At 41.2% G+C, this 71,892-nt stretch overlaps 2 protein-coding genes across 5 annotated transcripts in view; both read left to right on the top strand.

Moving 5' to 3' along the window:
* tcf12 (transcription factor 12) overlaps window positions 1-29,077 on the top strand; it is an 81,312-nt gene extending 52,235 nt beyond the window's left edge. The window contains exons 9-21 of the mRNA XM_080458145.1: window positions 6,654-6,753; window positions 7,258-7,397; window positions 7,940-8,081; window positions 8,271-8,341; window positions 10,937-11,081; window positions 15,669-15,742; window positions 18,282-18,353; window positions 18,872-19,063; window positions 22,166-22,271; window positions 22,379-22,541; window positions 23,514-23,746; window positions 24,662-24,820; window positions 25,786-29,077. Coding sequence (XP_080314271.1) covers window positions 6,654-6,753; window positions 7,258-7,397; window positions 7,940-8,081; window positions 8,271-8,341; window positions 10,937-11,081; window positions 15,669-15,742; window positions 18,282-18,353; window positions 18,872-19,063; window positions 22,166-22,271; window positions 22,379-22,541; window positions 23,514-23,746; window positions 24,662-24,804 — 1,581 coding nt within the window. The 3' untranslated portion in view covers window positions 24,805-24,820; window positions 25,786-29,077. The remainder of the gene's footprint in view (window positions 1-6,653; window positions 6,754-7,257; window positions 7,398-7,939; window positions 8,082-8,270; window positions 8,342-10,936; window positions 11,082-15,668; window positions 15,743-18,281; window positions 18,354-18,871; window positions 19,064-22,165; window positions 22,272-22,378; window positions 22,542-23,513; window positions 23,747-24,661; window positions 24,821-25,785) is intronic.
* Window positions 29,078-35,134: 6,057 nt separating this feature from the next.
* On the top strand, window positions 35,135-69,087 carry cgnl1 (cingulin-like 1). Of its 4 annotated transcripts, XM_080458240.1 has the most exons (20): window positions 35,135-35,279; window positions 37,868-39,542; window positions 39,968-40,062; window positions 41,663-41,765; window positions 42,279-42,380; window positions 43,169-43,305; window positions 44,582-44,720; window positions 45,016-45,228; window positions 56,386-56,592; window positions 57,538-57,642; window positions 57,716-57,868; window positions 58,341-58,511; window positions 62,496-62,657; window positions 62,865-62,954; window positions 65,749-65,832; window positions 66,044-66,168; window positions 67,125-67,233; window positions 67,317-67,480; window positions 67,561-67,726; window positions 68,046-69,087. In XM_080458240.1, the coding sequence occupies exons 2-19, from the start codon at window positions 37,920-37,922 to the stop codon at window positions 67,709-67,711; spliced, it is 3,933 nt and encodes a 1,310-aa protein (XP_080314366.1). In that variant the 5' UTR covers window positions 35,135-35,279; window positions 37,868-37,919; the 3' UTR covers window positions 67,712-67,726; window positions 68,046-69,087. The 4 variants fall into 4 exon arrangements, with proteins under 4 accessions (XP_080314366.1, XP_080314367.1, XP_080314368.1 ...); XM_080458241.1 differs by having other exon boundaries at window positions 41,666-41,765; window positions 67,561-69,087; XM_080458242.1 differs by having other exon boundaries at window positions 45,034-45,228; window positions 67,561-69,087.
* Window positions 69,088-71,892: the final 2,805 nt, after the last annotated feature.

Here is a 71,892-nt window from a genome sequence, read left to right as displayed (position 1 = left end):
TAGCGTGTAATTTGAAAAATACCCAACAACTTTAAAAGCGTTTTCACTGCATCTCCTGCCGAGCGACTAAAATAAAACATGTTGTCTGTGTCCTGAATCAGCCTCCTGTGGTGTGTGTGTGTGTGTGTGTGTGTGTGTGTGTGTGTGTGTGTGTGTGTGTGTGTGTGTGTGTGTGTGTGTGTGTGTGTGTGTGTGTGTGTGTGTGTGTGTGTGTGTGTGTGTGTGTGTGTGTGTGTGTGTGTGTGTGTGTGTGTGTGTGCGCGTGCATGATTTACTAAATTAATGTCTATTTGTCCCTGCTTTCATGTGTTTTCCTCACAACACAGTGTTGTGTGTCTGGACTTGTTTTAGACCCCTTCAAACACTTCTATCATGGCCATTTTCCTTAAAGCATCAACTTGAAACAGAGCCAGATATAAAGCAGTAACAACATGCAGAGCCGGTGTTTTGGATGAGTTTGAAAGACTTTAAGAGAAGAAAGGCGGATAAATAATAACAGTACTAAAAGGAAAAGCATAATAAAGGCCTAGTTTTCTTAGGGAAGTGGGAGCTTTCATCTTTCTATAGCAGTAATGTTCTCAATGAGTCTACAGGTCTGTGTTTAGGCCAGCAGGCTTCGAGTGGTGCACATGAAAGGCTCCAGTCAGACTGTGCAGACTGGGCTCTCACTGGAATATGGTATCTATCCTCTCCTCCTCTCCTTTTTACCCCTCGCTTTTGCTCCCCCCTCCTCCCACATGATAAAGGTAATGGGGTGCTGTGTGGCTCACTGTGACAGTAAACCATGGTAAAATGGCTGTCAATGCTTTGCTCCCCATCCTCCACCCCCCCACCCCCATCTGAGGCCCCCAGGGTTTAGGAAATGGAGCATTATTTTCCTGTTTCGACGTCACAAGCCAACCCCCTTTGCAGCTGTTGCATGCTTTACAACTCTGTGTTTACAGGCACTTCAGCTAAAGGTCTCACTCTGCCATCGCCAAAACTCTCATATTTCACATTTCATAAATATGCTGTTTTCAATCTTTTCCCCATTCCCGCTCATTGCTTGGGGTTTGCGTTCACAGATCTTCTACAGTTTTTCTTCTTACATGTTGAGCCTTCACTTTCTCTCACTAATGACTCCTAATTGGTGTGTGAGCCACGTGTGGGAGCAGGTAAAATGTGTTGCCAGATGGCTGTGTTCTTACAAAAGCCATATTTCACCTAGCTGCCTGTAGACTCATTTAATCATCACAAAAACAAAAAGATTAGACGCTCTGGATTAAAACGTGTGGAAAAGAACTGGCTGGTTGCACTTGCTTAGGCACTCATTTGATCCCCTTTGAATTACACATATTAATGAAATCCTGCTTAGAATGAAATTGTTTTAGTTCCACTTTATTGGGATTCCCCTAAAAAAAAAAAAAAAAAAGCTGCTTTTTTTTTTTTTTTTTTAATGCCTGGAATTAAACGTTTTTCTTCTCCCACACGAAATCCGCACACACATTTGTTTTCCGTCCCACCCACTTCCCTTTATCTATTCGGCGCCCACCTCCCCATCACCTCCCCATCACCTCCCTTCCCCCTCGTCCTCTTCCTCTTTGCCTCAGCACTTAGAGGCTTAAGAGAGGGATGTACCACACCAGCCACTCCCTTCTCACAGGCACCCCTTCCCACAGTGTGCAATGGTTCAATCCTGCTTTGCATAAGTTTCCTCTGAGTGGTCTGTGTGTGGAGGCCAGTACTGAAAGAAATATTAGTCCCTTTTGAGCGGTTTGGATGTATGTGCAGAGAGAGAGCTAGTGTGCCGCCGTAGTATACCCTTATCTCTTAAACTATAATGTATTGCGCCTACCCTGTCCCTGGAATGGGCAGTAACTCTTTAATGTATTACTACAACGGGAAATCGGTGAGTACTCTCTTTGGGAATGTGCATGTGTGTGTCTGAGAGAGATGAGCTCTAAGAAGTGTACGTGTGTGTGTGTCGCTGTGACTGTCAGTCTGTACCTCCATCTCATTGTAAGTTTTGGACTTTCATCCATTGTGTGTGTGTGTGTGTGTGTGTGTGTGTGTGTGTGTGTGTGTGTGTGTGTGTGTGTGTGTGTGTGTGTGTGTGTGTGTGTGTGTGTGTGTGTGTGTGTGTGTGTGTGTGTGTGATCGCGCATGCCTGAGGCTCCTCTGTCTGATTTTCCATTGCATCAGTTAAAGCTGTGTGACAGTGCAATTAAAATAATACAGTTCAAGTGTTTCAGATGTAGGCTAAACTTACTTTTGCATACTTTGTAACTCTCTGTAAGTATGTAAATATTTTAGGCTACACTTGGGAGGGAGTAATGCCATTTCAAAATCCCTTTTCTCATGCACAGACTGAAATAGTGTGGCAGAATGTTTTTCTTTTTTTTCAGTCTTGAATTTATTTTTACTGGCTGGTTACTTCAGCTCTGAGACTGGGTTGAAATAATAACAAGTGGGAGTCTGGGAATGATTAAGGGAAAGAGGCTGCCTGTTGAGGTTAGACTTTCCTGTTTGCAGATTGAGCTCCAAGCACCACTGTTGCTGTTATTCCATCTGTTTTTAATCACTTTGGCATTCTTGTCACCACAGGGAGCCTAATGTGATTTCTGAACTTCTCTGTAATGGCTTCTTTGATTTTTTTTTTTTTATTTATTTTTTTTTTTTTTTGGTGAGTCTGAAATTGTTTTCTGTCTGACTATTTTCTTTTTTGGTCAATAGATGCATAAATGCGTGTCTGTGTGTGTGAGTTGCTGTTGCACTTGAGTTGAAAATAACTGGTGAGCTGAGTGTTGTTTTGAGTAAACCTGTTGATCAAATTAGGTGTGTGCTTGTGTTGCAGGAGCATTTACATTGTAAAATCATGCAGTGGGCTTATGAATCTGCTCGAGGACACAGTTCCACAATGGCCGAATGAGCTTTGTAATGCAGTTCAGTAATCCTTAAGTAATGATCCTGTCATAAGCAAATTACACCAGCCGATTTCCACCTGCCATTGCCTGATCTATTTTTACTATTATATGAAGGGCACATGCATTTGAAGGAAAAAATAAAGAGGTTCGCTCTTTACGATATTGTAATGAAAAGGTCATCCTATTCAGACTTGTATTTCAACTTTCCTTATGACCCATTACAGCATTTCCCCTTTTTGATCCCGCTGCACTAAAGATGACTTTGATCTTTCTCATATTAAGTATTAACAGGCTTGTGTTACAGTCGGTGATGGAGAGAAAATTGATAGCATGTGGACAGAGTGGGCAAACTTTATGATCAAAAGCACTTGTTAAACAACCAGCACCCACTTTTCTTTTTAGTTGTCCTTGCAACTAAAAAAGGCCATACTCATTCTGTGCATCAACTTGATCCACATTAATTTGTCATAATGCAGAGTTGCATAGCAGGCTCACCATCTGGAGCACTGGGAGAATTCACAGTGGGCCATTGGCTTGTGAATTGGTGGCACAGTACCAATACAGATGGAGCAACTCACTGATCTTTCTCCCGTTGCTTATTAGTGAGAAAGAAAAAAAAAAAAAAAAAAAAAAAAAAGACGCAAATGCCCTGCAGTGATTGTTAAACTCTTATTTTCGTTTTCTTGTTTTGTTTTTGCTTAACAGAGAGAGGAGAGACATAAAACCATTTCCGAGAGCAGTAAAAGCACAAAAGATGCAACATGTTTTTCCTCAGAAGGCGACGTGCCTGTTATTGTTTACGCGATGCAACAGGTTATATACCGTGCTTTAGAGCTAAACCTGATGGCTTCTAAATTGTGCACTGTGGGCGAGCGTGCAAGTCTGACCACATAATTAACACAAAGTTAGAATGGAGGTGTGCTTGCGTGTATGATGCTGATCTATCATACACTGTATTTATTTGGCAGATAGGTTGACATTAATTATCGAATTATATTAATCCTAAGAAAAACATTTTTTTAAGGAAGTGTGACACTGAATACATCACTGTGTTCTCAAAATGGGCACAACGATGCAAAATTGGACGACTCTTGCTGAATTGATTGAAAGACTCATCATTCAGTCCATGGTTCTGGGTTCAACCCCCGCCTCGCCCTACACACGTATTGAAGTGTCCTTAAGCCTGACACTGAACCACAAGTTGCTCTTAGTGGAGGATGAATGCTCTGTGTGGCAGCTGCTATGGGAGTGTGTGTGAATGGATGAATGTCACTAATGTTCTGAAGCGCTGTAAGATGGCTGAAGTAGTGAAAAAATGTGCTTTGGGTGTCTTAGGTGATTGATGGGATTAATACCAGATTAAAGTTGATACCGTTTATTATATTTTATCATGTGGCTCTTTCTCATCAGCTGGTGTTTGCCTCTTGTGAAAAGTGATGATTTGTGTGTGTGTGAGAGATATAATTTTTTTGGTTTGCTTCTTATTAACTGCCAAACAAACTTCATATATCAGAACATCATGCCACTGAGAATTGGTCTTTGTGTGATTTTATTGTCACCGTATTTTGCATTAAAATAACTGTAAGCTGGATTTCTGACAAAACATTGGCAGGTGGCGCAAATATTGAACAACGCCCGTTCAAACAGGCCCAGCACAACAGTAGTCTGCAGACACATCCAATCTTTAATGCACAGTTAAGTGTGCAAGATTTGGACTTGAAACAAAATGCCCTCGGGATGTGGTTTGATTCCAAGTAATGACATACCTTATAAAACAGGACACGGCATTAACAGCACGTTTGAACTCTTCCCTTTGAGCTTTTTGGCCATTAGCCTGAGTTTTCCTTAAATTAATTTTTTTTTTTTTCCCCTTTTCCTTTCTCTTCCTGTTATTATGTTACATCCTTTGTGGTGCTGATGGATTGTTTTAACATATGATATTTTGATCGGTGTGGAGTGAACTTCAAAGGCAGGTACCACAGGCTTGTAATATTGGGAAGCTGTGCAGGATATATTCAGTCAACTGAGGTGGAGCGCTACTGAAAGGCAGAGCCAAGTTTTGCAGCTCAACCAATTGCTAGTTTCCCCCCTGCCATTAAAATTCACCCATAGTGAGTTTTTTTACTCACTTATTGATGAGGTACAGTTTTTACCTTATTGTTTGTTTGGTTTAAACTGTAATTACTGGGGTGGCTGAAAAGAAAAAACATTTTGTTTGCCATTATTGTTTCCTGACACAGTCATAGTTTCTGTTTATTTTCTGCATCTCCTTATTTAAATGAATAGATGCTTCAAACATCGATGTTGGCCGTTACCGTTAATTTTATCAAAGCAATAATGGCTGGAGCTCAGATAACCAGTGTTGGTCTGTGTTGTTGTGCTGAGCTGTGTGAGTGACGGCTTTTAATTAATGGCCTTGTAAAAGGAAACCCAGGCGGGCTTCTCCTCCATACGCCAATGGAATGAGGCACCCGGTGTTTGGGATGGTTTATTAATGCTTTGACTGGTTAGCCCTGGGTAAAAAGGACAATTAGCAAGATCCACTGCCATATGCTGCCCATTGAGCATCTGACAGAGGCAAAAGACAAAGGCTGAGCTCCTGTGTGAGGCTAACCTGAGATCTCCATGGAACCACGTTCAACTGTGGTCACATGTGTAAGCCAGAGGACCCATGAGAGCTCCACCCCTCCCAAAGCACTTTAATTACACACCCAGACAGCAGCACGTCCGGCTCACTCAGCAGAGCCCAACACCATCCAGTCCTGCTGAAGCTGTGTTCTGCATTGATATTGTGTTCACATGCGCCGGCGATTCTTTTAATTGAATTTATGTGGTTGTGATACAGTTTCCATCGGCACTTTGTCATGAAACAACTCAAGTAGGTAAACAAGTCCTGTGGCGTGTCTACACACAGTTTTGAGGAGTGAGCTGTCAACATGCGAGTGTGAAATCAAGCTGCTAAAAAAAAGGGATTTATCTCCCAGAGTGTGGGGACAAAAGCTGGAGGTGTGCAGGTGGAATCTGGTAGGCAGGCCTGGCTCTGGTTACTGTTACACCAGTTACACACAGTCCTGTCTGTGGGAGGGAGAAGTTTTCCGAACCTTTTCTTTTAGCCCCCCCCCCCATGCGCTCTCGCTCTGCCTCACTCTGTCTCTCTCCATCTGGAGTGGATGAAGTCAGAGACCACATCACTGGTGTTTGGCCTCCTGGCTCTTTGATCCTGCCGCCCCTGCTTGGCACACACTCACAGCTGTACAACAGCACGCCCATTGAAACTCTCCTTTCCACCGGCGGCTTGCAGGTAGAAATAAACAGAAAGCAAAGCAAGGTGTTTTTGTACCACTTATTTGATTTCTGCCTCTCTAGGAGCTCTGTAATTTGCAAGGCATTTAGTCAATGCATGTAAGCGGGTATCATTATACTTCCATTAGAGGTTGAGTTGATCTGAAATGCAAATACTCCTGATAATCCACGACTCCCTTCACGAGCTTGATTGCTTGTAAGTCATTAAAGTGTGTGTATATTTGTACTTTCAGGCCTAGTGGCTGCAGTACATGTTTTTCAATTGTCTATGTGCTCTCAAGATCACATGTGGTGATGCTTTGCATTTTCAGCACTTTATGGGAACTGAAAGCCGTTTGTTTTTACCATCACACTTCACCATACTGTGTGAAACACTCCTGCCTTCATATACATTGAATGTCACAGCGTTGCACTGTTTGGTTTCTATAACGTGCATCTTCCTTGCAGGTGTACGCACCGTCTTCAAACTCAGAAGACTTCAACAGAGATTCCCCTTCATATTCCTCTCCTAAACCCTCCAGCAGTATGTTTGCAAGCACTTTCTTTGGTAAGTTCAGAGCAAGTTTTCACTCTCATTAGGCAGGTTTTGCTTGCAACTCAGATATATTTTCTCTTGTTCAATCCGGATATTGCTCAGTATATAAAACTATTTTTTCACTAGTTCCCATTGCAGTTTGGTATTTTGTTTTTTATTTGGTTGTTTTGGAAGTTGCCACTTAGCTTGATAATAATCAATTATAGCTTGTTACTACAGAGACTGATTTCTTTTAGAAATATTTTCTGAAGTGTAAATCTGTGCGCAGGTCTTATTTCAGTCTGACTGACACCCAGACATGCAGACTCCTTGTTGGCGTTAACTTTTGTGTTATCTCAGCTGCATTCAAGACAGGGATCATGTTTCAGTTGCAAGAGAAATAAAAAAAAGTAAAACACTCCTTGGATGACCCACCAAGCGATGGGGTACAGTTGGAGGTTTTCTGCTTCCTGGCATGTGTTTGCACTTTCATTTCCAATCAGTTACATAATGAAATGTTGTATCTATTTGTATCAGATGGTACCCACACTTCCACTGACCCCTGGAATTCGTCCAACGGGATCAGTCAGGCTGGTTATGGGGGGATGCTCGCAGGATCGTCATCTCACATGCCACAGTCAGGAAACTACAGCAGCCTGCACTCGCATGACCGTTTGGTAAGTAGGATCAATCACTTGTACATAATTCAGCATATGAAAAAAAGACAAATAAATCCCTAAGCTCTGATTAGGTTTTTTTTTTTTTTATTCATTTTTTTTCATATCATTTATATTTTTTTCTTATGTTTTTTTCAATCCACTTTACTTAATAGAAAATTATAATATATTCTGTTCTATTCTGTTTGTCGCTTTGTTGTGCTACCACACTTTGAATTGCGTCTCTGCCCCCCACCGCAGTTGGAGTGCGTGTGTGCGTCTTTAGTTGTCGTCTGGTTATTTTCAGTGAAGGCACTGCTGACCGGAGCCTTTGTGTTCGTGCTTGATCTCGTCTCGTCTGCCGGCCTGTTTCAGCTGGCAGAGCATCACAGGGAGCCCGCAGATGCTGCCGGCCCGCTCTTTATCTATTTCCCTCCCCCCGAAGTTAACTTTTGCTCCATCACAGTCTGGGAGATGTCAGAGGAGATGTAGAATTTAGAGCCTGAATAAGCTCTTTATTTCCCGAAAAATTAATTTGTCTCCGTTTGTTTTTCTTGCTTCAGAATTACCCTGCACACTCAGTCTCTCCAGACATCAATGCCAGTCTTCCTCCCATGTCCAGCTTCCACCGAAGCACCAACAGCACTTCGCCATTCGTCACTGCAGCGCACACTCCCTCCGTCAACTCTGCTGATGGCGTCATGGGTACGTTTTTATGTGAGCAGTTCAGCTACATGCTTAAAATGACGAGTTCATTGGCTCCCATTGGAAACATAGCTGTGCATCCATTCTGTAAAGGAAGTAAGTCATGCAGTCGAACAGCTGCTTCGTTTGCCATGGACAATTTTTTTGTCTGAGTGTGCAATAATAAATGGCTCCTCTGTGTTTTCATAGCTGCTGCAAACCGGGGGAACGCTGCTGGAAGCTCACAGACTGGAGATGCACTGGGCAAGGCTTTAGCCTCAGTGAGTTACAACCAAGGTTTAACTTAGAGTGTGCTTCATTGCACTGGGCATTCCTAAAAAAAGAGAGCCACCCAAAAGTTTTAGTGTAGAAACTAAGATCAGCTGTGACTCATGATGGAAGTTTATTGTTTATCAGAATTGCATTTTTTTTAATGGGTGGCATCAATGTGGTTTTGGCATCTCAAGGGAAGTCTTTGCATCTTTACAACAATAACATCTTGTCAGGATGTGAAGCTCATGTCTAACTTAAGTGTGATTCAGTTAAATCTGTGAATCGAAGTAGAATAATGGCCTCTTTTTCTCGCTGAATAAGTGACCTCGGTAATCATGTTGGGAATTAAATACTATACTGTTGATTAAGAGAAGCCCAGAGGACTTGTTTTGTAGTTGTTTTTTATACTAAGCCTAGATAATTGTGGGCTTAAACTAAGAGTATTCAAGAACGGCAACTGTAAATAAAAATGCTTCTAAAGCCATTGGATTACACTGTAGTTGGGAAGAACAGCCATGGATATCTGTGGCATCCTGTAATGGTTTAATCCTTGGATTATTTATACTGTGACATATTCAAATGTGTCAACCAGCAGCTGAGTCACAGGTGGACGACAACTGTTCCAATTGTGAAAGACTTAATAAATTACCAATGAGTTGTGCAGCACCGTAAAGATGCTTCTGTGTAAAAGTTAGCATAGGGGGGTTGTATTTGTAATCCAACCTGAGTGTATGCCTCAAACTCATTGATTAGAAAAACTGCATTCATTTTTGTTAGCCAGGATGCAAATGAGTTTTTATGTAAATTTAGTGACTCTTTTTTTAAAGTCAGTTTCTTGATATTTTATAGAAATGTGTTTAACATGTTGCATAAACATCATATGATCATTACCATTTTGAATTTTACTCACAGCTGAAGCGGTTCCGTTGGGAGGAATATTTCTGGCCAGTTTGAATCCAAATTATGAGAGTTCAGGCATGGTAATAACAAATTAAGTCCTTTATATTTGCAGACTCAATTCTATTAGCATGACAAAGCTGGAGTGAAATGGACACGGTTAGACCAGGGTGGGGGTGGGTGGATGGATCAGGGGGCACAGGGGAGTTTATAACTGCTGTGGCTCAACTCCACGGGCCCCCCTTTGTAGGGCTTTTGTTCTCCACCCTTTTAAATTGGCCGTGCTTATTGGCCCCTTGCCGCCTGCGGGAGCGTAACTGATGATGAGGCGGAGCTTCATTTATTCCAGTAAAATGAGCCATGTTTCACTTTGAATGCAGCATTAGTAGCCAGGGAGGGAGAAGAATAGAAAGTCATATGTTGTCAGGTCAGGAGTCACGGTTGTAGCCAGTGTGCTGTTGAGAACCTGAGGAATATTCGGAGATCTGTTTTGCGGTTTACTGGTTTCCGACACAGTGATCACCGCACTATTAATCGTTCTCAGTCCTTCACTGAATTGCATGTCTGTGAGTTAAAGTGCTGCACATCATATAGAAGCGTTCTGTCCTCAGAGAAGAGCTCAACTGGTCATTCTTCCTTTAGACAACGGCAGATCCTCCTCCACACTCAGTGACACACTTTAGTGAAACCTCTGTCCCGATACTCCAAGTTGATTGAAAGACTAAAGCCTAGAGATCAAGATTGAATAAGGAGATTATTAATAATGAGTGCATTCTATCATCCTCACAGAAGTCGAACAGTTCCCTGCAAGCTCAATTTGATCTTAACTTGGAGGAGAAATCTCTGTGGAGCTGTTGTTGTTGTTTTTTTCCCGTCTTGTTGCTAATTAGTCAGGATCTAGTCGTAATACCCCGACTTTTCTGAGACATGTTCCATTTGGGCACAAATACCCTCTTATTAAAGGAGGGGGAAATCAGGGACGTGTTTGTGCTTTAATCCAGCGTTCGTTTAAACAAATGAAATCCCAGTGAAGGTTCTGAAGACGTAATCTCTTGGTTCCCATGTGATTGACATGTCATGCTAAAACTCCGTGACCTCGGCGTAACCTGCCAGAGGAGGCTTCGATACAGTGCGGTGAATCTGATTTGTTCTTTGTTTTAACCAAGAACTTCAATCGGCCTTGAATGTATTGCATCAACACAAAAAAAATATTTAGTCTTTAGCTGACCAAAATGTTTTATACTTATCTTAATAGGAAGGTTGATGTTCTGTTTTGGATAGAATTAATTTCCTGTAATGTTACACTTCAGTTTAACAGTGAGATGCACATTTCCAGAAATTGTTTTGTTTTAATCTGTAAATGTCTCTTGGTGCTGATCTTCAGTTGACCGACACAAGTTGAGACAACATGAAGGCATACGTAAAACAATGAAATTGAATATTGCTAGACGCTCATTTGGCTCAGGCTGTGCTGTGAGCACAGATGACTATTAACATCTCATACGTATGCACTGAGCATGTTTATGGCGTTCCTGGCCGTAAAAATCTCTAGAATTGATGACATAGTTCTGGCTTAGAAATGGTAACAGCTGTAAAAAAAAAACCCACATACAAATGAGAAGAATTGTGCAATTTATATTGTATTTTTATGCTCCTGCTGCTGATGAATCCCATTCTTCACTCTCATCTCCTGTTTGCTTCCTCAGATTTACTCCCCTGACCACACGAGCAGTAGTTTTCCCTCCAATCCATCGACACCTGTGGGTTCTCCTTCGCCTCTGACAGCCACAGCAGGTGCTGGCTCAGCAGGCACTGTGGTGACTTCTGCCGGCACCCCGTCTGGAAGGCCAGGTAGAGCACCAGTGTTTGAATTTTTGTCTCATACACACCTCTTATACGTTAGTTGTAACCTGATTTGGAGTGAGAATATGTCCAAAACAGCCCCACAGTTACTATTGCCACATTGGATTGTGTAGGACTTTGGCCTTAGTCTGGAATTACTGTAATTTAACAGGCTTTCGTAAGTGTTGGCCAACGTTTACTCGTGCAACTGCAAGGGCAAACATAAAATGTCAAGTTGGGTGCTTCTCCAAGCATGTGCCTTCTTTTGTTTCATGCAAGCGGGGCCCCGTGATATTAAAGACTCACTGGTGTGAGATATAAATTGGAGGGTGTGGCGATTAATGAATTCACTTTCACATCACTGTTCTCATCTCAGAAACAGCTGTGTCGACGACACACGATGACAATAGCTCAATAGCTAAAGGAGATTTCGCCACCATACCATTCCAAATTTGGAATGCACAGAGGCAGACTCTCTCAATTTAGAGAGAGATGCAAATTAATTGCTATTACTAATTTCCATGACATACTTTAAATTTAACACAGTGTAGGATTGTGCGTAAAAATACATTTTTGCTCAAAAATGAATTTAAAACGAGGTAATGACAGTCATGATTTAGAAGCTGCTGAAACACAACACTGATTTATGTCTGATGTGTGTTGGAGCAGCAGCCTGGTGACTTTTGCATGTAATTTCATAACGATAATCAAAGAAGACTGAGCTGCACTTTGATGCTCACATCAAATGGTTCATGTCATACAGTCCTGATTTTCATTCAGAATAGTGCAGATTTAATTGACAGCCTAAGACGCAAGGTAATCTATTGCTGCTGCCCTCTCTAATAGAACCTGCAACCTTCTGTCCTGTGTTCACAAAATGTCATTGATGAAACATTCACAAGTTTAGAACAGAATTTCTCAGACTTATTTGACTCTGCTTTTGCCTGTCATTGTGTAAACACGCAGACAGCTCCGTGTCTTTAATTACTTTAGTTACTTTAACTCTGTTGTTGCATTAGTTGGATTGATTAAAGCCTGAGCAGAGTAAATTGTGAAACGTTTGCCTAAATCTTAATTTAATACCCCTTTTAGCTTTAGAGTAGCTCTAATCATGCGGTACTCATTCGCATTAATGCCATTTTTGCATGAATCCATCCTGCAACAAAGCTTAGTTTAGTGTGGGATGAGGCTGCACATCCATGGAATTGCCAGTCGCCCCCCCCCCCCAAAAAAAAATAAAAACCAAGAAGATAAAAAAAAATGTATTTGCAAGTGAACGTGTTTAACTTTAATCTCCTGCAAAAAGGGGACATGTAAAAGATTTATCTTCTGTTTGTTCCCTGTCTTCTCTCCAAGAGCACCAACCTAATCAGGTTTGTGTTTCATCCATCTTCTATGAGACTTTTTCTAAATCAGCTTTACAGCGCACTGGAGCCAGTGCGTACTCGCTTCAGGTAAAGCCAGGCGACACTCTGGACAGGTCACCAGTCCATCACAGAACAAACACACACAGGCAGACAATTATATATACTGTACATCACAGCTACAGACAATTTAGAGTGATAGAGAACATTGGAGTACTTCGGGGATGTTTTTAGCTATTGGGCAAAAGTTGTAACTACTATGCCACCCCCAGATTTGCTTGAAAAGCATGACATTTTTATAACCCTAACCCTTGCCCTTTAAAATTGATAACCGTTTGGTATCTACAATACATCATGGATGTCATTTTCAGGGCTCACAGAGATGCTCCGCATCGACTCCTGCTGACATCACACACTAGTTTGGGATGTCTGGATGTTCTTCGGAGGGTCTTTGTTCATGTTTATAAATTTAGAAGTAGCAAACACAAAATGCTTTCAAAGTAAAGTTTTGCTCTTTGCTAACAAGTCAATGGACGCTATTTTATAAAAATGTAGCACACGGGTAAAATCTTTCAAAGTTTTAAAATAACTTTTATTGTTTACACAAAGTCTTACTGTACTGTAGATATATGGAATAACAGGAAACAGGAATGTTGTTGTAAACTGTACATGTAAAGATTTGTAGTTTGCAGTGTTTTTTTTAAAGTGCAGAAAAAAGACATGTAATAGGTGAATATGGACCGTCAGACGCGTTGACAGAGTCGAAAGACTAGTGGAAAGAGAATGAGGGAGGACAGTAAGGGAAATCCCAGTGTGTTTGTTTTAGCAGGCAGTTGTGTCATGTGTGGTAATGGAGTGGCGACAGCTGTCTCTACGTATGCCCCCCTCATGCTCAGCTGTTGCCCTGCCCCATGGACAGCTGTTCCTCCAACACACACGCATAATACACCCAGACGAGGCAGCAAAAGGGTCTGTTTATTTGCCAAAGGTGGCTTTGACTCAGCTGATGAGGACAACAATGACGACTCTCCTGACCTATTTTCCGTGCAGCTTGCCACACCTGGCTGAACACTGGTGGCATTCGCTGTCAGTCAGAAATGGAAGACAACTAATAAAATGCCAGATATTCTTCGAAATCTATGAACACATACAAAATAACACCTACAAGAAAATGTGGCTCAGTTCAGTGTTAATTTTTTGCTATTTTAGATCATACGATGATGAAAAATACAAAGTGCAAATGCCAAATATATATATTTAGGTTTATAGTAAAGGATATTGTTTGACTAATTATTTATCCTCATTATTCCTCTGGGCTTAGAAAAGAGTGATTCTTTAAATTTGTTCTAAAATTTGGCTCTCTGTTGATGTTGCAAACATTCATCATTAGGATTACTCCCCTACACAGCACATTACTCAAGAATGGTTAGAGCAATTAGCCCTCTCTGGTGCACGTGGGCAACAGAAGCCTCAGGCTAATTTTTCATAGCCGCCAGCCAGCAGAGGCTCACGTGAAGTTCCTGTCTCACTCACCTGGGAGAACGCTGAGGCAGAGCAGAGACGTTTTCATTTCCTCTCCCAAAGTCACTCTTAATAGTCTGCTAATTAAAGTCTGCTTTATTCCAAAGCTCTGCGTGTGTGTGTGTGTGTGTGTGCGTGCGTGCGTGCGTGCGTGCGTGCGTGCGTGCGTGCGTGCGTGCGTGCGTGCGTGCGTGCGTGCGTGCGTGTGTGTGTGTGTGTCACATCTTTAGTATTTGTGAAAAATGTACTTAACTGCTTGCCGTTAAGAACAGCCTTGGAAGTCTTAGTGCAACGCTCATTCATTTATTGTCTGTTCATTCTATTTGGTTCAAAACACCCACTGAATAATTAATAGTAAACTTTACATCATTCATGAAACTGTTTCACCCACCGTTGTTCTCAAAATGCTGTTTTTAAATTAGGAAGGAACAAGAGAATAAGATTTGTGTAAAATCCCCTCAGCGACCACTACAGAGGTTTTCTAAATAGAGAAGAACACCCATAATAACAGTTTGGAATCAGACTGAGATAGCTCTGTGAAACATTGACAGTGGACAGTGGACTCCATTCACAAGGCTGTAGGCTGAGCCCTGAGCTGGAACAACCACCGACACCTTATCCTGTAAATAACCTGTGCAGGTTCATTTCCATCAGAGTCCATTAGGGTGATTTGATTGTCATACAATGCATTGCCTCCTGTTGCACATGGCAAGCAGCTTACTTGGGTAATTGTACTTCAGAAAAAGAAAGAAAGAAATGTACTGCAGCTGGAAAATGTGATCAGCAGATGTAGATTCCTTTTCTCTAATTCACACCAGATCAAACCAGCTTGATTTGCTTTCCTGTACTGGCCTGTAGATCAACATTTCTTGGCTCAAACAAAAGCACAGAATCACTGCGTACTTCTTCCAGCCAATAGTGGATTGTAACCGTGAGCGTAGAGGATCTTCAGTTTCTCTATATTTAGGTCATGGGATTATAGTGCATAGTTTTTCATTGCAAATAAAACGAGGGATTTGGCTGAATTAGATTTGGCTTCAGGAAAAAATAGACATGAATGAAACTTTTGCACGCAGATGTTTCCAGATGCGAACCCTGACAAACTGGCCTACTGTCAAAATGGTGTTTGACTTACAAAAAGAATAAATAAATGCAAAAGAGACCATGTCTCCTTTGTGCACGTGAAGGGGCTCGTAAATGACTTGATTGAGCCCAGATTATTTCTGTATTTCCTTCATCAGAAAAAAACTAATGATGACCACATGTCAAGGCGCTGTTCAGCCACACTCCACTTCTGACCACTCAGATGCATTTGTAGACACCTAATGTGATGAATGTGATGAAAACTGGAGTTAAAAGTCAGTTTAATCTGTATTTGTGTGGTTCTCTAGCCTCTCGTAGCCATGCTGATTGTTGTGCAGACTCCATGTATATTTCATGGTGGAAGTGGGTGTTAGTCAAACACTGGTGGCTCATGTGTCAGGATGCAGTCCAGCCATCAGGAAGTGATGCAGTTGAGCCCTAAAAGATAAAAATATCTCCTATAGAACAACATGAAGCCAGAAAATCAGGATGTCAGTGTGTTGTGACTGCATGTTATTGTGTGTGTCAGTTAGCCTTTGTGTGGTGTGCTTAGCAAGACGATGCCATCGCTGATATGAAACTGAATCCAAGGATCACTAACACTGACTTTCATGTTCTTTCTCATCAGGCACCAACCAGTGGCCCCGCTCTGGAGGACAGACTCCCTCCTCTCCGGGTTATGAGAACTCCCTTCACTCACTGGTAAGCTCCCTGTGCGCCTCGTCCTCCAGTGAGCGCGGGATGTGATGGATGCTCACTTTAGATAAGCTGCCCATGAAGGGCTGAGCTAGCGTTACAGGGAGATTCCTGTCCGACAAATGTTTTGCTGAGGAAGGTGGGGGCGGAGGGATAACCAAACTGAACAATACCTGTCCCTCGGGGTTTGCCATCTGTCCCCTTCTCTCTGGGCCGGGACGAGAATGACAGTTGGGGGATGGGTTTAGTCGGGGTGGGGGTGGGTGGGTGGCAGCTGTTTGCAAAACCACTTCACCAGAATTCCTTTGCTGTTATGTGACCAGAACGAAGGGTCAGATTTCACCGAGCTGGCTACCTGCTGCACATGTCATCTGTTTACATCATGTCAGCTGTTTAGTTCAAAAATAAAGATGTAAACCATTAGACGTGGATAATTTTCTGGTTAACAACTAAAATAACATGGAGCCCAATATCAAAGCAAAGCTCCAACAGTCACTTTATTAAAAATATTGTTTGTATTATTTTCTAATGGACTTTGCAGTCAATTCGGGTGATTGTCCTACAGTATATGTTTGTTCCAGCAATAAGTTTCTCGAGATGTTGTCAGTTGCAAGTTGATAAAATGTCTTGGAATGGCTTTTTGTTGATTCATGACCAGTTCTTTCAAACACAACATTGGCTAAAAAACAATTCAACATAAAAGATGGAACCAATTTAATTTATCATTTAATTCATTGTCAAGTATCAGAATTAATCACAATTGGAGTTGATACTGCACAAACCTGCTTGACATCATGACACTTTTTATTTTAACTTTCTATCATCTTATTTAATATTGTCAGTATTGCTGCAAGCCTGACTACTAAAAGCCCCAAGCAGGAGTTCACAAACAACATGGTGAAGTGAGCATTGGGCTGTGGGGCAGACAGCCCAACTTGTCCTCTTACGATAACACACTGACGGGCCCACAGTAACTTTTCTTTTTCTCTTTGTAAGTGTTTCTGGACACCAGGCAGCCTCTTGTCTCTGTCTATACTTCAATTTTCAGTGGTTGGTTTTTGAGGCCTGAAACATGAAGTTTGTGAAAGGCCGTTTATATTTGATCAGATGAGCAGTGATTGTTCTGCGTCTTATTCAAATCATTTTACAATCGCTTAACTCGACAAAGGCCTCAGCTGTTAGTTTAAAATTGTCCCCAAAAAATTAAAGGTTGCCATGACTGTGTTTACAAGCTTATCTGGTTCAATCATTCAGTCAGCCACTTGTATGCAAAGAGGACATTCAGCACGTAGATATTTCCTCCCACTTTGCCTCGAGCTTTGTTCGTGTCCTCATGGCCACTAAAGATAAGTGAGACTCTAAGAGAATACAACCAGATAACCTGAATATTGGCTTCTTGTAAAGCAAAGTAAAAACAAAATGCACAGTTTGTTTTGCAGTTTCAAATCATGCGAATGCAGTGTTACATCATGTGACATTTATATTTGTCTGCTCCTTGTGTTTTGCTGTACAGAGTATATGCACAGGTTTAGATTTCTCTGCAGTAATTATAAAACATTAAGTGTAAGACTGATGCGTCCAGATAAATCTCTTCTCTTGTCTCTGTTGACAAACAGCCACAACAGATTCACATTAAACAAACGGTTTGCTTGCAGGTGTGAAATATTAAATCCCACTCTTCAATGTTCTGAAAAGTGTGTCCTGCAGTGGTGTCATGTTATCATCTGGAAAAGTAATTATATGGTGTGCAGAAATACAATATCAGTGTGAAAACCTGCTGCCTTAAAGAGAATGTGCACTATTTGGGTGAAAGTAGCAACTGTGTAGGATCCGCTTTAAAAACTCTTTGTCTAGAATCTCAGAGACAGTTTGGCTGATAAGTGTTTAAATATTCTATTCCAGGTTTGAATGGGGCAACACTTTGATATAATCTTAGGATACATTTAGGAGTAAGTTGAAAGACAAAGCATTGGTCTTATTTAGGATGAATAAAAACATTGGAAAGTCCCTTAAGTTCTCGGAAACAGTGATGAGGCTAGTTGAGGATTAGGTTACCGTTGAAATGATTAATCTTGTTAGTGGGCTTGGCCACCACCAGTACTTTATATTAGTTTAAGACAAATATAAAAAAAAACTTTGTCTCATAATGCTGAGATGTACGGAAAAGCACAGCTGGATAAAATAATTCCACGAAGGCAAAGTAATGGCACACAGCTCTTACTGACTTTAACCTTTATTCCACCACAGAGATGACAAAACAGAGCTGGGGAAGAGCCGGGTGCTGAAAAGTTGTGTGCATTGTGGTAAATGTGATGTGTAAGATGTGTGTAATGCTGTTGAGGTTATTAAATGTGAGAAAAGCAAAACATTTCCATTCTTTGAAAGTGAATGGTCAGCAGCTGTGTGCTTGCTTCCAAATCCTGCCCGTCTTGTCTTTGTGTCCTCGCGGAAACAATCTTTATCCGTAGCACTGTGTGTTTGTAGTATTTATAGACGCTGATCTTTTTTTTCTTAATTCTGTCTTATTCTTATTTGACTTTGCCAGAAAAACAGAGTTCATCAGCAGCTACATGAGCATCTCCAGGATGCCATGTCTTTCTTAAAGGATGTCTGCGAGGTACTTCTCACTAGAGCCTTTTCTCATTACTTGTCTCATACATCTTTGCATTCCTCATTTTTGTTTTCTCACACATGCTCTGACTTTCAGTCTGCGTTCTTCATAGTTAAACGCAGTTTCATGTTTACTGCCTTTTTTTGACTTATTGTCACATTATGTTTTCATGTTGTTTCAGCCCTTCCAGCTTGCAGTAATCAGCTTAGATGCAGATATTATTTTCTGAATAAATTGTTAAGTGGCTGCAGTGCCTCCGTCCATTATTTGGTTTAAAAACAAACGAGGACGTGTTGAATTTTACAGCTCAAGCTGAAACGGCTCATTTGATCTTGCTTTTGAATTGCCTTCTTTATCTTATGTCTCATTTTTTATAAATTTTTATTTTTTTCAAAGTCCACACCATTCAATCAGCGTTTTCAGTGTTTTCTTTTCCTAATGTGCTTATACTAAGCTGCTCTGTCCTTTTTCTCTCTTCTCCCTCTCCCTCGCTCTTCATTCCTCAATCCCTGTGGTCCTCTCAGTCCCGAATGGAGGATCGTCTGGACAGATTGGATGATGCAATTCTCGTTCTGAGGAACCACGCAGTGGGCTCCACCGCCAGTCTGCCCAGCGACATACACAGTCTGCTGGGACAAGCACAAAATGGGCCACTAACAGCCATTGGATCAAACTTTCCCGCATCTGCATTGGTTTCGAATCGGACTGCCGCGATGGTATGATAACTTCCCAGAAAGTATGTAGCTCCTGGGTTAAATGTGGTGGAAAGTATTTTTCTTAAGTGAATCCTTCTTTGGTATTTTTCAAACTTCACCACACAAGATTCCTCAGCCACCTGCTCGAAGCGGGTGCACTGGCATGTGTGTGTAAAAACTCAACGTTTTCCACATACAAAGTCCTGAATATGTCCAGACATATTTTCCATAAGTGTAATGGCTGGCCTAAGGCTCACCCTCCTCTCCAGGGCTGCTGTATACACCAGAGTGAAGGAGAAATGAGAAAAACAGACGCAATGAAGTGAAGTGGTGTTTTGGTGAAGGACCAGTTTGTGTATTTTGTTGCTTTTCGAGTTAAAGTCGGAGTCTCCCGAGAAACACGGGAATGCAGGTTTCAGTATAAATCAGGATGTGTTCACCCATCCTCCATCCAAGGCATTTCATTCTAAAGAGCCAGGAGATTTGAACGCATCTGCAGTGGAAATTAAAATGGGGCGACTCGTCCATCTGTAATCCAGAGGTGTTTGGAAATAATTTAGGTCACACGCGGTATGAAAACACAAACATGCAAAGGGAGAAGAGAATCAATCAGTTTTAATGTGCGCAGAAGTTTGGATTACATTTGTTGATGAAAGAGAGAAAACAATAGAAGGAAAAGTCTGCAAATACGAGATCCAACATGTTCACTTCCTTTTTCTCATTTAGATTTTTGAAGTTCTTTGATCAAAAACATCAATTTTGTAACTATTTCAATTCATTGCTTCCTTTAAACTCATAACTGTCTTTGTTTTTAGGTCAAACCATGAAACAATTTTTTTTCTTTTTCATCACACATCGTTTAACAAAAAAAAACATTAATAATGTCTTGATGACAATATTATTTAAAATCAACTAGATCAGCACTGATTAATTAGTTTTATTTTCTTAACTTGATTTGTTTTCTTTAATGTGGTTGTTTTCAAATACATTTGTTGTCATTATGATTCAATAGTTGTTATAATTGCCAGAAGCTTAATTCATCATCACTTCCATGAAGACAAATTGTCACAATTCAGACTCTTTAACTAGAGCAGGGATGGGCAATAATAAAAGAGATGAGAATTATGGTTACAGATTTAACAGAAATGACTTAATGTATGTCTCTAAATTAAAGTTTTTTGTAAATCAACATGAAAATATTTGACAAAGGACAACTAAATGCAAAATGCATTTATTAATATGTTGTTGAGATGGGAGCCAGTGGCGTTTATGGTTGGAATGTGTTTAAATGACGATCTTGATACCAGCATCTGTAACACTACAAATTTATTGCATTTTTGAAATGTATTCGATGGTGACAAAGGACACAGAAGATGGCCTCGTGCGGTGTTTTTACTTTTGAAAATATTGAAGAAGCAAATGTTAGGAAAGCTGCCCATGATTAGTTAAAGAATCATTGTTTTATAGGTGAATTTATAACCGGAGACAAACCCATGTAAATACAGATTATATATTAGAATATTTTCTTCCTATATCAAGCTGAAATTTAATGCAGTGGTAAAAAAACAAGTTGTCCTCACTTTACTACATTGACATGATCTTCAGAGCTGCACTCCTTTGCATTATTTTTTTTTTTTTACAGCAGACGTCTCAGTTTGTTCAGCGTGTTGTCTGTCACTGGGTCTTTCCACTGTGGTGCCCAAGTCGTTTGCGAGCTTGTTTCGTCCCCCTAACAAGGACTTTTCTGTGGTTGTCACAGGCGCTCAGTTTGATGTATTTGTTACAGAGAGCTGGGTTGTGGCAGTGATGTTGACACACTGCGACTGTGAGATAGAACATACTGTGTCTGCACTAACACAGCGCTTCCTGTGTGGGAAGAGGTCCCCTCAGACAGAGCCCAACAGCCCCTGCACGGCACAGCCACAGGCCTTTTTACTCCGGCTGACACCCCGCCCTCTGCCCCCTTCCCCCGCTTTTCATCACTTCTTTTTTAACAACCCAGGAAATCTGAATCGTTGGAAACGTGTGTCTGAACCCGTGGCCTCCACCCAAATAGAAGTCCTCAGCTGTATGGTAATCAGGCCCAGCCATGAAAATGGCAGCGTTCTTTTCTCGCCAGACCCCCGGCCTCCCTCCTCCTCCTGTAGACAAAGAGTTGTTTGGACACCTGTTGAGAGCGCAGCAAAGATTAGCGTAGCGCTGAGGAAGGGGAGGATCTTGGAGTGGTGAGGTTAACAGAGGCCAACAGTGACTGGGAATCACATTCCAGTAGAAAAGGAGGAGATATCCTCCACCCTCAGTGACAGTTCCTCCGCGTTCTCCTTGGTCCTCAAAGGGGAAATGAAATAGCTGGAGAACATGTCGTAACAATGTGGGAGTCGACCATTTCTGTGTTATAAATGTGGACAGAATAACAAAATAACAAGGGAATTGTCAGACTTCAGAGCGGGACATCTTTCGCATAGAATGAGGACAATTTGTCATTTCAAACACAAACTAAGACGTGTAGTTACAGTTTGGCCTGAGGATTTAGCATCATTAGCGCAAAATGCAACACAAACATGGGCAGTTATAAAAGAGGTTATATGCTTGTCTTTAGATAGAGGGTTTTTTTTTTGTTTTTTTTTAAATAGTATAAACTTTTTGGTTGTTTTATTTTAAAAAAAAATTGTCCCAATTTTCTGTGTTCCACCTTACAATACCGTTGTGAAGTGAATCATCACAGTCACCCTCCATGTTGACAATGACAGACTTGAATGAAGATTAAACGGTAAACTCATGCTGTTAAATGATTGGACAGATACAAATAGACGAAAAACTGAATATCTGGAACAGTTCTTCAGTTTTTAAGCTATTTGTGTCTGTGCCTAAAACCTGAATACCGTATCTGGAACAGTTACCTGGCATGTGGATGTACCATAACTTATCAATACTTTATAAAGTGCCATATTTGAGAGTGTGTGTGTGTGTGTGTTTTTAAATTTTTTTTAATTGGAACCAGTTTATCTTCCATTTTTGGCTTGTACAAGCTCTCTTTTCTTGCTTCAAAGTATGTTTTGTATTTAGAGTCTGTACAGAGTGTCTGCTTCCTTTCTTCACGTGTCCTTCCTGTCTGTGTGGCAGCAGGGTGGAGATGACGCTGCCAGCCTGAACGACAGCCATGGAGGCCTGCCCAGCGTTGGCTCCACATCCAGCGCAGAGCTCAACCACCAATTGGAGACATTCAGAGGTCAGATACTGCGCGTAGTCAATCCAACTCATGATGTGGCTGACACTATACAATGTGACCGTAGATTTCTAGAACTCTTTGTTTATTTATTTTTCCTTCCGCAAAAGGTCTCGCTGCAAGCCTGGCTGGTCAGGTGCCTTCCAGCCTGGAGCTGAAGGTGGAGAAACAAGACAAGGACGACATGCACGACAGCCTCACCGGCGACGACAAGTCAGATGATGAGAGCGACAGAAGAGATATGAGGACACCCAGAGCAGGGCCACGCGCGAGGTGAGAACGTGTCCAGGCAGGGACACAAACTGAAAGAACTTTCATTTGTTCAGTTTTATGTGTTAGTATTCGGATAGTATTTGTATAAATATTGGTGTTTTAAATTACATTTAAAAGGGAATAAAATGTATTCTGTATAATGTTTTTATTATTTATACAATATCTTTGGCACTTTCTGACTCTGGTAGTGGAAAACCTCTGTCCTGCTGCGACACACCGACGACTTTATAATACCTCAAACACAGGCACTGTTATGTCGTCTTCATCGTCATAGATATGTGTCATTCGTGTGAAATCTCATTCACACTCCCAAATTATTATTGTATTCATCTGTTGTTTAACCTCCGTTCATTTTTTTACAACACAGAAAAGGTTGCTCTGAATAGAAACTATGTTTTCAGTCGAGTCATTTATTGCATTTTTAGTTGAGAAAACTGTTGCTGCAAACATTGGACCTAGTTGTTTTGCATTTCATTATATTTTGCACCAGGCAGCATCATTAAGACTGGCATTATGTTAAAAGTTTTCAGGTTTTAAAATACGTGTTCATGATGTACTGCCTTAAAGGGGGAACATCTGGAGTTGTAGTTATTTATAGATTCTACAAACCAGTCATTTTACTGGTTGGACTCACTTCAGATCCCTGAAATAAAATGAGTTTGGAAATTCTAGTTTCATGAGTTTCTGTCTAATTTGACATAAAAGATTTAAAAAAACTATTTTGCACTGAGTCACTACTCAAGTAGTTCAGTCTTGCTTTTAATCAAGGAATCATATTGCGAAGATCCTTTCCTCATCGTCAATAAAAAGCACACATCACATATTGAGGTATCTGTAATTTCTAATTGCTGCATAAACAAGTTTGACATCATTTATTTTAGGGAGCTGTGAGCTGGGAAAACCTAATAAACCTCCGTTACTAGTATCTTCACAACATTCCTCGCTGACGGAGCATTTCTCTTCTCTCACCAGCAGTGTCACTGAAGACGAGGACCTGAATCCAGAGCAGAAGGCTGAGCGGGAGCGTGAGAGGAGGATGGCCAACAACGCCCGTGAACGCCTGAGGGTGCGAGACATAAATGAGGCCTTCAAGGAGCTGGGCCGCATGTGCCAGCTGCACCTGAAGAGCGAGAAGCCCCAGACTAAACTGCTCATCCTGCATCAGGCCGTGGCCGTCATCCTGAGCCTGGAGCAGCAAGTCAGAGGTCAGAGTTGTGTGTGGAATAATGCGCGTCTGCAAAGTGGCTCACTGTGTTGCGCCGGACAAAAGCAAAATAACGCACAGTGCGTTTAGGTCATTCACCTTAATGAAATGTCAGATCAGCCATTAGTAGCAGAACATGCAAAATACTAGACAAAATCTAGGCTCATAGAGGAAGTTTATCACACACAGTGCCTGAAAGCAGTTGCTTATGTTTATGATTTTGTCTGCATTTATTATGTTTGAAAGAAAAGTGCAAATCAGCTCGGCTTTCAGCAGTGATGTCTGGTGTTACTGCGATGAGAGAAGTTTCCTCATCTGGCCCCTCAGTGGCTCGATTGTGGATCTTTTATGTTCTTCTGTTCTTTTGGTTTTTCCGCTGCATTGACTTTGCGACAGATCTCCGCCAACACTTTCATTTCTGTTCTTACATTTTATTTTGTGCTTTCCATCCAATTGTTTAAAAGTGGCCGCAAGCAGTAATGCATTAAACCCTTGTTGCCACGTGTCGTCTATCTTGCTAATATTCTTAACTGATCATCTGCAGAAGGCACATAAACTGAAAGTACACTCTGCTGGCATGAGCATGCAATCTATTGTCAGGATATTAGGATATGAGACGCACTTGCTTTTATTGGAGACTCATTCACTTCTGTGAACAAAGCTTTCACTGCACCGGTTGACAATTTGACACTGAGTGACAGTTTCAAAGCTATGAAAACTATGTTAGGCTGATACATAATTATTTTAGTAGTATATATAAGGATTAAGTTGTTTAAAAAAGCTATCATAAGGATATTATTAATAATATTAGTGGTTGCTGTTATCGGCATTATGATTACAATTATGACCTGCTCAGTCTGTACATGTTTGGTTTCAGATTGAAAGGGTAAAAACTGGTATTATTTCTGACTTGCAGAGCGAAATCTGAATCCCAAAGCAGCCTGCCTTAAGAGGAGGGAGGAGGAGAAAGTGTCCGGCGGCTCCAGCGACGCTCAGCAAGGCCACACAGGAGTCCACCCAGGCCTGACCGACACATCCAACCCCATGGGCCACCTCTGAGCAGAACACTGAGAAGGTACTCGCCAACACGATTTTCAACTGCTTTTAATTATCTGATTTGATGTGTAGGTTGAAATATATTATATATATTTTTTGTTAGGAAAAGCAGATTGGGCCTCAACTCTTTCAACAAAAGATATTTTATTTTCCTATTCTGTGGATAATTGATAGATTTTTAATCTACTTTTATTGTGATTTATTTTTTTGGAATTACTGTCAAGGATTTAAAAATCATTTAATCCTTGGTGTATAATTTTCATAATGTATTCTTTCAATAGGATTTTTGCGTGTTGTTGCATCTGTCCAGACTTATCCAGGTTAGGGTTGAACCACCCAGCTGAGGCTGGATGAAGAGATCGGGGGAACCATCATGGACAGATGTTCACTTGAAATAAATACTCAAATAGAAATGTATACATGTTTCCTTTAAAAGGCTTGTGTTCTGAAGGTTTGTCAACCAAAAAATGTGTTTTGTCAATAATTTGAGCAAACGTAAGCAACCAGTTCAATAGCTGTGGATTCGTCTTCTGTGGGATTATCTGAAAAGTTTAGATTCATAGTTGCATTTTAATGAATAAATATATGTCCGTTTGAAATGTTGTAACTGTAGCTGTGGCTAATTTCCACATAAAACAATGCATGATTCAATGTTAAAAAAAATATATGATAGGAGGAAACCTTGAAAAAGGAAACATTGGTGATTTCATCCCACAGAAAGTCTAATAGAAACCAGGATCTCAGATTTGAAAAGTGATTGCACTGTGGCGACATGTTGATTTTAAAGCACATTGTTTCAGTGTTTTGCTTAGTGAACGTATAGACGTGTGCGCGCCAAACCCTCACAGCAGGTTCTCATGCAGCAGAGGGAAGAGAATTCTGAATCATTCCAGAGTTGATCATAAAAGATGTAAAGAGTTGGCCATGTTGTCGTTGTTAGTGTTCTCCTCTGATCACTGTGTTTTCTCGCCTCCTCTTTTCCAGATCAAAGTGATGCAGATCATTTCTGTCCCATCTGAGTTGGAGACCTTGCTTCCCAGTGACAGACAGGACTCACAGTTCATGACACCAATTGGAGGAGACAAGACCACTTGAAGCAAAACGACGAGTCTAACACGATCCAGTCCTGAGATTGAAGAAGAGCCGGACATCCGGCTCCCTGCGACCAGTTTCCTTCTGCAAATTTCTCCCCACCACAAAAATCTTCAGCACATATCACTGTCTGCAAGAAGTGTGTTGCTTCTGAACAATCAGAGACTTCGCAATCTCCTCCAACCGTATGTGGAAATTGCCTTGTGCCTAAACTGAATTGACGAATGCATTGTAACAGCAACTGTTTTTGTTTGTCTGTTTCTTTTTTTTTTCCCTCCTATTTATTATGTTATTGCGCTATGAATTGTACGTCTAAAGGGAAAGTTAGGTGAATTCAAAGAGAAACGTGTAGCTTTTCAGTTGATCTATAGTTTGCCAGTGTCAGCGGCGAAAAGACCAGTGTGTCGGACTCAGTGGCGTCTCACCGTGACGACGCTGATTACTTACCGAACACGTCTCCTCTTACAAGCCTGTGAGCAAACCTGCAGTGGCCACCAGGCTGCATAAAGTCAACAGCACAACCAGGCTGGAAGAGGACCTGCTCCTCAAGTAGATATGAAGGGCTCCTTTCAAGTTAACCAAGACACGGCCACTCTCAGTTTGTGCTGGTTGTGCACGAGCGAACCATTAATCATGATTATTGTGTTGCGTTTCCGCTAACAGATCCTCCCTAATTCTACACACTGCACCTTTAAAACTGAGCACTCCACCCTGGTAAGTCTTTGGCAAGTCCGAGATGACTGGAAATTATTTGGGCACTGAGAAAGATTGAGATTAATTTATTGGCCAAGTTTAGAGTGAAACGGAAAATTGCAATTAGCTGTTAGAAGTGAAAAACTAAACCGCCCTGTTTTTTTTTTTTGTTTGTTTGTTTGTTTTTTTAAGAAAAAAAAGGATAAATTATTTATATTTATATTTTATTCAGTCTGCCTCTGGCCACATGTGTATCCAAGAACTACCTATGTTTGTTTCTGTGTAGTTTAGATATGTGTGTGTGCTACTAACCCAGGAGCGTCACACAGAGCTGATGGCAAACTGCAGCTTCACTGAAAGCTCAGGCTCGGCTGTATTTTTATTTGTTGGTTAACTGTTAAAGAGCAGTGAGAACACAGAGAGCAAACTATCTGCAAATATTAGCATTCCCTGCATTTTTTTTTTTTTTTTTTTAGTGTCTTAAACTGAAGGGAGAGGGGAGTCGGCTGGCCCTCGCTTCCTTTGCCATATAGTGTTAAATGTAAGCAGTGACTTGTTTCTGCAGATCGTCTCTACATTTAGCCCCCTGACCGTTTCACCCCGTTGTCAGCACAGAAGTGGCTTGTTTTTGTGGGTTTTGTTCTCCGGGTTATTTTTCTTCAACTAGCTAATCAGAGATCGTTTGATGAAGATGTAGTTTAAACAAAACAAGATGAAAAATACAAAAATAAATAAATAATCAAAAACAAACGACGACCACACTTTCTTCTGGCCTGATGAACATATCAGTTTTCTTTCTGTTAATATCTCAAGACATTGACTTTTAAGCGCAGTTAACGCTGAGTAAAGGTTAGTAAAGCTTATTTGTGTTGTAACAAATCCTTCTTCCTTTAGACCTGCAGCATTATGAAGTCCAGGTTTCAATGATGTTTTGATTGAAGCTGTGATACATGCAGTACAGTGAAGCCACACAGGCAAATACTTCATGAATTACATTGAATATCATTGAACTGTAGCGCAGCAATGAACTAAAGCAGCTCAACGGATGTTTATTTGATGTTTCGAGACATCGGTCATGGCTTTATTTCATTCTTTTTATGTCCTTGTCAGCGTGCATGCTTTATGTTTCTCCTTTTATCAAACTCTTTGGTCGTTAAGACTTGCTTTATATTCCATTTTATTTCTTTGTATGTTGTGTTTCTATCATTCATAATCTCCACCTTCAACAGAGCTGCCACATTCAGAATGAGTATTCTGTCCAATAAACCGGCTCCAGTTAGGATGAAGGATGCCACGACAAGCGTTTACATTTCAGATGTTTTGACAATTTTATTAGGTGAGGAAAAGAGAAACTGAGTGAACGTGGCCTTGTACTTCATTTCAGTATTCTTGGATCTTGTATTCATGTTGGCAGACTTTGATTGAGGGTAATAATGTACGTCACTTCCAGCTCGCTTACATTTGTTTTTGTTTGTTAAATTTCCTGTTCCTCCTTTATTTTCTTTGCTCCTCTGTTTGCCAAGTTAGACTTTGCTGTATTCCCAGATGCTTTCCCTTGTATAATATATGGAAAAAAAAAAAAAAGAAAAGAAAATCAAAAGATTAAAAAAAAAAAAAAAAAAAAACATTTGGCTTATTTTTCACTGTAGTTAGTATTTTATACAATAATACTGTAAGAATATTTCTTGAATTCTAAATATTACTCTTTCTAGATTTTTGAAAGCAAAAGTTTTGAGTAAAAAGTTTCTTACTTTATTTTACTATATTAGATAGTAAAAAGTACGGTTATTAACCTGTCCATTATTACAAGAAATTTACAAAAACAAAAATGGCATCTCAAGAACACGGCTGAACTGTTGCTCGTCGTCCCACACGTATTTCAAAAAGGCTTGGTACGAGCTCCAGATTACTAAAACTGCAACCTCCTCTTCACTTCTTCAGTCTCCGTTGTTGATTGATAAAAGATTTGTCCTTGTGTCAAATAAAAAGGTTTATTGTTGATGCACATAAAAAAAAAAAAAAGACAACACAACAACGGCAACAACAATTTGAATATTTTCTGTCTTTTTCAACAGAAAAACACAATGTATATAACATTTATGTTGCAATAAATGTGCCATCTTTTTTTAAACTCAATTGTATGTGCATTTATTTCTCTGGCTGGAACAAAAAAAAAAAAACCCTCATCCATTTCTGTTTTCATATTTACATTTTGCCTCTGCATAAACTTTTATTTTTTGAAGGGAGATGAAAATGCACAGAAAACTGAAAGCAGTAAAAGTAAGATCTCGGAAATAATGAGGGTTATTAACGCCTATTATTTTGTTTAGCTTCTGTTTTGTTTTATGAGACCTTTCTACAGTGGAATTAGGCCAAATGAGTGTTTTATAGTATGTAACTCTTTTTTGAAAATCATACCAGTGGACCATTGTAGTCTGTATGAAAAGTACTATGAATATATGTTTCTATTTTTAATAAAGTGTCATAGCGGCGTACTGTACATGTTCTGTGCTCCTACTTTTTTAATCATTGGGGTTTTTCACAGTCAAAGAGCTCGTCCACGTTGGAAAGTCAGTTCTGTCAGGCTCAGTTTGCTTCATTCACAATATTCCTGTCCAGTTGGTGACTAAATTGTGTGTAGTCTAGTGTTTTCACTGTGATGGATTGTAAACCTGCCCAGAGAGGAGGCTGCCTTCAATCAGTCAGCTGGAATTGGCTCTTAATTTGATAATCTGCTATAGAATATGAGCAGGTTTGGCTATTTGAAGAGATTATAAGCATATAGCAACACAATCCACTGTGCAACTGACATTGTTACTGTTCGAATGAGCCAAGGTGACAGTGGACATCCCGATCTCATTCTTCTTGATAATGAAAAACATCGGAGGCACAGTTATTTAACGCCAACACAGACATGAAGAAAGATGTTCAATCGAGAAAGCTGACTTTCTTGAGGATGGTAATTAAATACTGCCACTTTATGTGGTGGAATAACTTCTCAGCGGTGAGTGTGATAACAGCTTCAGGGACAAGCTAGTGTTGTCTAATCATGCTCTTTTACAGTAGGAGGCGATGGTCGACAGGTAAAAAGCCACAGTTGGATTATGTTTGCTGATTAAGCATTTCCAAGCACAGGTCCAACACAGAAAATTAAATATGATTTTAATTATATGGAGTACAAAGGAGGGGGGGGAAAGTGTGTTTTGTGCAGCGAGGCTTTGGCATGTGAATGGATGAAGCCATCAAAACTGAAACAGCATCTGAACCTACACTTTACTACTCTACATCTCACTAGTTGTAAATTAAATGCAGCTGATTAATGATAAAACATTGTCATACTGTAATACTTTATTCAACTAGATCAGTGAATTTGAAGAGATTTCTATAAATTTGGGTTGAAATTAAGAGAAGAGTGACAGTGAGTCCCCAGCAAGTACAGATGAGAACCACAGTAGTAGACAACCTGGGTAACCTGGGTAACCTGGAGAACGAGTGATGTGTTTGTGTAAAATTATTTTCAACCTCTGGCATAATTCAAGGCATGATACTTGCAATCTTGCAGTAATTTACAATAAACTGAAATGTTTATCATTTGTGTAAGAAACAAGAGTAGATAATACACGAGGACCTAGAAACTGAATCCCAGCATCTTGTATTGCAGCCATTACATGGACTATATACTGGACCCCTGGCTGTCTTTAAATTATGTTACCTGTACAAACTGCTGTCTGTGAACCATCACACCCGATCAGCTTCTTGTGCTTTAACTGAAGCTTATAAATGTTGTGAAAACGCCACACTGAATCTGGAGGCTTGTGGTGCTGTAAATCTCCAAGCTGGTACAGATGTACAGAGTTTTCTTCATGCAGATGTGTGGATGACAGAAGTCCTCCCACCCTCAGAGGTCCGATTGAGGCTCAGCTCTCTGCCGGAGGCGACAAACAGGGAGAAAGTGCAGATTGCTCCTCTGTCTGTGGTGAAATCATGGCTGTCCTTTTCCAGCACTCCTCGCAGGGATAAATAGAGCATGTGGGGGTGCTGGGCCCATCTCCTGGTGGTGGGTGTGCATGTTTTCTGTAGGAGTGGGACCACCATGTCTGAAGGCTGACTTCCTGTCAGGGCGGCTGGCTGGGCCAGATGACAGAAAGTCCTTGGCTCGTATCCTTGAAACTGGACCAACGAGCCTGCTGCTCCTCCTGCTCCTCCTGCTCCAACAGTAAGATCATCCGCCTCTCTGCTACTTCCAGGATGCAAGCTGCACTAAACATGTTTCTTCTCTTCTCTCCACTTCTCTGTTGCAGTTTCTAATCTCAGATCTTTTCTGAGATTTCAGCTCAGTGGGAAGAAGTTTTCTTTGATGACTTCACATGAAACTAAAAACTGAGCACATGAAATAGACTGAGACACACAAGTACTAGTTATCTGCCAACAATTACAGCTTCATGCACACAATATTAAACGCTCATGGGAGATGACATATCAGCTGCAGTAGAAAAGATACACCTTGTTACACTGTATATATGGCACATACTGTTACTTACACAAACGGATACATATGATATATATAATATACATATAATAACAGAGAATGATCATTTATTCTAATGTGAACACAAAGTGTAGCTTTCTCTCTTCTATCAGTCCAAATTTATTTATAAATCACTTTTAAAGCTGACAGTTATAGTAAGACAAACTGAAGACAAGGAATAGCGAACATGAGATAAGAATGAAAGAAAATAATAATAATGTATTGGTTTTATATAGTGCTTTTTTTTCTCGGCGACTCAAAGCGCTTTACATTGCATTACTCATTCACTCCATACTCAATGGTAAATGGTCTTCACTTCTTTAGCGCCTTACAGCTGAGTGAACATAGCTCATCACATTCACCCATTCACACCCCGTTGGAGGTAACTGTCACTCCAATGAAAGCAGTTTGGGGTTCAGCGTCTTGCCCAAGGACACTTCGGCATGTAGACAGGCAGAGATGGGAATCAAACCTGCAGCCTTCCGATTGGGAGATGATCGCTGTACCAAGCGAGCCATGCCGCCCCACAAAAAAACATTAAAATGTTGAAATGGCATCTCAAAAATACAAAACAACAAATACAATGTTGAAAATAACAAACAGAATTTGAAAAGTGGCGTTTAAAACGGGATTTAAAACACAAATATTGAGTATATATGTTGAAATTAAATAGAATAAGATTTTCAAGAAGAGTGAGACAGAATATAATAAAAGACACGTAGTACAAAAATAATAAGAATGTTGAAATTAAATAAGCTCTGTACATCAATATTGATTTGAGTTGCAGCTGTCATTCACAGCAGCTGATCAAAAAGCCATTTCTTATCCTACTTTACCACAAAGCATTTGGTTATCCAGATAAGTCTCCAAATGCACATTTTGAAATTTAAACTACTAGCACTCATTATGGTGAGAAGATTATATGTCCAATAAAAATCTATTCAACTTGAGCTAAGATAAGATGTAATTGCATTGAGTTTGAAAAGACATGTAAAGAAAGTGTCATACTTTATCATTTTTGCTCAGATATCCCCGTCTAAGAGACCAGCGACTGGATTTCCTTATTATTATACAATAGAGCTGCATGAATAAAAACCTCCATACTCTTACAAAATATGGGTTATGTTCTTTTATATCACCACAGTGTTTACCTCCTACTTTACTAAGGAAATAAGATTAAAGCTTTACACTGCTGCGCACTGTAAATCCAAATTAGGCAGCTCTATATGTTTTGTTGACCTCCAGGGTCATTGGCTGCACTCTGGTCAATACAGGGTGAATTCTAATTGCTGCGTGATGTTTCATCAGGGTGAAAAATGACACAGACAAACTTAATTTCAACATCTGGATCAGATAACGATCATTATTTTTAGGGATCGTTTCAACCTGCAGCTTTGTGAAAACCTTTTCATCACGGTTCTGACTTTGGATTGGGGAAAAAAAAGATGAATTCAAACCAAACCTGCGCTTCTCCGACACCTCTGCCACATGTCAGTCAGACTGAGTTGTTACTGGAGAGCCTTACAGTGGTTCTTACAGTATAATCAGGGTGAGACTGCACTGAGCATGCCCAGAGGTCCCAGCTGTGGCAACCCAGTGGAGAACAGAGCTCCCATTGTGTGCTGCAGTAACCCAACACAGTGGCTGAGATTAAAGGCTGCGGAGCAGTGCGGTCTCTGCGGACACAAATATAAACAGTGGGCCACTACAAAGGCAAAGGGGCAGCTGAGCCTCAACTTTAATACAATTTATACTGCAGTGGCATGGTTCATAGAAACAACAATGAATGCATAATATCTGAACGTGTTTTCTGGTAGATTGTCCAGGAAACGTACCATTCTAGTGAACCCCATGAAATGCAATTCAGTGCAGTGACTCTGGAGAATAAAACTCCTTCTAAATCCATCCATCCATCCATCCATCCATCCATCCATCCATCCATCCATCCATCCATCCATCCATCCATCCATCCATCCATCAGAGCAAACATAATAACACAATTGCTGATATTCATATCTACGGTCTACTTATGATTTGCTTATCCTTCATTCTAATTCATGATGCGATTGTCTTACCCATACTAGTCCAACATGGTCTAAATTATTGAACAAATAATTAAGGATGAACTAATCATTTGATATGATGATATAACATGTAATGCAACTGAATAATTGTTTGAGTCCAAATTTGAGTAAAATCATCTTCTGAACGATGAGCTTTTATTGTTCAGCTTTTCACAAACGTCAGTGTAAATGTTTGTTTGTTCTCCACAGGGTTCAAGAATTTTTTTTTTTATAGATTCCTGTTTTTATTTCATTACTCTTATGATTGATGGAAACCACAACGTTCAGAATATTTGTTGTGGTCATTCATGTTCATTTAGACTGTGCAGATGCAGGCAGCACGCCATGTAGGAAAATGGCTCCGTCTAACATACAATAGAATGATATAACACCAAATGTAAAAGTTGCTTGTGAACTCTAAGAATAAAAAGAATAGTCAACCTTAAATAACTGCATAAATACCTAATCATGATACAGATTTGTAAATAGAGGCCATTTTTTGATTTAAATCAACATTTGCAGTTATTTTCTCGGGCGGATTAATGTTAACAGGTTTTAATAATGGGAATCAAACCATAAACTGTAAATGGGGAACTTTTCAGTGAAAAACATAATTCATTCAGTGATTAAAACAGCAGAAGTCAGACATATTGTGAGTAAAATGAAGGACTGCATGGTTATTGTTGCAGTTATTAATCCCAAAATATACATATGAGATTGATCGGTGACCCTCAAATCCAAAGTGTGGATGTGAGTGTGACTGTCTGTCTCTCTCTGTTTGTCCTGGACTGATAACCTGCCAGGATGTACCCTGTCTTTGTACACAGTCAGCTGGGATCTGCTTCAGCACCCCACAACCCTGGATTGTTTGCAGTGGTATAGGAGATCTGTGAATGAACATAAAATGAAATAAGAATCCCAATGCGCCTCAGTATAATAGCAGACAGATTACACATTGTAAAAACTGACAAAAGCAGACTCAGTGATTATGATCAGTTTCATTCTTGTGGTTTGCATTATTTGTGTACAGTATGATGCTCCACGTTAGTGTGCACCTGTTTAAGATGGAAATTGAATATCATCCACAGCACCCACAGCATCACGGACACTGACTGTAATCCCACTCCTGCTGCGACCTGCTATAAGCCCTCCGAGATGTTATTTATCACTGCTTAGTGCTGTTGGCTTAGTCCTGCACTTCCCCATAAAGAAGGTGCTCACCACAGGCACTTTACAGAAATAATATCCACTCTGCACAATGCATTTATTTTCCCAACATATCCACTCAGCATAATAACTACAGCTCCTGCTTTTTAAAGGTGGGGGGGCTGGACTCCCACCACCTCTGCACCTGAACCAGAGAGCTCAGTGACTGGATTTATCTGTGCTGGTCATTCATACAAGCACGTGTGCAGCAGCAGCAGCAGCAGCAGTAACCAGGGCCAGCTCTCATTAACTAACTACCTTCAGGTCAGGGGACCATCCACTAGATGACGCTCTCGGTTTTAAAGACATGCAGCTGCAAATTACACGAATGCAAAACTATCTATAAACTTCAATAGTTTCAGGGTTTCATTAAATTAATAACTTTTGTGTGTGTTTTAAATGTTGCTATACTTTTATTTTCTAAGTGGATAATTCTTGCAGAATATTTTCTAGATAAAAGAATTAGGTATCTTTCATGGGTTTTGTGCAGTTTCTCATAATGACTGCTCCATACATCAAAACAGGGAAAAGTTACCTGATGAATATGGTTTGTTTGTGTTTTTGCAACAATTAATTTTGCAGCAGTTCTAGTCCTGGTCCTGGTCCTGGTCCTGGTCCCTGTCCCGGTCCGTGCGGGGCCCCCGCGCGCGTTGCGCGCTGAGCCCTGAGTGGGTGGGCGGGTTTGTGCGCTTGTTTTAGGAGGCGGAGCGGCCCGGAGGGTCGGACGGATCTCCTCAAACGGCTGTCCGTCACTCCCCGAAAACAAGACAGGAGTAAATAAGTTGGTAAAGTGCAGCGAGGGACACTTTGTGCCAGATTTTCTGCCCCTAAAACACTTTGCATAAGCTCTTTTTTTGCTTTCTGCGACAAGTGAGCAGGAGAGAGAAAAGACGCGGGTGAGTAACTGGAAAAGTTTTCTAGTCTGAGCGAGAGTTTAGAAAGCCGATAAAAACTCAAGTAGAGCCGAAACTAGGTAAAGAAAAAGTTATAACAGGTCAATCCAACGTTTTACTGTCTCCACTAAAGGAAGTGAATTTTGTAATTTAGGGCTGTGTGAGTGTTTCCAGCACATCTCAGTGTTTCATTCCACCTGTTGCTGCTCCATGACCGCAAACTGCGTCAAACCGCTGTTTCTCCTCAGTATCTGACAAAATGCTGCAACATTGCGCTGGGAAACTGGGTGCTTGGCTCATAATTACACACTGACTGTAGTTTAATGTCTGTTTACAGTCGCTCCTGTGCGCTCATGTTGCATTTACTGTACCTGTCGCTCCAGATTAGTGGACTGACTCCCATCCATGTTGCGTAACTTCATCATATTTTCCCACAGTGTAAATCCTCGTTTTCTGAAGAGACCTGAGGACTTCCACTTTGTTCTGGGTTGGTCCTGGCTGAGATGCTTTCCTCATGCTGTCATGACTGTAGATGTTTACACAGTGTCAAGATGGAGTCAGAAAACTTGTCAATTCTCATGTTTAGTTAAAATCAGCCTGGTTAAAACTCTCAGGCTCTCCTCCTCGCCTCGCCTCTCCTCGCCTCTCCCCTCAGATCACAGCCTGGGCCTTCACATCCTGACTTGTATTGACCTTTCCAGCACTGCCACTGATGATGGCTGGAGGCCAGTTTGCTGGCGGTTTATTCCTTTTGCAGAGACAAACACAATAAGAGGAAGATACTTGGACACTTGTTGGGTCTCTTACGTGTTGGACACATGAGGATGACAGGACGCATTGTGTCATCTTTAGCTTTAATCTGTGCTGTGCAGCACTCTTCCTCTCCACCTTGGCCTTCTTCTTTCCTCTCTTATGCACATTGAAGGGTTCAAGACTAAGCAGAAGCGTCGGGACTGATCAGTCACAGTCCTCTCTGGTCCCGTGGGACTCGAAGTGGCTCGGTCTTAGTGATTTCTTCGAGTGTTTGAAAAGAAGCATCTTCCGACAGAACAAGTTACAGTTTGTGTTGACAGCCACTGAGATGCTTCTTTGTGTCTCATGTTTAATCAGTGTGATTGAGGATTTAAGATCTGAGATGCGTGGAAGATGGCATAGTTGCACATAATGCACACTGACCAAATATTATCACAGTAACACACAGATACTATAACAAAATATTTAGAAGGCCTCTAAGGCCACCATGTACATCGATTTGATAACTTAACGCATACAAAGACAAATGTGGAGAACAAAATCTCTGCTAGGTGACAAATATTTGTATATCTTGTCCAAGTCTTATCACCCAGCCTTAATCGGTGTATTTTTTTCTTCAGAGGACTGAGCGCAGTCTTGACCCACTTCATGCTGCTTTGATATATTCTGCTCCTGCTTTTGTTTCAGTCTTATCAGTGTCCTTCTTCCAGACCTGTCTTGGGCCATCTTTGTGTTGAAAGATAGAATGGGACACTATCAGCAAGGCAAACAGGAACCTGCTGAAAGCCCATTGTCCAGAGAAACACATGGTGGATGCTGATGGCTTTGTCTTTACCAGCGTGAATGTCACTGAACTGCACACTTTTGATATTTGCACACAGTTTGATATTTACCACCACCTGTGTTCTTATCTGGCTACAAATCTGTCAGCGGTGGCAAACCTAGAATAATTGTAAATGTGACAGAAACGGGGCTGTTGCTCTTCTTTCATGGTTTTTCCTGTAACCAGGAGCTGTAAGTTGTATTGTCATTGACAGGGAAACACTGTGCTGCTCTATATGAGCACAGATATGCAGCTGCACATACAGATGTTTAAAATTCTAGAGAAAACAGGAAGCATGGGATCTTGTGGAATGTTGTGCTATTTTGTGAGACAGTATTTTCATGAATTATAATCAAATCAAATAAGTCTTGAAATATATTTCAAGAAATTATCTGAACTGCTTCAAATGCATTGTGTGAAAATTAAACTACTCCATTTTAATCGTACATTTTTGAGGCAAACCTGTTGTTGCTGCCAACACGCCTCCTTCAAAATGTGAAATGACACCTCCGAGGTATTCACAGGTCTCCCTGACTCATACTGAAGTATTCCTACTGGTAATGGCGTTCTCCTAACCTCTTCAACCTGTATGATAAACAGTCATTTTCTTATATCGTAGCTGTTAGTCACACACCTGTTAAGGTCTCTTTAACTAGCACCTGGTGCATTTTGGTGTAAAAAAAACAAAACAAAGAAAAGGCAGATGGGTGTTGACTCATCTTTTTTTCAAACAACCTGAGATTTGAGGTGATGCAAGCGAGACAGGGAGCTTATTGTCTTCGTCTTCATTTTGCCAGAGCTCATTATCTGAGTAGTCTGACTGAAAAGAGCCACACAGAGAGAGAACAGCATGTCAAGTTCGGAGAATAAGAACAGGAAATGCTAGAAAATCACATAATCAGAGCAGCCTGCCTCTGATGTTTCATTACTCAATAAGGAAATATTTGTGGATGTTATTAAAATGCGTTGTATCTCATCTCTGACTAATCCAGCCTGTCTAACTCTTTGCTTTCAGAGGTGGGGCACCTGATCCAGGGAGAGGGATTTATTTTCCTTCTGCATTCTTGATGGAGTCGTATAGAGTGACTGGCATTCCTAACACCGGACCACAGCGGGGCTACGCTCAGATGCCCCGTTCATCCCGGCCCCAAAGTAATGGAGCTGGCTCATATGGTCTGAGCATCCGGGTCCAAGGCATAGATGGACACCCTTATGTAGTCCTCAACAACCAGGAAGGGGGTCCTCAACCTTATTTTGACCCACACAGCAATGGGTACATCGACACGGATGGCTCTTTCATCGATAACTACCAGGACTATGACTTCAGAGGAGGCAAAGAGGCCGGCTCCACCAGCCCCTTCATGGAGTACAGGTCCCAGAAGATGATGGACTACACTGATTCTCAAAATGGGGTTTCAGAATCACAAGGAAAGAAATCATCCTCACTTCTTAACTTTCAGAAGCACCCAGAGATATTGCAGCCATATGATCCAAAAACCAACACCCTGAACTTTGATGGTTCCCGCAGCCTGCCTTCAAGGGCTCAGGCTGATACCGGGAACCAACGTCAGACTTTCTCCTCCAGAGCTTCTCAGAATGCTTCAACCCACACCCGATCATCAAGCCTGGAGAGGAATAAAGATTCTGCGCCACAAGAGACGAGACAGCTTTCATCCCGGAGCCTGAGTGAGACTGCCTTTGCTAAACGGAAGTCTCCATCTGAGCCCGCTCAAACCAGGCCGCCGTCACAGCTGGCTCAGCCCCAGGTCAAACCTTATCTTACCAACCTGAACCCGCTTCAGTCAAAGCCTACCGCTAAAACTCCACAACAGTCGGTGTCTTCGGTCCAGCCTCAGCCCTCCTCAGTGAGTCCAGTGAGTGAGCAGAGCAAGGCATCGTGCAGATCTCCCAGTTCAATGAGCAGTGCCAACTCCAGCCTGGAGCGGAGCCGGCGAGAGCCCGATGTCCTTCCCCTACGCAGGACTGACTCCAGTGGGCCAGTCCTGCAGTCTTCTTCTCGTTCCCGCCACTCCTCTGCATCGTCCACCTCTAAACCTCTGGTGGATGATCAGATGGAGGCTCTCTATGCAGACACCATAAACCGCCACGAAAACCGCCGCTACATTCCCTTCCACGCAGGTTCAGGCAGAGACATCAACACAGACTCCATCCACGGTGTCGATGAGCTCATCGAGAAGTTTGACGGCAAGGATGGCGGTCAGCAGCGCAGGGGGAGGGCGGGGCGCCGAAACAGGATCAATCCTGAGGACAGGAAGCGCTCTCGCAGTGTGGACAGCGCCCTTGGTCTGAGAAATGGCTCCGATGAGTTTAACCGCTATCGCGGCACATCGATGGAGCACGTCTTGCGGCCGTCGCAGCTACGCCTGCAAAAGACGTCTGGGAGTCAGGACTCCTGGATGACGGCTGCGGACGGCAAGGTCGACTCTAAGAAGACATCTCGCGCCATCAGTGCACCTGGCTCACCTCAGAGCACCATCTCTGAGAGTTTAGGCTCCATACAGGGTTACAAGAAGCCAGAGACCCACGCGTCTTCGCTACCTTTCAAACATAAAGACAGCGAGGAGAGCGCCGCTCCTTTTAGAAAGGTTTCCACCACATCACTGTCAACATCGTTGACCAAGCTGTCTTCCACTGCAGACAAGAAGGCTGCTTCAGAAGCAGATGTTCAGGTAAAGGGCTACATGGATCTCTTTAGTTTTGTGCTGGTTGTGAATCACAATGTATTTTACTAGTCTCTGTCTCCAACCGTGGTCCCGCGGAGCTTCTGTCCTCCATGTTTTGGGTCCTTCCTTGCTGATTGCATTGACCGTTTGTTAGGTGCTTGGTGATGACCTGATCATTAGATTCAAACCGAAAGCTAAAACATGCAGGACAGGGTCTCTCCAGGACCAGGGGTAGAGAGACCACTAGTATAAGGGCTTCAGATGTGACATTTTAAAAAATAAGATAGTAAATACCCAGATATTAACTTCTTTTTGATTTTGATTTGGAAAAAAATAATGTTTTTGATATCTTTTTAAATACGATAGTTTGCTTGGTTTTACAAAAGCAAAAAATAATGTTGAAAATCTCGATCATTTTCTGTCACTTTCAGGCAACGCCGGACCTCCTGAAAGGTCAGCAGGAGCTTTCACAACAAAGTCATGAAGAGACGGCTAAACAAATTTTGTTCAGTTACCTTAAGGATGGGTAAGTTGTTTGCACTTAATTTGTTCAGACCGATTTGTTCTGTAGCCGTATTTGTTCATATTCGTGAACAAGTTTATGGGTCGAGTACATTGTTCAAATATAACATTTTGCGTGAGTGGGATGCATCGTGAAAGAAGAATCTGTTCCCTGGAAGTACATTAATGTTTTTGTTTTAAGTCGGAGCTGGTCTGTTTGTGATAAAAGTTAAAGAATGTGGTCTTCTTACCCTCCCATCCCGGCTGTAAGCGATCCAGTTGTCTGGAATTTGTTTTTCTTCAGGATCTTGCGTTCTCACTCCACTTTCTTATTGGTGCAGTGTGAAATGAGGGGAAAGCTCTGTTTGTTTCTGTAATCAGACACGTATGCTTCATTGAGGGGAGGCAAGTTGGGTTAAAAGGTTACATGCAGCTTAGATTATGAAGCAGCTGTGTAAGAAGGTGTGTGCCTCTCGTCCAATCTGTTATTGAAGGGAGTCGGAGGTGGATTCAACTGAAAGCCACAGTTTGAAAGTAGAAGCATTTGCATTCTATGTTCATAATTGTACAGTGCAGAAACAGTTTGTATTCCAGGCTTGATGCGATATGGAAGGAAAAGACCAGGAAACCACTTGGGTGTGTCGGGCCACAGGTCAGGAGTCACAGGACAAAGGAAAGGAAACACAGATGGAAGTGCCAAGGCTGAAACTGAGCCACATTCCCAAGGCTCTGAAGACAAACATTGACCAACAGGAGTTATGAAGGTTTAATGAAAATCAGCTGTATGAGGAAAGACAGACACGGTGGGAGGGGGTATGGGGGTCTTGCTTTCTGTGTCAGAATCACATTTTATTGAAATAAAATGCCTCGTGTGAAAAAGGTGCCGTTCGAGTTTCTGAGTGTGATGTTTTCGCTCCAGATAAGAGAATAAAAGTGCTTCTGTGAGTTTGAGAAAATCTGTTAATCTGTTGATGATCATTGTCTGATTGAGAATGCAACAATTGAAGGGAACAAAGGAGATGTTGTTGCTACGGACATTTATCTTTTTGCTGAACAATACAATGGGCTGGTCTGGTATTTTTATGATCATTAAGCCATTTTTAAAACCAGAGAGAGTTGTTCTAACAGAGAAAATATGTGGGTGTGGCTGGTTTTGTCTAGAAATGCTGTGAATCAGTGCACGCTAAACATTCTGACCTTTTTAACTTTCAATGACACGTCTAAAATGCAGCTTGTTAAGCACAGTCATATTTCTGAAGACCCTTTTGTAGCTGTAGTTCTAGTCGGAGATGAAATAGAGGCTTTGCATCAGCCTCGGTCCACACACACAGAAAACCCATCATATGGCCCATACGTTAGATCCTCATATCCCTCACAGTTTATTGGGTTGTGCAATGAAGCAGTCTGTGCCGTGAGGTGACACATCAAAGCAGCGTGATCCTTCCTGACCTCTTTTAAACTGGAAATGAACTCCTCTGTTCTCAGAAAAATCTTAATTCCTGATCCCTCAAAACACATCATTTGTTTTTCCTTTTAAGGAAAACTTTGATAACCAAAGTGTGTTCTCAACACTGTATGTATATGTGTGTGTGTGTGTGTGTGTGTGTGTGTGTGTGTGTGTGCAGAAGCAGTGACAGTGATGACGTGACAAAGAGAAAGGTCAACCTTGTCTTTGAGAAAATACAGACGTTGAAGACTCGCGCCACGTCGGTTACACAGAGCGACAAGGTAAGATGTTGTTTAACCACTTAAATTACACTTTGTGTGCTGAGATCTGTCAGCGACATGTGAAAAGGATGCATTCACACCTTATAATATGGAAGTCATTGACTGTTAGTTGTAGAAGTGCGGCGAGTTCTTTATACTTTGAAAACCTGATTTAAATTTTTCCTATCATCCTCAAAGCCTTTCAAGACTGTGCATGCGATTTGAGTCCATACTCTTGGTTGCATGGCCGTTTTCACAATGCTTCTTTTTTCCTTTTGAATTTTGAAGCATCAGCATGTAATAGAGGTGACTCAATTAGGAAATACAGTTTAGTATAACACCATGAGAGTAATGGTTACAGTTTGTAGCCTGTATATAAACCAGATGTTTTAAATTAAAAGCATCTTGGAGTTATGTTAAGATCTAATCATATATCTACCCGAGTCAAAATGTGCATATTGAGTGGTTAAGTGTATATTTGTAGTTTTGTAGTGGATCAATTGAACAACTCTCAAATGTCTTTTTGTCTCTCAGTCGCTGGACTTTTCTGCTCAGACTAAAGCTCTGAAGGAACAAAATGGTGCACTGGAGAAAGAAATCACTGACCTGAAGAGACGGCTGGACGAGCAAACCACGGTAACAACAAACTGACGGCAGTTTTTCCCCTGACCCTTCCTTGTTTGTGTTGGCAGGTTGGCTTATTGCTGAACTTGTTTGAGAATATCCTTTAATCAAGGTCTTGGTGGAAAAGGAGCTTTGAGGGATTACTGTTCAACTTGTTGAATTTAAGACCTATGTTTGGTTGTAGAGTTGGCTAAGCTGAACACAAAAGCAAAATTTTCTTGCTACAGAATAGAACATATAGGATAGAAATGCTTCTCCATTGGAAAAAGTATGATTCTCTAAGAAATGTGAATAATTCGATTATCAAAAGTGTCTGTTTGTGCTGTAAAGGCATAACGTTTATGACATAGCCTTCTAGAGATTATTTGCACATAGAATGTTAAGTCTATTTGGAGTTCATGAAGCATTTGTTTAACTATTATTTCTATTTTCTCCTTGTCAAAAGGATCCCACATACGTATTTGTCTTAAGTATACCTCCTTATCTTTTTATGACATCTTGAGAATTTAAAACTAGAGAAACAAAGCTTCATACCCATAAAAGTCATATAGTCATATATATAATACCATGAAATGCACGTAGTAATATTGAAGAATTGCCAGATATTTGAAGTTGAAGTTATCTCGGACAAAAGGGCAGAGTCACTTAATTCATCTTTTTTGACAGTTCTGCAACAGCAACAAATTAAATTAAGTCCAGACAGCTTGGTTTGAAGAGGATAAAAAAACAAAAAAAACAAGGGGGCTCTATCAGTTCAGCCCAAATTAGATTACTGATCATTTTGTGTGTTTGACTTTCAGAAAAATCAAGCTGACAGAAGGACAGCAGCAAGTTTGAAGGAGCTGCAGCAGGAACTGCAGCGGAGCATCGAGGAGTGCAAGCTGCTCAGGGAAAAACTCTCCAAAGCAGAAGCTGAGCTAAAGACAACAGTGGACGAGTGAGTCCAGGGTGACCGTGTTGGATACAGACGGGTCAACCGTGATCCAAATTGACTGTCCTGTCTGTTGTATTGTCATGATGGTTTTTATTTCCATAAGCTTTGCTAATAATCCCCAAACAATTATTCAGCTGTTTTCACTGCCGCATACTTTGTAGATTTCTTTACAATGGGATCCAGCTGGTCTTACTGTTCTTACCTTTATACCGTACTGATATGTCTAGGTGCCACTGAAATAAATAAGGACTGTGGGGTTTTAGCACAAAACTCGATCTCTTGGTGTCGCTCCTCGTTTTATATTTACTAAATCTGAACAAAACAACTTCTGCAGGAAGCTTCTTGGTGAAATATCCTTAGACTGTTGATTTCCATGGGACCTTCTCCGTCTGCAGCTTCTCTCTCTCCTCTAGTTTCCGAGGTTTATCATTCACTCTTCATATTAATGTGTCCTGGTCACTTATTTACTATCGTCTCTGTCCACCTGCGTTTCCAGAGCATGGCCACCTTGAAGGTTTTTGCATGTTTCAAACAGAACGAATGCAAATGTATATTTTTGCAGAACATTTCTCCATTCCGTCCTGCGGGTCTCTGCCCATTAGAGTTTTATCCTACATTGAATTATTGGTGTGCGTCATTTAGCATAGTAGTATAGCGAATTTCCTTTTTTCATTTACTCTTTGAATCCAGCTCCCTTCACTTATCAAGTCTCAGCCGATTATCGTCTGTAGTTTCTGCTTCGCTGTGTTTTTTTCAGGCCGGAGAACACCGAGCATCTCCTCTCGGTCTGTTCTTCATAATATTAATTATGCTTTTATTTGACACTTGAAAGCCGACATGAATCAATGAAGAGAGAGAGGAGTGTGGTATGCAGCAAGGATCTCCAGCTGGATTCAAACAAGCGGTATTGCCGTTATTTGGCGTGAAGCCATTTCAGCTACCTTTGAGTTATTTCCTTCAGCAGCAGGAGTGGATGTTCTGCTTGAGTCGACACGACTGTGGAGATTTGTTTGAGGTGTCTCACATCACTTATCACCCTCCCACTCAGTGTTGCAGTGTGGAGGCACTTTAGACATTATTGGTTTTCCATCATTGGTGTATTCATGTTAACCCCGGAGCACCACAGGCCTCACATTGAGCCCCCACACAGGTGCTGCTATTTGTATGTGTGAATTAAAATGCAGGTGGGCCGGTGTGTTTTCAAGTGCGAGTGGGTGTGCATATGTACCGTATGCAAGGGGACCTGGGCTGTGTTGTGACATGTTTTGTGAATTGTCAGGCTTTTCCAGGTGAAGATGGAGAGGGAGCAGTACCAGACAGAGATCAGAGACCTGCAGGACCAGCTGTCAGAGATGCACGATGAGCTCGACTCGGCCAAGAAGTCAAACGCCGATGGAGAGAAAGACGTCATCATGGCGGTGAGCCGCAGTATTCATTGGAATAGGAGACAAAAGAAAATGGATCTTTTATGTTCTAAGTGTGGAGGACATGTTGCAGCTGCTCACTGTTCAGGACGAAGAATGAAGCTTTTCTACTCTACTAAATGGTTAAACCATTCAGCTTACATTCCACATCATTTTAAATGTAGTACTTAATGTTATGACTAGCATGTCAGTGTTTGTTTTATATCTACACTACAGCTATATGAACTGAACTCAACTTCTGTCCACTTCTTTGATTTATGACCTGCAGTAAAGTCTTATTTCTCTATAGGACATGATGCAACTGAAGGTGGAGATGCAAGAAGTTCTCCTGGCCAAGGAGGATCAGGAGGAGGTGCTGAGGAGGCGAGAACGGGAGCTGACGGCTCTGAAAGGAGCCCTGAAGGAGGAAGTGGCCGCTCATGACCAGGAAGTGGATAAGATGAAGGAGCAGTATGAGAAGGAGCTAAGCAGGCTGCAGAAGTCTTTGGAGGACAGCAAGCAGGTAATCAGCCCCCCCGTTTGATTCCCTCTCCTCCAGTTTGACTGTGCCCCCTTCTCTTCCTCCTCCTCCTCGGCCTCCCTCTGTTACAGAAACACACCCAGTAACAGAGAGGTGTGGAGATAAGCCCAGCATCAGGGGAATTGTAACAGTGAGTGTGTTTGATTGTAAGTTGTACCATATGTTCATCATCAGAGGTTGCTGCCCTCTTTTGAAGTGACATTATTTACACCTTCTCACTGGTTTCACAGCTGCTGCATTGACTATCAAAACACTGGCAGGCTGCTTTTAAAATAGTTGGCAATAGAGTGTGTTGAGAATAAGCCTGGGACTTTAAAGTCTGTATTCCCGCATTGCATCGATTAAAAACAAAACGAAGGCAAGCAGGCCTTGTTTTATTAGCTGCCTTCACTGTGTGAGACTGCTCCTCTGCTTGTGTCTGTGAAGTTTCAGCAGTGGCTGTACGTACATCTCTTCACACTTTAAATCTCAGTTATACTTATAGAAGTGTATTTATTTAAGACGTGTTTTCAAGCAATGTTGGCCAACGGTTTAGCGCATGTTTGTACCTGCTTTAAAATATACAGACTGTAGAGTACTGGACCATCTTAGTGTGTATTGATGATTTCTTTGCCCGGAACAGCAGAGTCGAAGGAGAGTCGCCTCCTGCCATGGGAGGTTTTTGTGTAATCTTTCAAATGGAGCTCAGCTTGAGTTCCCAATCTTCAACAGAGCCTCCTGTAACACAATGTAATCGTTAAATGTAACCAGTCCTTGTTTTTTCTGGGAAATGTATTAGTCAGAAGTGTGTGTTGTTTAACTATCTTCGCTTGTTCCTCTGTGGAGAAGGTTTTACTGGAAGAGCACTTTTTGATGAGAAGATTTAGAAACATTTATCCGTACATGAGCTTGTCTGATGTGTCCTCGTTGAAATATTTCATGATCATCATTTCTGAAGTGTCAAAAAAAACAAGCTGATCTCAGTATTATCCTTGTTGCTGAGCAATGCTACACAGAGAGCAGTGATGGGTATCATCTTTCAGAAATAAAATGTCTTAACATGCGTTTGTATAGAACAGAAAGCATTTCGCCAGGTGTTGTTTCACAAATGGCGGAAGCTGAGTTTGGACAAGACGAGCAGCGGGGCATGGCAGCAGCGGGGCATGGCAGCAGCCGGCGCTCTGAAAAATGGCTGAAGACACTTTGTTTTATCAGGGGGTCGCCGTCTGCCTCACGTGTGTCCTGTTTGTCTCAATAAGTGGAAGTTGTCCTTGTTCTGGGCTTCCTGCCGGCCTGATGGGGGTCCACAGCAGCATTCTGGAGCAGCAAGTCTTTGAGAACATTTCCCATTGTCACACGGCGGTGCAGCTCCCCCAAGGGAGTTTGTCAACAGGGGTTTACCCTCTTTGATTAGTAAAAACTTGGCAGGTTGAGGTCATTGTTTCTCTCTTTTAAGGGTCTAAAAGAGCTGGTTGGAGTCCCTCATCAATGTCCTTCAAGTAATGTTTCTCCCTCAGGTTCGACTTTACGACTCCTCTGCAGTTGAGAGGACCGTCACCTCCTTCTGTGTAGAAGTTTTACCTGAATATCGTCTTTATTGTGGCGCTGTTCAAGCTCGATGTTTGTATTTTTGCGGTTCATGCAAATTATTAATTGCCAAGATTTTTTTTTAAATTCCATTAAAAGTATTTCTTGTTACAAAATAAACTTTTAGGAAACACTAATACTGTCAATACAGTGATGTGTTTGAAAAAATAAAAATTTATGCAAACATTGATTACTCCCCACAAATGTTTAACGAAATGGTGAAACGTCCACATTTTTGAATTTATTAGACATAATATGAAATATTCTGAGCTTTTTTCTAATTTAATGTATATAATCTTAGCTCATAATGGATGAAAATGAAATGTACGGCATCCCAAAATGTTATTTATTATTTCATGAGATCGCAGGGGAATGTTTAATAGGAGTGTGGAAATAATTGGCAAAACAATTAACTTTTCAGTGATAATCAAATTGACTGAGAAAGGCCTATATTTTTAGACTGTGGATCCCTTCTCACTTGAACTTGACACGATTGCTAATACAGTCAAATATTTAATGCTGCTTAATATTGCAAAATTTTGTATTTGTATAAGATTGGAGGGAAAAAAGAGCAACTATGAAGTGTTCATCTTCAACCAGCTCTTTGGCTCTCTTCTCTTTGTGTCCCTTGACATTCGCGGTGACCGGGGCTGTCCATGGGGACAAGAATGCTGAAAACTGGAGCACTAAATTGCTCTGTATACCCGTTAATTGCAGTGGCAAGGCATCACTAATCTAATGAGCCACCGTTCCTGAGTCGCGTCATGTCCCCTCTTCTTTCTGCGCCCTGAAAGAGTGGGGGTAATTGTGAACCTCAGTCAGCAATGAATGATTAGTTTGTTTCACACAATAATAGCAGCGGGGGTTGGGACATGCTGAATAAGTGGGTCAGTGTGCTGTAGGAAAGGGGATGCGAGCCCGACCCCCGTGAAAGGAGCGGGGGGCCTGTTTTGTGTCTTAACTTGAAAGCTGCATTGTGTTTTTGATGAGCTGAAATCTTTGGAATTTTATCAGCCCTGCAAAATCTTAGACATACAGTTTTGAAAAGACCAGATTTGCTTATATAGGTATTACTTGGCAAAGTTCCCATCTGCTCATTTGAAAGTGGATGTGAACTTTTGTTTCGGTGTGTACTAGCATGTGAAAAATGTACAAAGATGAGGTTCAGTTTAGTAGAAATGAGGGTTTGTTTCCAGGAATGTCTGGGTCAGGCTGGAGAATGTGCTCCCTGCAGACCTCCTCCTTTACCCAACTCCATCTCTGTTACAGTGTACCCGCTCCGACCTGCAGGAGAGCCGCCCATCTTTTCATTTGTGCCTCTTCAGGGTGCTGCTGCTGTATCTCCTTCTCTGCGGACTCCAGGCTGTCAATGCTGGAAGCTTTAATAGGTCTCAGCCCCATCCTAACTATAAAGACAGAGCTTTGTGCTTATCGCATCATTTCCAGCTCTTGTTATGTTTCACCTACAGCCCCAAGCCACAGTGTGCGACACTGCCACATTGTTATCGCACTCTCATCTGTAACCTCAATCCCAAATGCTGTATTTTTTCATTTCCTAACTCCACAGTTTCCACGCAAGAGTCCGCAGTGATCTGCAGCTCACCTAAATGCAGTTCATTTTCTGGCCCGTGCCATTCTGGGCTCTATCGCGTCCTGCCTCTCGAATAATCTCTGCCAGTGTGTGAACTGAAGTCTCACTGTCTGATCATCAAACTTACGCAGCCTAGAGAAGAGTTTCCCCTCAGGCTTGTTTCGAAAGTAAAGACTCCAGCGTGAGTCTGTGTGTTTGATGATAGCGCTGTATTTCCCAGTGAAGCTTCAGGAGTGACTGGAAAGAGGCGGAATGAGACGTAGGACAGCGACTGAGGATGGAAATCATTATCTGCTGGCAGAGACGGAATTAGCAGGTTATCCTCGTTGAAATATTAAATTTTTTAGGTCTTCAAATAGCTGCACTGATAACTTTCTGCACTCATGGCTTTGAACGGACTCGAAAACAGGAAATGAATACGCAGCAATGCTCTCAGAAAGTGTTGGACATACTGTATTAGGGTCAGAACAGTGTGAAACTGAATATTGGCCCGGACGGTTTTGGAGGTATTGTTTCTTTACTTCATCGCCAGTGAGCTTCAATGTGGTGGCAGTCTAATCAGCCAAAACAACATAACACTTATAGAAATAACTTATGAAAGTTTAACCATTAATCCTTGTGTTCTCACAAAAACTTATCACATAGTGGTTCCCAACCTTAGGTCCAGAGCTTCTTTTTGGGGTGGGGGACGTCACCTGCGCTGCTCATACTGTTATAAGAGAATTTCTAGAATATAAAGCAGAACTGAAGATGATGTCAGTAAAAATGGGAGTGTCTGCCAGTGTTTGGCTTCCCTGTAGTGTTTTGAAGGGAACGACAGGGATTTTTATTTAATCTTTTAAAAAAAAAAAAAAAGATTTAAGGCACATGAAAAAATGAATGGAAACCTGTTTTGTTTCTTTTTGTCTTATTCACGCCCACTGTCTGATGTGTTGCAATGAATCTAGATGTGATTATACCGTATATCAACATACAGGATGAGACCTTCTTATTTTGAGCTGGTTATCCTCAGATTTGAACTGTTGTGTGGGATGTGTGTTACGGCTGTTTCTCTTCAAGCTCATACGCTTATTCAGACGTTCCATTTTTTTGTCCTGGAAACTGGAACACTGACTTTTCTTCTCTTTAGCTTCAGCTGGGACAAGATTTTAGGATTTAATTATCACTTTGAGCCTTCAAAGTCAGTCTGAGTGATTCCTAACAAACACTCTTTGATTTGATCAATGTTTTGCTGAGAATAAAATAGAAATGCTTTATTAATCCCAGAGGGCAGTTCTTTGTTTTTGCAATGAAGGAAATTACTTTCATACTGTACATATTAATACTATTTTAGAGACTTTTTTGGGTTGGTTGCTATAGTTGGTTGTCTTTCATTCCCAACGTTGGGGGGTGGAGAACTGATCTCACCCTGTCATATGTCTTAAGGTAAGACACTGAACCCCCAACTGTGTCTGTGAGCACCTTCCGTAGTCACTGCTGGGTGAATGTGACTGATTCTAGAGTATGTTGAGACGGTGAGGTAATCCTCCGTATGAGTTCTGTAACATGTGTCTCCTTTTGAAATATTTCATGTGTAATGGACTAGTTATTTTATTTTACAATAAATCCAGGAAGCTTTAAGTCTTGTGATGAAGCATCACAATTATTTTCATGTCTGCCAGCGAGACTGAAGAAAACTAAAAAAAACAAACGGGTTCATTTATTTTTCCTTGAATGCCTTCTTCATTATGTTTTTTGTTTTTTTTTAAATTGGAAGCATTGATATCTCTTGGAGATTTTGTGTGGCCACAGTTTTCCTGCTCTCTGTAATTCCATCACACCCCTGCAAATGTGTAGTTTGGCTTTTGCACAGAGAATCTTTTAAAAGCCAGTTTCTGTTTCCGTACCTCCGAGGACAAGATGAGATTTGATTTCTCGTTTGACCAAAGAGATGCCAGTGTTTCTCAGCTGTCGCATTTTAATTTCTTCCTCAATCCTCCCTTTTCTGTCCTTGACGGGCCTTCTGTTGCAGTTACCATCGGGTCTGGGTACATTTTTCTAATGAGGGAAGCTGTTGTACTTGTAATGCATACTTTGTGCTGGTGAAGCGAATCAAAGCGTCTGCGTTGTCAGGGAACTTTTTAGATTTGTACACCTGATATGAAGGAAGAACTTGGATAATCTGACATTGTGCCGGGGAAAAAACATGCACAGTATGACCTTGGAAATGTTTTCATAACCCTTTTATTACTATACTGGCATCACTGATCTGACATGCATACGTCTTATCACTGTTACTCTTGGATCGTTTATGCTTTCTAGAAAATTCCAAAACTACCAGAAAGCAGAGAAATATGGCTTTCCACGTCAAATCTAAATAAACACAGCCATCCCAGTCATCCGTCTTTGACACTTTATCAGACTGAGTGTAGTGAGGTGCTGGACCTGATCCCAGCTGATGTATCCTGGACAGCTCACCAGTCCACTGCGGAGCAAAAGCAGAGAGACGGTCTCATGCGCACTTTCACACTTCTGGGCAATTTAGAGTCATTAATTAACCTCAAATGCATGACTCTGGACTGTGGGAGGAATCTGTAATACCCTGACAAAACCCATGCACAAACACTGGGGCGAACATGTAGACTTCACGCAGAAAGGCCAGACCAAGCTCAAGCCAGACTCAAACGTTCTCGTTATGAGGCGAGAGGCCGAACAACTACAGCGCTGTGCAGCTCCTGTCCTGGTCACAAGCCGTTTAAAGATTTGTGGATCTGTGGCCTACTTTTATAAAATGCAAGAAATGCACTTCTTCTTTGACCACAACTCTTAAACTGTCAACAGAGAAAGGTGTTTGGGGACTTTGCCCACTCCCCCTCCACCCAAAGGCAAGACAGGTGACGGGCGTAGGAACACAGAATGCAGGTCAAGCACTCACCACACTGTTACTTTGTGTACTTACTTAAGCACAAAAGAGTTGAAAGGTTTATTGTAGCACTCATACAGCACACATACTGTATTTTAATAACTCTACAATCGCTTTTGCCTGAGGTTGAGGGCTGAAGTTGAAATAACTGATCACACCAGTGAGTCAACTGAAGCGTAAAACTGAATTATTTCTCAGTCTATCCTGACTGTAGATGGACACTTCAATATGTGATGATTGCTGGAAATTACAAATTGTTTAAGTAAAAAATTTTAATGGCATAATTTTCTTGTCAACAATTCATAATATTTTCAAATTTGAAAAGCATTTAATAATGTAATATCCATTGATATTTAATTTCTTATTTTCTTCATATCTTTGTGCAATGTGGAGCTGCTATGATAACTGAATATCCCCCTGTGGGATGATTCATGTGTTATCACTTACTATTATAGTCGTTGCAAATTGTGGTTTCCCCATAGACTCAATAAACTATTGCATGGGCTTCAAAAGTGAGCAAACTATCACAGGCAATATTACTTCACTGTATATGATTTGCATGTTTGCATGTTCCCCCTGTACGTGCACAGGTTTCCTCCAGGTATTGTGGTTTTCTCTCATGGACGATCCTAAATGCCCATGAATGTGAATGTATTTGCCCTGGGATGTGCTGGCGACCTGCCCAGAATGTCTTCTGCGCTTCACTCTTTGATTGTTGGAGTCGCCTCCAGTGCCCCATGACCCTGAACTGGAAAACACAGTTTAGAATATAGGAGAATGGTTTAGTGCAGCTCTCTGTTGGTCACGTTAACGTGTTGTGGTGCTTATGATATACGAAGGGCTGAGGCATAACGTATGTAGGAAATACCTCTGGAAACAAAACACATGCAGACAAACATGAAGCGCAGAGTGGGAGAGTCATGATCTTTGCAGTAGGCATTCAGAGAATCTATTAATTTAATTTCGTTAATTTTTGTAATGTACTGTAATATAGAAATATAGAAATTGGAAATAAACCTACACCCAAAAGACCAGATTAAATATCCAATGTTTCCATCTGGTCATACTTGATATCTGCATGGTTCACATTAATCCTCAATTTAGAATTTTTGCTAAGATCAGCTTTTTTTATGTGTGTGTTTAGTTGTCCACAGTGAAGTTCAGACTGCCAACAGTTTTTGGGCCTGAAGTGACACGAATGCACAGAAGATGTGACGTGTTCACAGGAGTAAATATACATCTGGACTTTGTTGTGCAATAAGAGCCGGGGACATTATGACCAAATCAATGTATGAAAATGTCCTGGATGTCAGTTGAAGAAATTTGATAAGTGCTCTTGAGAATGTATAAAGAAGTCAGTGAGATGTATTTACACATAGATTAAAAAGACCTTATGATGTACATAAAGACACTTAATAGGAGTGTGTCAGATCCAACGTTGTGATCAATCTTTCGTCTGATTATATTAAAGTTACTCATGAATACAGTCTCAACTAATGCAGGAAAAAAAAGCTTTTTTAATTCACTATTTTATTGATTTTATTGCAGGTTTTTTGCACATATCTTTTGGTGTTTTTTGTTTTCTATTTTGTAAGATCGGAACAAGCCAAGATTTCATCACAGCACACGACCCGCTTCACTTCAGCATGCATGCCAGGCTTCAAAGACTCCACAAAGTTAGTTAATGTGCAACTTTAGACAAACGGTTTGTTTACACATGAGGCCAAAGAGTCAAATGCTCACAGGGGAAAAAAATGAACTACGATATTGACTTGTATTTCTCAGATATTGTTCTAGTACACTACAATCCGCTTGTGCTGTGAAGTTTGTTTTGAAAGAGGTGATTAAAAAAATTGATTGAAAGACAAATTAAATAAATCGTAGCTGATAAATGAGTGTTCTGGGTGCAAATCCTTACCAATGATTGTTTGGTAAACGTTAGTGAAGCTTCAGCATGTTTAAATAATGATTAACCCCTTCGTGATGGTGAAAACAAGAATGAAGTTTGTGAAGCGTTTTAGAGATTTACAGTTGCATATTTACACAACACATATAACCACTTCTATTCATGCGCATTGCTGAGACAATCTGCTTTGAGATAAACACATCTAATAAAGATGCAGGTGTGTTGGTGCAGAAAGTGAGTGTTCTCTCCACAGACTGCTGCAGGAGCCTTCGTTTTCTGCTCCCATGGTCTTGCTCATGTTTTTAACACGTATGACCCAGTGTGGGAAGTGGGACAGACAGAAGCGATGGGTTCAACATGTTGTGTAGTTTGTTATCATGACGGAGCACAAAGACGACCAAAGCTGGATTAGAGAAGCAGTTTAGCCACAAATCCAGAGCTCATCTTGTTTTTCTCTTTTCGAGCTTAAAAACTCAAAACCATAATGGACTACAGTCCCAAGTACATTTATGACACAGTGTTGAATATTATAGCAATATTAATTCAATTCATCAGTCGGAAGCCTGTTGTCTTGCTTGTGTTGATTTACATTTTTGAATGTTTAAACAACAGAAGAGCTACAAAACAAAATCCTATATCTAGTGGTGGGCCAGAGGTTAGAGCAGCATGTGGCAGGATACCTGATGGTCACCATTATGAATTATACATCTGTCTTCAATGAACCAATCTGTGTTTTATACCATTTTAACCAACTCTGGGTCGCAGGGTGCTGGAACAATGGGCTGCTGGTCCGTCACAGGGAAACGCAGACAGACAGGCCCACACTCACCAATATGGAGAAGTCACCAATTAGCTTCAACCTCTGGTTTCCTCCCACAGTCCAAAAACATGAGGACCTGGAGAAAACCGAGAGAGAACATGCAAACTCCTCACAGAAAGAGAGGCCATGACAACGCCATCTTATAAAATTCTGATTATGTATTATCTCTAATCTTCCTGTTTTCTAATATTGGTTTTATATTTATTTGTAATGATCAGAAATACAGGCTATGTCAAAACAACAGAGGATAATTTCCACAGTCTGGATAAAACACCTGACAACAAAACTGAACTGAAGGAGTAGTAATACAGCAATCTAGCTTTCAAAAAGCAAAACACCTTGCACATATGTCGATAGACAAGATTTCTGAATACAAGAGTCCTGCAATGATACCTTCATTACATTGCAATATAATGTCCAGAGAATTGATTCAACTGAATTGAAATATGCATAAACCATTGTGTGGTGTTGAGAACTGGTACTGCAGCACACTAAGCTCTGACGGTTATTGTTAAAGGTAAACTGTCTGGTATTTGATGTCTCACATGAGCTCTCATTTGTTTGGATGATCTTTACAGTTGAAGCAACTTTATCTCTTAATTTGGCGGTGCTGAGTGTCTTCCACGTACAACAGGCTCAGTGACCCAGTGAGGCAGCAATGAGGGTGGCTCTGCGGTGAAACAGGTCTGACTGGCCCGCCGGCACTGAGCCAGGGAGGCTCCCCTCACCTTTCCAATGGACGAGGCTTCTGTTGATGCACTGTGATGCATGAGCTGACTAACGAGCGTCTTCTTATAATCCACTGAAAGGCACTGAGGGGTGAAGAGCTGTACACTTTAAATTAAGGTTTCTTTTAAACTATCAGTTGATTTCTTTGAAAGTTTGAAAGAGACACAATTTTTTTGTTGTTGTTGTTTTCATATCTGTATCACCTGCAAAACTCTATTCAATCAATTCAATGAATTTTTCCCACAGCTTATTATAGTGTGATTCAGTGGTGACATATCTGCAGGATTAGTTTTGCATTGCTTCAAAAAGTTACTCCAACAAAGCAGTTATTGTTCCAGTGTTTGTTTTCTAGTGCTGAGTCCCGTCGCTGTCACAAGCTGGGTTACTACACACTTTAGTCAAAGCAAAAGGGTGTGTGTCTGTGTGTCTGTGTGTCTGTGTCTGTGTGTGGTTTTATGCTTTTGTTTATGCATGTGTGGTGGCATTCTTGGACGTCACTTGATGCGTAATGAGAGCAACCTTCCTGTATATGAGTTTTAAAAGCCCTGTGACATATTTTCACATATAGTACATTTCTTGGAAGTTCTTATTGCCCCGGTTTAGCTGATGTAGACTCAAAACGCTTCACATTCTGTTTATGTGTTGTAGAGTGCTGTGTTCCCTCGTGCATATTTCACTGAACCGAGATAAACGGTCAAACCTGTTTCTTTACATTCCACTTACTTCCACTTAAACCAAACAAAAGTGTTGCCTCGTGTTGCTGTTTCCTTGTGACGGCTGTCATCACACCTGCCTTCTGTGTTTTCATTCGGCTCCATAGTACTCCACTTTCAGATATCACAGTTCAAGCACACTGTTATTTCATGAAAGAGCGCTCACAGGTCTCTTCATCAGCCCTCTTATGAAGATGATGCCTTCATTCCTTTAGATTTGATTTCTTTAGATTTGTCAGAAAATGTTCCTTTAGTGAGCATAGCAGCCCCCTTTTCCTATAAAACTTCATGTTTCTAAATCTGGAAGTTCTTCAATAATACTGTACTAAAAAGCTGAGGTTAGAAATGTGTGACAGAATGGTGAAGCTTTTATTGTGCCAATATATATGTTGATGACTCATGCATGGATGCAAAACACAATTTGTCTACTTTCTGGTAATTTGTGAATATTCTAAATATCAACTGTCTTGGTGTTAAGGTTATAGGAAAAATACATACAAAACCTTGTCAACAGCTAGAGGACAGGAATATAAATCTCTGCCTCAGGTGCTGAAGAACCCTTTCTCTAAATATATATAACCAGGTGAGGGCCACAGTGTTCTACATCAACAACTGCTTGCTCCTTCATTGGCTTTTAGTGGCTGTCACCCAGTAGATCCTCGTGAAATCCCAGATTTAGTAGCCCTCAATTGTGGTTTATTGTGACGTGTGAAATCATTAAAGTACAAGTCTGTTTTTCTTTCTCCACAGCAACAAAAGTTCAGGGAGAACCTGAGCTCCACAAATAGCTTCTGTTTTATGAGGCATTTCAGTCTGAATTGTTTCATCATGCATCATTATTTGTTTCTGTGGAGTGTCACAGACTGCTGCTTCCTTTGAACTGAAGCCCTCCTGCCTCGTTCTGATCTGCAGAGCAGCATGGCAGCGGTCCGAGAGAAGGCTGAAGTGGAGGCAGCCAAAGGTGCAGCGGAGGGCCAAACAGGGCGGCTCATACAAGAGGCAGAGCGGCTGCGCAGGCGGGCTCAGGAGCTGGAAAATGAGGTGGCCAAACTCAACCGAATCATCGACGAGGCCAAGCTACAGGAGAGCAGGCTGGGAGACAAAAGTGGACGACTGGAGGTGAGGGGCCAGCGTGAGTCGAGAGGGAGAGTCCTCTGCAGGACGAAGCCAGCTGATGCAGACTGAGTTTTAATGGCTCCTATAATAATAATAATAATAATAATAATAAGAATGTTTCCTACCGTCTCCCCGAACTAGGGTCTGTATCCCTACATAAATCTGTCCTATCCTTTTCTCTCCTCTATTCCCTCACCCCAACCGGAACAGCAGAAAGCAGCCACCTCTGAGTCTGGTTCTTCAAAGATTTGTTTCTGTTACAGAGAGTTTTTCCTTTCCGCCCCCGGTGCACGTTGATTTGTTGGGTTTCTCTCTGTTAAGAATACCCTAGAAATTACCGTTTTGTATGTGGTGCTATATAAATGAAGTTGAATTGAATTGAAAATGAGGACATGGCGATAATGATGCATAAAATAACAGGAAATATTATTGTATAATTACAATTTTTTTTATTAATACTTAAATCAAATAGTGTATAGTCATCAAAGCTGAAAAAGTAAAAGGCGGTGAAAGGTTTTTCTACTTTTTATATTGTGGCTTTTAGATGAAACACTATTATTTGCTACTGTGTTCCAGCTTTATACCATTCAATGTTTCTATTTTAGTTTAACACTCCTCTAATGGTTCTTACTGTCCTTTGTATGTTTCTTGAACAGCACTGAGTAAGAGCTGCATAAGAAAACTTTATTATGTTATTTGTTTCAACATCATCTGAAGTCTAGCAAAGTGGGTTTATAGGCGATTCATGAAAAAGACGTTGAATCTACGAGCCTTACCTCCTTTTCTAAGCAGATGGTCCTGTCGAAATGACTGTCACCTTTAGGTTTCACTTAAGTTTCTGATCCTCATCAAGTTAGACTGTGCACTCAGGGATATGGGTGAGGTCTGAAGATGTGTCGCAAATCATTTCTTATAAATGTTTACCATACTGCAATAATCACCTGACAGAGAGACAAAAAGCAGCTGGAGGAGTCTTTGGCCGAAATTAAAGAGCAAGAGGAGGAAATGTCCCGTGCCAACCGAGCATTAACCATCCGGCTGGAGGACGTGCAGGTAAGATGAGCACCATTGCATACAACCGCCCATATAGAGACGTACAATTTGACATTGTTGAACGTTCCTGCAGAGAAATCTGACCAAGCTGAGCAGTGAACACAGAGAGCTGGAGGAGAGGTTACAGGAGGAGAAAGCTCAGAAGGAGCAGTTCAAAAACATGAAGAATGACATAGAGGATGAGAGGAGGCTGCTGGACCGTACGGTGGAGAAACTTCAGAAGGAGGTAGGTTTCCCTGCTTAGTACCAGCACATCCATCCCGCACCATCATATGAATCTGGTTTATTCAGTTTGGTGAACTTCAGTTTCCGGTCCTGCTATCCACTTTGTCACAGGACATTTCATTATCTGTTTATATTGAACACATTTTGAAGGATTAGAGTTGATTTCTAAAAGTAAAATATTTGAAATTGAACAAAATACTTGGAAATTCCCTTTCTAAGTCTTCAAGGAGAGGTCATTAGAAAAGAACAATCGATTCCATTTCTCGTCCATAACTTTTTTTGTTAAAGTGGGCTTTCCAAAAGAATATATGTTTGTGACAATTTATAATACATTAACAAATAACCTGGGCTTGATGTGCTGTTTTAACAAAGCGTTAAGTTGATTAAATACTTTCCTCCTCCTGAGCTGCATCATTTATTGTTTCTTTGCCACGTTTCTTTGACCAGTCCTTCCTCTCGCACTTTGCTCGCAGATGAATGATATTGTGGAAGCGTCTCAGTCGTCCACTCTAGAGCTGCAGGAGCAGATTGATATTTATCGGGAGAAAAACCGCCGGGAGCTGACGGAGCTTCAGAAGCTTCTGAGGGAGCGAGAACAGGAGCTGGACAAGTGCCTGCTGGTCACCAAAACCCTGCAAGATGAGGTAAAATGGCCTTCTGCCGCATCATGTAGTTTAGAGAAGAGCCACTCATTTGAACGCTGACGCTGCTTTTCTGGTGAGAGTGGTCAGATAAAGACCAGCATTAGTCAGGCCAGCTGAACTCTCCCATGTAGAACGGCACATGATGGACGCTTTGTTGTGACTCAACCAGTCTGAGTCACTCGATAACATCAGGACCTCCCTTAAGAGAGCAATGTCATCACATTGGTATTCCTGCTCCCTTTCAGACCCAAAACCTTTTATTAATTCTGGATGTCGGACTTTAAAGAGAAACACAGCGCCTTTTTGTGATCGCGGTTATAACCCCATAATAGTGAAACTTGATGTGTGACCCTCTTCATTGTTGGTCTTTGTCAGCACTTAGGAATGTGGGGAATGCGTTTGTGAAAGAGGGAATAGCTGAATGAATAATTAACATTGGAATGAGGGTGACCCATGCTGTTTTATTTATATGACAAATATTTATTCATGGCAGGAGAAGACCATCTTTATGATGACCACAAAAAGTGTGCATAGTCAAACAGTAGCAGAATTATATGTGATGGATTCACAGTAAAATAAATTTGACTATTTGGTGTTTTGGTTTTGTTAATCAACGACATACATTTGTTTGAATATGAAACTTTGACAGTTCTGGTTTTGTGAATCAACCAGATTTAAACCATAAGCTGAGGCTCAAGATAACATACCTCTGTTAACATGCATTCAAACCTATAAGGCTCCACAAAACATCCATCTGAACCGGGCATTTACAGGCTACTCCAAGTAAAACAGAACATCTGGTACAAGCTTGAGGCTTATCCTTAATGTAGAACAAAAAAACGTTTTTCTCTTCTGCAAATGAAATGTCTGTTTTGTAGACAATGTGGTTTTCAAAGTATAGGTACAGAACTTCAGTGGAGTGCTGTACTTAAATAACTATAATTATAAGGCCAGCTAAATTTCAATATGCTTGGTACAAAATGCATTGACTTTTATTATCGTCAGTGAGAGAAGCCACAGAGCCTGGGATGAGTCAACGATACAAAAAGTATGATGACTGATTAGAATGAGAATATTCAGGGACTGACTTGAACGCTCTGCTGTATCACTGTGTGTGTGTGTGTGTGTGTGTGTGTGTGTGTGTGTGTGTGTGTGTGTGTGTGTGTGTGTGTGTGTGTGTGTGTGTGTGTGTGTGTGTGTGTGTGTGTGTGTGTGTGTGTGTGTGTGTGTGTGTGTGTGTGTGTGTGTGTGTGTGTGTGTGTGTGTGTGTGTGTGTGTGTGTGTGTGTGTGTGTGTGTGTGTGTGTGTGTGTGTGTGTGTGTGTGTGTGTGTGTGTGTGTGTGTGTGTGTAGAGACGTGGTAGCCAGGAAATTTCTTTTGTGGAAGCTAAAAGAGCTGTGGAAGAATCTAAAGCCTGTTCACACTTTTCCTTTGGTCTTTTCTCGTATAAGAAAACTCGTCCTCCTCCACCTATAAATATTCTCAACCCATCACTGATGTATTCAGAGTGTTTCTCAATGTTTGGATTTATTGACACCTATTCTCCTTCAATCAATCCTTGTATAAGATCTTCTTCATTAAAAATGCAAAATGAAAGAGAAGGTGGTCTAAGAAAAGACGAGCCTTAACTGGTTAACCTAAAGGTCATCAGTGACCGGATCATTGATGCATGTGTGGAGTGACGGCCTGCCTGTGAGGTCTGATTCAACAGGGGAGGTTCTCCACTTTAAACTGATGCAGAAGTTGACCGTGGTGCTGATAGGAAGGTGTTAGAATACACAGTACATTGCACTTGAGTGTTTATGGAGAGCAAAAGAGGGAATGACGCAATATTTGGCAGGTAGTCATAATTTTATGGTTGATCAGTGAGTAATATCATGCAGAGAGAAATAGGCGGTACATAAAATATAACAACCTCTGCTTTGACATTCATCCTCAGTCTATTTGGCACATTATCAACTAAACATGTGTATAGTTATTGAAATGGAGCTGATAACATTAGTTTTGTTTTCTAAAGCTTCTGATACTTTATTTTCTGAGTGAAGTTAAATCTGCTATTTGCAGAATTCAAGCAGCCATACAGCAAGAAGAGGAACAAAAAACAACAATAAAAGGATTGTTCAACTCAACGATGCCCTGTGGAGGTTTTAAGCTGGAGTTGTAGATGAGTGTGTTTGTGTTGTTTGTGTGGTGTGTTAACGTGGATACGGGGGAGTTGTGATAACCCATTTCTCCCAACGACACAGGGAGGTAAAGTTATTAGAGCTAATGTGGCCATAAAAGAAGAGAAGTAAACAATGCAGATTTCAAAACAGAAAAAGGGAGTACTGCTAATGTTTTATGAGAAGGGGAATGCATTAAAGATGTTTTAGACCTGTAGGAGACACTCAGTGCTCTATAATTTGATCCCTGTAAGCAAACGGAGTCTGTTCATAATGAAAGCTCCTTTGGGCACATTTAAACAGAGGTTTGGCAAACTCGACCATAATATTTAACCAAAGAGCTTTCTTTAAAGAGAAAAGTGTGTTGACCATTACTTCCTTTAGTTATTACTCCTTAGTATCACACTTTGTTCAATGAGCCGTTGGTGAGTTTTGCTGAGCAGGATGTTCCCCATATGAACTCCATGTCATCTGCACATGACATGTAGTAGTAAGGAAAGTTTATGTGTCGGGAGGACTAGGTCAGCGTCCAGGTTTTTCCTTTTTTAGTTTGCATCCCTGCTCATGTGTCTTTGTCCAGCTGGAGCTCAGGAAGAGGAGGATGTCAGTGCTGTGATATCATTGTTGTGAAAGCTGTGCTGGCTGATTCACATCCTCCTCCCTCTCCGCCTCCTAACTCGCCCTGTGAGCCCACTTTTCCAACTGCACCTAAACGTCCCGTCAGCCTCCCCCCATGTGAACTCGGCCGATCATCACTGAAGTTACACATGCAGGCTGCAGACATCCCTCCTCTCCTTTTATCATCTTTGTAAATGTCCTGTAGATTCAAATGCCTTCCTCTGAGGAGCGATCTAACCTTGAAGATAAACCACATTAACAAACCCATTCACCTTCTCCCTCAATCTGCTACATTAATTCACGACCACAGTCATTTACAAACTTGCTTATAGCTGTTTAGGGCTGTTTAAATCTTCACTAATAGCCAAATATTTGTTGTGGGTGAGAAACGAGGTTGGATGATGAATTTCTATGGTCTCAGCATTAAGCTGTTGGGGCAATTTTCCAGCTGTGGGGGCTCTGCTTCAGAGGGAACATGGGGATTCATTAGTCACTCAGGGGAAGATAATATAATAATTTCCATACGTTACAACTAAAGTGTTGGTCAATGCCGCAGCAGGAGAAGTTGACATGAATCAAGGTGAAATTTATAACGACAAGATCTCAGGACATAAGAATTTGTTGTATGCTGAGGGTCTTTTAATGAATCCACATTATTTGTATTATTCTGGTACAGGAACAACTCATAATACTCCTTCAGGTTATTTCATGCCTTTACCTGCCAGTAAAACAAGGCTAGAATTAGTATAGGTGTGGCCATTACAAAACAGGAGATGCTTGATTATGTTTCTCTTAATATGAAAACAAACATGCGGGAGCCCAGATTGACCAAAAGAGTGAAAGAATTTGTGTTTGAGATATTTTAATTAAATTTCTTATCATCCACTCCTGGTTTTTATTTTACATCTGTAAGAGATTTTGTATACATAAAAACGACAAACACTTAAGAATTTCAGGTTTATTTTTTCATCACTTTCTAGATTTATGAAGTTCACCTGTACAGTGACCTCAAACTCAGTCAACATCTGAGCGGTTCATCTTTCTCTAAATGTCTAAATTTGAAGAGCCCCCCCCTCCCCCTCAGACTTCTGGAACATTTTGCATTAACACAAAACAAACTGAGAAAAAGCCAACAAATGTAAATCCGTTCCCGACTGCTGCCAACATTGCATGAGCAATGAAGTGTCAATATGTTTTGTTTTAGCTGTCACGCCGGGAGGAGGACCTCCGTCAGTGTCAGAGGGATCGAGACGAGGCTGAACTCGGGAAGAAGACACTGGAGAAGAAGATGTTTGATCTGGAGGCGGAGGCTGAGGCGAACGCCCACACGAAAGATGACAAATCCCGACACATCAAAATCATGGAGGTACATAATGTTGCAGAGTAATGGCACTGACAAAGGCTCTGTCATTACTAAAGTGTGTAACATCGAGCAATTACAGAAGAGTTCTGTCACTTAGGGTGTTTAATAACTCTCATAGACCTCAGCTGCCAGTGACTAAGATAAATATTTACAGAGAAGAGAGATGGCGGTGAGCAGTAGCTGAACATGTGTAACTATTTCATTCTGCAGGAGAGAATTTCTCAACTAGAGATCAACCTCAGTGAGGAGCGTCAAAGTGGAGACCAGCTGATGGACAGGATTGACCGTGGAAGAGAGCAGGTACAACACACACACACACACACATGCACACTCTCAACACATTCTCATTATCAGAGCTCACCTGTGTCAGTGGCCTGCTGTCCATGTTCACACAGACGTGTCTCTGTTCCATCTCAATCTGTAAATGATATCCAGGTCTCATGTTGCTTTGTCTTCCACCTCTAACTTCATGACCGCCGCCACTAATCTGTAAATGAATTGACGTGACCTCCATGTAACAATTTCAGGTGTGGAATGTGTTCTGAGAGACTTGGTTCACTGTGATCGTTACACATGTTGCTGATCCCTATCTTGCTTAATCCAGCAGTCTCAAAAACATCTCTGTGAACTCCTGGTTTGAGTAAGGAGGACGAGTTATTGCTTTGTAAGATGATCTTGCATAATCATTCAGGTTGGAGGCTCGCCAGCGTGGTCTCAGAGCGTCTATCCAATTTTCATGCATCAGTCACAAAAGACCTCTCTTAAATGCACCGCCCGAGCCAAAATATGCAAGCTGCCAAATGTCTCAAGTTTTCAGGTTGTGGAGTTCACTTGGAAATTACACTCGGCAACTTCAGTGTGAGAACAAATCAAATTCTAGTGCTAAAAGCCGGGAGGATATTTTTCCCTCTCCAGCATGTGCTCCAGTTTTCCTTCCTGGGTGATAAAGCTGCTGACGGAGGCACTGAAGGAACATTTAGATAAAGTATGCATGCTTTTAGGACTGTCTCCAGGAGAGATTCTGATAATCAGGAAAAAAGATGTTGCTTATTGAGTTACAAACTTCTTTACAACAACCCCAATGATTTATGTTAATGTGCATGTCATGTGTCACGTTTTCCAGGTTTCCAAAGTCGCATATTTTTAAATCACTATGAGATTCAGACAGAAGCCACAACACATTTTTCAGCTACTTGCTTTTAAATTTCTGGCCTTGTTACAAGCTCTTCTCGGTCTGGAACTGACACGGATTCAAAAGTTATCACCGAAAATTTAAATAAAGTGCGTAGCGGCTCCAAGAGAGCTTTATTGTGGCTGAGTGGAGTATTTAAATCTGCTTAAATGGTTTCCCTTTTTAAAAATTCCTGGCAGAGAGAAAAGAGTGGCATTGTGACAAAGTGGCATTGGTTCAGCATGAGGCTGAGGTTGGTTGTCAAGGCAACACTCGTGTTTTGTGCAGCCAGAGTGGAGTGGGTCTGCTTGAGCGTGCACGCATACGCGCGGGCATGCGGGCATGCGCCGGGTGTGTGTGCTCGCATGTCTGCGGGGAGGGGAGTGGGGGAGTGCATGGCTATGGGGTGGAGGGTTGGTGGGGTTGCAGCGGAGGCAGCAGGAAGAACACCTGCGTCTCTCCTGGCACCAGGTGCTCCTCTCCTGTCTAAATGAGAGTAATCTCCCCTCTCCTCTCCCGTCGTCTCTCACAAAGCAGATTAGTTTCGCTGTATGTTCCAGTCTGCTGATTCAGCTCCCTCAAGCACTGCGCTGGGTGCACCAGTTATAGGGGCCATCGTTCATCAGAGCAGCCCACTGTCACCCACTAATTGGCATAAAATATCACCAATTCTAAAGCTCCTCTCACCAAGAAAGAACCATCACAGCTTTATCGATTAGTTTTCATTCTCCTTTCTTTTGAACTAGTCTATCACGGAGCAGTCGGGTTTCTCTGAGTCAATCTCGAGTGCCCCGAGTTGAGGTGTGATGACCCCAGCATAAAAGAAATACTTTATTTATGGAAATATTGCTTGCTGCTTTATTTCCTTTGGCTTAGAGGAGATGTCCAGAAAGCCTTGGTGAAAGCGCACACATTATTCACTGCAACTCCAGAAACAACAATACAATTGAAAAGTAAAACATTTTTCCCATAATATTGTTTAAACTGTGAAAATGTGTTATCTGAAAAAGAAATGGACATATTTCAAATAGCTTTGTTTTATCCTGAATAATTTCAGCTTAGAAATCACAAAAATCTCAAGATATTTGAATATTGTTTTGAGATCAGATATTTTTCCTGTGCCGTGTGTTTCACATTCAAAATCTAGACCTCATAGTTTCTCAGTGTGGAGAGAACTGGTGAAACAAATCTCTTTTCAATTTATAGTTTTCTGCAATGCACCTCTCAATTCTAAATACTTGTAAGTGTTGCAGATTCAACCTATTTCATTGTGTACATTTGGGGTAAAACTTTTATTCTAGCTGGCTCTCTGCCATGCGGCTGCTCGTCCTCATTGTCACAGACATTATGTTTAATCTGAGGCTTTTCTTTGGTCAACATTTTCTGTCATTCGAAGTGGCAGATATTTGTGTCACAAATTGGAAAGTCAATGTTGAACACTGACAAAATAAGATTAAAAAAAAGAAAACACTATTGCAGATGCCTAAAAACTAAAGTAAGATAGACACTGTCAGTACTGTAGGCCTGTGTGTTTTCAGGATGCATTCAGGTTGAAGCTAATAAGCTGCTGGCTGGAGCTTCCTGTTTATGTTACAGAAACGGTGTAATCACACATCTCGCAGTAAAATGTTAAAACACTTTTTTGGAAGCAGACAAATTACTGTCATTGACTCCTCTTCCTGAACTCAAGCTGTGTCGCTGAGGGCTGACAGAACGAGCTCCACCAAAGGTGAAACGCAGGCAAACAAGAAAATCCAGCTCGCCAATTAACTTGTGCTCCTCCAGCAATAACGCGTCAACTGTTCAGCACTTTGAGTCACCGGGTGCTGCGGTGGTTTCTGTTATGAGTGAGACTGAGACGATAATTGTTGTCAGACAGTGTGGGACTGTAGCGATGACAGTGTCTGGACTCGGTCTTGACAGGTGGAGCAGATGAGGAATGAACTCCTGCAGGAGAGGGCGAGCAGACAGGACCTGGAGTGTGACAAGATGGCTCTGGAGAGACAGGTACACACTCTGCTGTCTGGAGGATGACAACTACACACAAACGTCACCCTGCAAACTCAGTTTCAAAGCACCAGCTCGTTTTCAGTTTTCAATTCATTTTCATTTGTGTCCATTTTCACTCCACTAGTGTCGTTGTTCATACACTGATATGATCATGTTTAAACTGCACCTGTGAGATCCCTCACTGCATTCCTCTCTATATCCTCTCCAGAATAGAGATCTGAAAACCAGAGTGGCTCATCTGGAGGGCTCCCAGAGGCCCAGCAAAGAGGGGCTGGTGGCCCAGCTGGAGAATCGCATACAGGAGCTGGAGGAGAGGCTGGAGGGAGAGGAAAGGTGAGCCGAAGGCTTCAGATGGAAATAAAGATGAAGGGAGCTGCAGTTAAGATGATGGAAGAGCTTTGGGGAGAGACTGACTCTAGTTTTAGAATTTAATCTAACATGTGTTAGAGATACTTTTGTTTAACTATGGATACTCACACTTCTGTAATTGAGTAGTGTTTTTGTGTACTTTTCAAGTATGGCTAAATTTCAATATGTATATTCTATATTTTATGTAATTTCTCAAGTATGTAGTTTTACTCTAGGACAGTCCACATCATGTGATCTACTTTAAGATCACAAATCACTCCTGAGTTTGATCACAATATAAACGAATCTTTAAGATTCATGGTCTACATTTATGTTTCTTACTGAATGAAGACAAAGATTCTTCTTTACATCTCCACGTGTTCAGGAAACGTCTTGCCGTGTAATTCTACAGAGTGAAATATATTATCTGTGTTTAAATAAAGACATATTTAAATGAATGCCTGCAATTGACAACGTGGTAAAATGAGGTTAAAAAAAAAGACAACAAAAATGTAATTATGTAATGCTTTAAGTGATTTTTTTTAAAACACAACTTTAACATATTTTTAACAGCATTTCTTTTACTTGTAATAGAGTATAATTTAAGGGCAGATTCCTTGTTTCTTGTCTTCTTCTTCTTCCACTGCTGCTTGTTTAGTTTGCTCCTGATTGAACCCTGAATATAAGCTATCAGGAAATGTCAATATGAGCCTTTCAGAGGTCTGTAAATATATTCGACTGTTTTATTGTGATAGTTTGAATCACAGCAGCTAAGTGTGAATACAAAATGAACTGAACTAACGTGCCATGTTTTCTCCTTTTTTTTCTGGATCATGTTGTTAGTAAAAGGCAGCAAAAATCTGACGAGGTCTAATGTTTTTATCTTCTTAAACAATAATTTTTGTTGCTTTTATTGATGCATGATGTCTCACATGTTTCAGGGAGCGGGCCAACCTGCAGCTGGCGAACCGCAGGTTAGAGAGGAAGTTAAAGGAGGTGATGATGCAAGTTGAGGAAGAACATAACTCGATCCAGGATCAGAAGGACCAAGTAAGTCTGAGATTTGTGTGTCAAGCAAATAGTGGAAGCGTTTCATCTTTGTTGAACCATTTGCGTGTTGTTTCTCCGCGAAGCTGAATCTGCGTCTGAAGGCCCTGAAGAGGCAGATGGATGAGGCTGAAGAGGAGATTGACCGACTGGAGCACAGCAAGAAGAAGCTGCAGCGAGACCTGGACGATCAGCAGGAGACCAACGAGCAGCTCCAGAGTCAGCTCAAAGCCCTGCGCAGTGAGATGAGGTGAACAAACACCACTGCAGCTCTTGTTGAAGACCTTCAGTTCTCAGTGCTTCCCGTTAAACTGTTCTCATCTCATCCAGGCGTAAGAGCAACTCCGCTCCACTGCTCAACACCCTGGACGACGACGACGATGACGACGTCAGTACCGACGGGGAGACGTACTTCAGCTCATCCTCGAGCTACAAGCGCTCAGCGAGTCAGGACAACCTCCTGTCCTCCTTCGCTTTATGAACCAACGCTGATGTCGTGAGTCAAGCTGCGTTTTCTGTCACAGTCGGACCAAAAGGCTGCAGATTGGCGCCACGAGCTTCTGTAAATATTCCCACTGAACTTCCTGTTGGAATGTTAAGACTTTCAAACCAAGTGAAATAATTTTCACTCGTGAAAGTTCAATTCAGCAGTTGATGTAATTCTCCCATGGCGGGGTCTGGATGTCCATGAATTCACTCAGTATTATTGAAGCAGCTGTTTGATTAAATCATTGAACTATCAATGTTTCTTTCTGTCCTCAAAAAATGAAATGTACATACTTTTGATGTTACATTCCTTTATTCTTTTCTTCCAGAGAGCCTTTTGATTTGTTAACCAACCGATTCAACATGAATGCCAGCTTTAGTCCACTTGAAAATGCACTCTGTAATGCACTGTAAATCAACCAGCAACCAGTACTGCCTTCATGAACTCTGCTTTTTTTATTTAGGCCGATCAAACTTGCTAAATTTACACTCAAAATCTGAACAACAGTTTTTTCCTGTTGAATAAAATATTTTTACCTGTTTTTTTGTTTTTTTTAAATAATGAATGGAAATCAAAACTGAATATATGAAGTCATATATGTTGGGATGTTTTTATTTATTCGTGCCAGAAAATTCAAAGTTGTGGCTCAGTGAAGGATTTTTATTTTATTTTTAGGGAACAATAAATGAGGGACTTTGAACACTTCTTTTTTTTATACTTTTTTTGTAATCATTGGATGACCAGTAATGTAATAATATAAATTAACTTGTCATCCATTCCACGGGTTTTTTTATTTTTTATTTTTTATTAGTAGCATTGCAGTGTCCCTCGCACATCTCAGCTTCTTCCAATGTTTACTTTTTTGAATCTTTAATCTTTTTCAGCAATATTAAGCCAACTTTGCTTCTGCATACCATTTTATACTGGAAATGATTTGATTTAATTTTGTTCTGTTTATTTCTTACCTAAGCTGTAAAAAAAAAAATCTGAACTTCTCCGTCTTGTTTTAACCTTATACAAGAATATTTGAAATGTGTCGTGACTTCCAGTGCCGGAGGAAATTGTGGGGTTCTTGAAACAATCTTTTAATTAAGGGAGGACATTTTTCTTCAGATGACAAGCAGACAATCATTTATTATATTTTTACACTGTGATGATTTGCACTCTGTTGGCTGTGCTGAAAATGCCCCTGTGTGACGTCAGCGGAGGGAGAGAGTGGATGAAGCCTGCCACTACCTCTCTGCACACAGCTGTATGTTCATGAATCCTGCTGAGACGACAATAAAATTAATTTCAGTTACTCTCACATTCTTGTTCCTAACATTTAAAGGTTGGCATGTGTTCTGAACATAAAGATACTTCTGATCCGGATTTGTTTTGGTTGTTTTTTTTTAAACACAGCCCCTAAACAGTTCTCCATGACTGTCCCTTCATTGTAAAGTAATTTTTCGGTTGCAGTGCCCATCGTGCTTAAGGTTGGAACAGTGTAAACTGCAGTAGTGTCATGTGAGGTACTGAAGAGTAGCAAAAGTGGTAAATCTGCATGACAAAAACTCTTGTAGTGTTTGAGTCTGGAGCATAAACCAAAGACAAGCACAGTTGGGAAAATTCAAGTTGTGCTGTTTATGGCATTTTGACATTTTATTTTCTTAAGATCGAAGCACATCTTTAAATCTGAAGCTTTATTATTCACTTGTTCAAAATCATTTCTCTCATAGATGAAACATGTATGTGAAGCTGCTCAGTGGTGTCGTGGTGAATATTGTCTCCTCATAATGAAAATCGTCCTATCTTTGGGTTGTGGGAGGATTTTGTCTGTTCTGTTACGTTTGCATGTTTATCCTGTGTGGGAATTCTCCACATACTCAGATTTCCTTCCACGGTCCAAAAACATGTGTTAGAGGCTAATTGGTGACTGTAACCTGCCCGTAGGTGTGAATCTGATAGCGAGTTGTTTTCTGTCTGGCCTGTGATGGACTAATGACCACTCTGGGGTGTAACCTGCCTTCACCCACTGTCAGCTCACCGTGACCCTCAATTTGATGAAGCAGTATAGAAGATGGAAGCAAAAGAAAACAGTTGAAGTAAGTCATTTTTTAAATATTTTAGTTGTAACAGTAATCACCTTGTTGCAAAGCTGGAGAAGCCGGATTGAGCTGAGTTAGACGTGCTAAGAAGAGATGGTGGATTAACTAGACAAAGGATGGACAGTTTCACGGAAGAAGAATCTTAAAAGAAAACAGCTTCTTAAAAGTCATATAGTATCCCCCATCTTACAAAACTATTGGAAATAATTTGAATACCTTGATGTTCTCGTTTCATCACAAAATCAGTTCCTCATGCTTCAACCAAACACGTTCATGTTCACCCCTACAGGGGATTTAATCACAAAATAATCTCAAACATGTTTTGTTTTTTTAACCGTGGGAGAAAAGGCACTTACAAAGGAAGAATATGCAGACTCCAGACAGAAAAGTTCCCAATCTGAACTTCCTTTATGAAATGAGTGCGAACCTCCACTTTACTGTTCAGCCTACGAAGTACCTTGAACAAAGGAAAGACCCTCCCGCCTTCTCCCCATGCAGGAGCATCAGAGAGCAGAAACGGTCAACAAAGTAGCTGAGATTTGCAGCTAATTGAACTGAGGTTCATGTCACCTGTGGTTCTGTCTCTGACCTGATCAGTCTTGGGAGTAACCGTCACCTCTGACCACTTATCTTCAGATAAAATCTGTGCTGGGCCGAAGCAGCTGTGTCAATAGAAGCTTTATCTTTGATTTCGTGCTCAATGGGTCTGTATTTTTCCTGCTGGAACATATGAAGCATGTGTAGCCTGTGTTTGGACTTGATCACCTTTCTATGCCCGAATCTTGAACTCTTTTGACTCTCAGAGGTAAACAAAAAAAGATTCCGGTGTGGATCATGACCACCCAGTTTAAGTGTATTTACAGTTGGTTTAAATCTGTATATGGAGTTATGCTTCAACTCTTCAGTGCTTTTCCATGGACTGTGTACCAAAGCTTCATTAATTCAATTACGTCTTTACCTATAAAACCTTGATATTGTGTGGAGGTGTCGGTTTGAGAGTTTTCCTCTCATGTGCAGCAATGAAAGGAGGTAAATAGATGCAGCTTTCTTATTCGCGTTGGCTGACCGGCCATTGTTGTGAGGGCGCGACCTTCATTTGTTGCTTTTCTGTGAGGAACAAATAAATCGACCTTTCAAGTGCCACAGTATTCTGTCTCTCTCTCTCTCTCTCTCTCTCTCTCTCTCTCTCTCTCTCTCTCTCTCTCTCTCTTTCTGTCAAGTCAAGCAGTAAACTAATAGGGGCTGCAGACTGCAAGACTTTAGAAGAAAAAGTTGTGTGCGCTTAACAAGGTGATCATTCATTCTTGGGATTCCTTTATGTGCTTGAGTGACTTCAGCCAAAGGGACGGCTGAGAAATAAAGAGGTAGACAGCTGAGCTGAGAGAGAGAGAGAGAGAGAGAGAGAGAGAGAGAGAGAGAGAGAGAGAGAGAGAGAGAGAGAGAGAGAGAGAGAGAGAGAGAGAGAGAGAGAGAGAGAGAGAGAGAGAGAGAGAGATCTGAGGTGATTTGTGAAGGTTTCTTGTTGTGAAGCTGCAGGGGTCTGTGGAGCTAATCCCAGTTCCACGGTTCTAAATAGAAAACATACAAGTTTTACAACGCTCACAGGGATCTGGACGTAAGCGGGCAAAGACAATGGGACGAATGTCACAGTGTCATGCTGCCCCCTAGCGGTTGTTGCACAAGTGCTTCTTTTCTTGTCTGTGATATGACCCCTTGAAAAAATGTTTGAAAAGGAAGAATTACACACACACACACACACACACACACACACACACACACACACACACACACACACACACACACACACACACACACACACACACACACACACTGTGGAAATGGAATAGCAGTTGTTGATGTCAATACACTACGTGTTAATGTCTGAGTCCAATGCCTCAATCCAAATGTGAGTGAATGAAGTAAATAGTTTGTGGGAAGGACTGGTGGCTGGTTTTTATCAGTCAGTCAAGCTGTCTGACCTCTGCAGACCCTGAGGGACCAGCAGGAGGGAACCAGTCAGCCCCACATACCTCCATGCTCATGATTAATGGCTCACTAAAACTTTGGTGAGTTGGTTTTATTGCTGGT

This window comes from Lipophrys pholis (genome assembly GCF_963383615.2).
Source record: "Lipophrys pholis genome assembly, chromosome: 2".
NCBI classification, from domain to species: Eukaryota; Metazoa; Chordata; class Actinopteri; order Blenniiformes; family Blenniidae; genus Lipophrys; species Lipophrys pholis.
The sequence above is the reverse complement of the archived record's forward strand: the minus strand, read 5'-3'. Positions and strand labels throughout refer to the sequence as shown.

Bases quoted from the DNA above. Each gene is read 5' to 3' on its own strand.
- cgnl1 (XM_080458240.1), top strand. From the start codon at position 37,920: ATGGAGTCGTATAGAGTGACTGGCATTCCTAACACCGGACCACAGCGG. The intron at 42,381-43,168 runs GTAACAACAAAC...TTTGACTTTCAG, and splicing joins GGCTGGACGAGCAAACCACG to AAAAATCAAGCTGACAGAAG. The intron at 62,955-65,748 runs GTACAACACACA...CGGTCTTGACAG, and splicing joins TTGACCGTGGAAGAGAGCAG to GTGGAGCAGATGAGGAATGA.